The 60,948-nt window shown below is 38.6% G+C and overlaps 2 protein-coding genes across 7 annotated transcripts; one reads left to right on the forward strand and one right to left on the reverse strand.

Annotated features, from left to right (window-relative positions):
- Positions 1-6,413: 6,413 nt before the first annotated feature.
- On the forward strand, positions 6,414-10,487 carry ckma (creatine kinase, muscle a). Its single transcript, XM_030153330.1, has 8 exons — positions 6,414-6,570; positions 7,706-7,913; positions 8,028-8,182; positions 8,352-8,484; positions 8,771-8,942; positions 9,079-9,202; positions 9,288-9,477; positions 9,995-10,487. The coding sequence occupies exons 2-8, from the start codon at positions 7,721-7,723 to the stop codon at positions 10,171-10,173; spliced, it is 1,146 nt and encodes a 381-aa protein (XP_030009190.1). The 5' UTR covers positions 6,414-6,570; positions 7,706-7,720; the 3' UTR covers positions 10,174-10,487.
- Positions 10,488-10,631: 144 nt separating this feature from the next.
- Positions 10,632-59,387, reverse strand: mark4a (MAP/microtubule affinity-regulating kinase 4a). Of its 6 annotated transcripts, none has more exons than XR_003937208.1 (18): positions 58,719-59,387; positions 53,839-54,036; positions 52,424-52,477; positions 42,016-42,064; positions 41,605-41,670; positions 36,465-36,535; positions 36,318-36,374; positions 34,864-35,100; positions 30,754-30,873; positions 27,915-28,014; positions 27,624-27,733; positions 26,440-26,626; positions 25,237-25,463; positions 25,021-25,124; positions 22,318-22,599; positions 18,483-18,527; positions 13,842-16,106; positions 10,632-13,810 (listed from the first exon to the last, which is right to left on the reverse strand). XR_003937208.1 is itself a non-coding variant. In XM_030153328.1 (18 exons), exons 1-18 carry the CDS (start codon positions 58,770-58,772, stop codon positions 16,042-16,044), a joined length of 2,109 nt encoding a protein of 702 aa, XP_030009188.1. In that variant the 5' UTR covers positions 58,773-59,386; the 3' UTR covers positions 15,934-16,041. The 6 variants fall into 6 exon arrangements, 4 of the variants coding, with proteins under 4 accessions (XP_030009186.1, XP_030009187.1, XP_030009188.1 ...); XR_003937209.1 differs by having other exon boundaries at positions 10,632-12,778; positions 12,875-16,106; XM_030153328.1 differs by lacking the exon at positions 10,632-13,810 and adding an exon at positions 20,440-20,522 and having other exon boundaries at positions 15,934-16,106; positions 58,719-59,386.
- Between the last annotated feature and the right edge of the window lie 1,561 nt (positions 59,388-60,948).

Genomic DNA, 60,948 nt, shown 5'->3' on the forward strand with positions numbered 1-60,948 from the left:
GACATGTTTAAAGACACAACAGCTCCAAGATGATGTTAATCCTACACATGGTTCAAGTGGTGCGAAAAGGGAATGATATTCTTTGCTTATGTTGTATTTAATATTTTTCTGTTGGGTTTCTGTAAATTGACTTAGAGTCTGGTTTTGACCAACTCTATATATAAAATGTCAAGAGATAACTTTTTTTTGTGATCTGGCGCTATATAAATAAAATTTGATTGATTGAGTGATTTAATTGGTTTTCCCCTGTAAGTCGCTTTGGAAAAAAGCGTCTGCCAAATGCGTAAACATAATATTTTTATGTTTAGTTTAACACTGTGATGTGTTTCAGACTATATATCGGACATTTATCTAATGCATCTGCTGTTAAAATAACATGTTGGGGTCTGTCTATTTCTTGGCATTAGCCTAAAAGACTTTCAGCAACTTAAAGATGTAATCATTATTTTGTATTTTGCATTTCTTCATAATTTTCACAATGTGTCTCAACTGTGCCTTCAAGAGAGAGAAATCCATCTTGAAAAGACATCAGTAAGAAGCATGGAAAGGTGTAGCTACAATTTGGTTTCTCTGACTATAAGTCTGAAAACATTGCAGTTTTTTCTGCTGAGACCATGCAGTCATCATTTCCTGCAAATATATTCTCTAATATTGCTCCTTGAAACTTGGGAGAAATCCATCGCTTAGTTTGACATCAACATTTCACTCAGACACATAACGATAAATTGTACAGGTCTCTCTTTTTTCCAAATCTGATTTTTCAAGGTCTGGTTCAGGAGTTTAACCGAAGTTAAGAGATATCTAGCCTGAACGACAAAGAACTGACTCCATGAAATTGAATCTGGGTCCTCGGTGGGTACGGGCTCCGGCTTGACAGGGTACAGATGGAACAGCCAGCCTGGTATAAATATAGCCTCGTCCTGAGCACACTATGTACACGTGACCCTCGAGGCTTTGGTTTCAATGGAGTGAGACCAAACACTAACACTCCACTAAGTACTGCAACAAGTACAACACTGCTGTGAGCAAAAGACAGTTTGGCGTGTGTTATATCTGCTCGCAGATCTATGATAAGTAGGATCATCAATCCAAAATATCACAAAAAGACAGATTAAGAGTCTCATTGTTGTATATGATCCATATGTGAGGTGGTTCTCTGAGGACAGGTGTGTGGCTTTAAATATAATCCTCCATGAAGGTGATATTAATAGATGATCACTACGTCACTTTATTTAGTTGCCAGGTGCATAAACATGCAAGTTTCATTTCACTAGACTGAATCAAAATTCCACTACTTCAAAATCTGCTCACTCCTCTTCGCAGATGCTTGCACATTTATCCTTTCCTGCACCTCAAACAAACTTATATAATTTGCTTTTACATAATGCTCCGAATGTAGCGCTGGACACCACTGCAGCTTGACACTGAGCTATTCTGACACAGGTCTGAGCAGTTGGCAGGAATTCCTTCCAGGGGTCAAGCTGTATATGTTTCAAGAAGGTGTCCTGCACGGCCACAAACTAATTCTCTCCTTCTGTGACACCCTCAGTGGGATAAGAAGACACAGATGCTTCAAGTTTGCACACTATGCGGGCTGTAACACAGACATACCACTATCCATAAACATTTCTCACTTAAAAGTATCTTAAATCATTCTCTCCAGCACATACACACTGTCAGCTCCATGCTTTAAACTGGTGTTCACCCAAGCTGTAAAATGTGCATATTCTCTGCTTCCTGCTGGGGATTCAGTGTCTTGTGGCCATTGAGGAACGTCAACATGACTATGGGTTTCATATGCATCATATCACTCCCTTGTTGCATAACTGTTCTAGACTGACATTATTCAAACACTCTGGATAACATGTCAACAGCCAGCCGATGTCTCTGGTGTCTCATTTGCAGATGATTCAACTTCCCATGCTCACAGTTCCAGTTAATCTCACCAGACATTAAAGCCTGGCCACCCTTATTGTGAATCTCAAACCATAATCATACTCCAAATGTCTTAATTTTCCTTTTTGCAATATATTTTTCTGCAATATATGCTCACATAAAACAGGAAAAAGAGTCAGACTGAAAGTGAAATAATGCATAGAGTCTAATTTGGTAACCTCTCACTTTAAGGACAGGCAGTAGACAGCTGTGTAACAGGAGACAGGGTTTCAATTCAGGGCAAAGGCACTGTGACCAGCTGACACTGGACCTGCCTACATCTCTGGACGCTGCATGGACAAAAACAGGAGGAAAGAAACTGGCAGTGGACAAGATGAGACGAGATAGAGAACAAATAGTCGCAGTTGCCAAAATGTCAGAAGTGTGCAGCAGGGTTGGATAAGAGGAGTTGGGGGGGTGTATCATATGGTACAGACGGGATGACATGCAGCGGTAATGATATGAGCGAGTGGAAGAAGCAGGTGTGAGCCAAGCAGCTGCTGGGTGGGTTGGTGGGGGGGCATCCCACATACGGGGTGGCCTGATGGGATGCCCCCATGTGGGAACGCCGCCTTGGTGACGCTCCTGTGGAAAACTAATTTAAGTTAATGATGTGTCTATAGTGTGAAAGCGTTGTAGTGATCAGTGGCGTTATCACTGTCCTTTAATATGGATACATCTCAGTTCAGTCACTTTATGAATGTCTGTACTTTTCTGTCTGGGATCAGTTCATCCAGTCCATGGTGAAACATCCTGTTGAATCACACCTATGACACCAAAGTGTTCTGAATATATTCATCTAATAACTTACCCTCATTTGCCGACATTAAATTAAAAAAATACACACTTAATGTTCTTGTCAAACATGTGAAGCAAAGCAGGTATAACCCCAATTCCAAAAAAAGTTGGGACCCTACAAAAATAGAAACAGAATGCAAGGAATCTGTAAATTCATAAATGTGATTTGCAAATCAAATAAACCAGGGGTGTCAAACTCATTTTAGTTCAGGGGCCACATACAGCCTAATATTTTATAAAGTGAGCCGGACCAGTAAAATATAAATAATAGGATAACAACTTATAAATAATGTCAACTTCAAAGTTTGCTCTATGTTTTTGAGTGAAAAAAAAGTCAGATTCCATAATGAAAATGTTTATATCTACGAACAGTACTGGAACATAACATGAACAAATACAAACCTGAAAATTCTTTTTTAAAAAAATAAGCGCAATTTTAACAATATTATGCCTCAGTTTATCATCTATACATGTGCATTATAACTTACAGATCACAGTGGATCTACAAATACACAAAACATTTAGTAATAGGCAGAATATTAGTAAAATTACAGTACTGTTAAGACATTTCAGGTTATTCACATTTTTTTGTAAAAGGCTAGTCTGTAAATGTAAACATTTTTGTGTAATTTTAACTTTTTAAAAACTGAAACAAAGAGAAAAAAATTGCTGTTTTCATTATTTATAGGTTATTATGATAGTATTTTACTAGTCTGACCCACTTTAGATTGAATTGACCTAAAATTATTTTAATATCCTTGATTTTTAATGTTTTCAGTGTAATTTCAGTGTAACTTTTGCATATCACAAATCCATCCCAGGAGCCAGATTGGACCCTTTGGCGGGCCAGTTCTGGCCCCCAGGGCCACATGTTTGACACCTGTGAAATAAACTCATACTTTATCCACAATAGAACACAGAAAATGATTGATGGTGGTAACGTCTCCAAAAAAAAAACATGGGGGCGAGAGCAATAAAACTAAGTGAGGACTTTTAATATGTCATCATCTACAGTCCATAAAATAGCATAAAGATTCAGAAAATCTAAAGAAATCTCTGTGCACAAAAGATAAGGCTGAAATTCAGTACTAGCTCCTTGAGATCTTCAGGTCCTCAGGCTGCACCGCATTAAAACCAGACATGATTCTGTTATGGACATCACTGCATGAGGAACACTTCTGGACATCAGTCTATGAAAACAGTTTGTTAAGGCATAAATGCATGTTTAAGCTCTGCCATGTAAAGAAGACCGTTCTAAGATCAGACAAATTAAAATGTGAACTTCAAGGAATTTTGGACACTACATCCTCTGGACTAAAGAAAGGAGGAATCATCTGGCTTGTTGTCAGTGCTCATATCAAAAACCTTCATCTGTGATGGTATGGGGCTGCATTAGTGGTGATGGAATGGGTTACTTGCTCATGTGGAAAGACACCATCAATGCTGAAACGTATATACAAGTTTCAGATCAACACATGCTCCCATCCAGACAAAACAATATGGCTACATAGCAGAACAGTGCGGGTCCTGAGCTGGCCTGTGTGAAGTCCTGACCTTCCAGCAATTGAACATAATTGACACATCATGAAACAAAAGATATGACTAAGACAACCGAGGACCGTTGAGCAGCTAGAATCTTATATCAGACCAGAACAGGACATTCCTTTCACAAAACTCCATCAACTGGTCTCCTCAGGTCCAGACATCTACAGACTGTTTTTAGAAGACAAGAAGATGATCCACAGTGGAAACAACTGAAACAACTTTTTAGAGACATTTTGCTGCCAACAAAAATGGTTAGTCTTCTAAATTTAGTCATTTGATGTGTTTTCTTTATTCTATTGTAAACAAAATATGCTTCATGAGAATTGCAATTCAATGCATTCTGTTTTTATTCACATTCTAAATAGTGTCCCAAATTTTTTAGGCTTTGTAATGATGAAAGAAGTTTTTTTTTTTTTTTTACAACTTACAAATTACTTTACATGCAAGACAAATCAGTCTTGTATTGCATTACATTTCAAGTGTAAGCAATACATACAACTCCCCTCAGTTCATGTTATACAATATCCAAAAAGACTACTTTTATCTTTACTTTTTAGAAAATAAAACAAAAAAGTTCATTCTTCAGGATATCCGGCTATGTGACTATGCAAACATGTCAAGAAGTTAAAAAGGTCATTGTTGCTATATGAGCAGTGATGGCTTTAGGTTGTCACATGTTACTTAAGGTGTCATGACCAACTTCAAGTCACAAATTCTACTTCAGTGGATGCTTCAACATGTGGGCAATAGCCAAGGATTGAACCACAGATCTTCTGGGCTGTGGATGAACCCATGAATATGATGAAAAAAAAAAAAAAAACAAGACTGTGGTGATATTAATGTTAATCTGAGCAGGATTCAAACTGATGAGTCATGTTTTGTAGTTTCAGACAAAATGATGCATGGAATAAAAACTATTCAGGAAAAACTCATACAAGAGATGCACAGGCAGTGTAGTAATAAGCATTGGTTAAACAGCGTGAGACAAATAAGAGAATGCTGTATTAATAAGGAGAACTAGTGAAGCTAATGTCAAAGACAGCATCGACTTTCTTCTTGAACATCTTCCACCTACCAGTTAGATTCCCACAGAACATTTGATATCTGATAATGGGGCATTAATTAGACCTGGCCAGAGTCATGGATGTTTCAGAGGTTTTGTCCAAAGGTCAAAATAAAACACTTCTGGAAACTTAAGCTCAAAAATCTGAAATGGCCTAAAAACAGTATCCTGATATGTTCATCTACTAGTAAGTTTCCCCCAAAAAATTTACAGTTTCTTTTTTTTTTTTTTTTTAATTTCTGTTTTTGAATTCCAAAAATAAGCATGAAATGAGTTGGAATAAAACTGGCTGAAATGATAGAACAGAATTGGATGATAAATGATGCTAAATAGTATGGGACCAGATGTATGATTCAACGGCAAATGAAGAAAAAAAAAGCAGATTTCTGGTATAAAACACTTGTAAATGAGATAAATATAAACTTTCATGGACTCTTATGATTATAAAACTCAACTTAAAGTGTGTTCATTCTCCTTCAATCTGATCTGTCAATCTTTTTATCTCCCAACATGTTGTCAAATATTATGTTTTCATGCTTCTCATAGTGCAAAAGGGATCAATCCTTCTGTAGAGGTTCCCCCCGTTTCAAGGAGGTATCTGTCACATGTCCGCCATTTCACATTTACATATTCAGCTCTGCCGTTCTCCAGGCAGCAGTCGAAAAAAACTTGTACCATCTGCTGGATAATATGTCGGATTGGACGGCTTTTACGCCATGGCAGCCATTTTATTTGAGTGAAAATAAAATCCGGTGTCTCTCCGCCTTAATTTGTGACGTGGGGAGGCCTGACCTCCACTGCAGACTTGGCAAAAGCAAGGTTCAGCTTTTTCCAGTTGCGTCCCCTGAACAGCTCCACACCCCCATCCTTACAACCCCCCACCCCACCACCACTATACCTCCTCCGCACACATGCTCCCACTATCCTACTGGTGCTATGTATGGGCCAAGCGTGGGTGAGGTGTGAGGGGGGCGAGGGTCAGCTGCAGAACCCGTCTTGGATGACTGAAATGTAAATGTGCTCCTTTCATAAACTGTTGGAGTATCAGTGCAGAGGCTCCAGCCAATGAGGGCCCAGCAGGCACTAAAATGGCCAGGCCAATGGCTGAGTGTCTGCCCAGTATATAAACAAGCAGCAAAGACCGCTTCCGTTGGGTGACCCCTATTTTGGCTGTGGTGAACAGGATCTGATCCCAAGGACTGTTACCTCTGTTCTTGTCTGGTGTGCAGGTAAAGTAATGTCACAGATATTCATTTGTGAAGCTGAGGAAAGAGCATGTCTACACTCATAGAAACATGAAAATATAACTGGTTTTGCTGCCTATTTTAGTGGGCATTATTAAATTTAAAGATAAGTGCACAATTTAAGTCATATGATGCACTTTGGGAAAAAGAAACCTAATAATATCATTGAATTTGATTACATTTGTCTAATTACCAAGCTAATTAAAAGGAAACATTAAATGTGTTATTGCTACAGAAGTGCATGTATTCTTAATTTCTATGTGTGCAAGTTTGCTGCTGTCTGCTCTGCACATGGTTGTCCCTTTTGGGATTTGATGAACGTGGACAGGTGCTTCACAGTTGGAGACATGTAGGCAGACCTGTAGGCCTGAAGGCCCTGACTGCTCAGTAATTGAATTTAGCCTCATAAGCCTCGAGGAGAATAGTCAGAAGCAATGTAACTACTGTTGTGATTTGGTTTAGATTTTTTTCTCAAATGATGTAACAGGTGGTGCTGCATGCATAAGTGTTTTATTAGTCATGAGATCAACTTGTCGGGACAAAACTAAGCAAGTTATAAAATAGTGATACGTGTCTGCATTTAGATTATAAAAGTTAAATGGGAACTAAGCCATTCTGAGAACAGCTACAGCCACATTTTAATTGAACAGATCAGGCTGAAGTCAGAGAGGGACACAAATTGGATTCAGCAAAGATGTGGAGTGTTTCTGAAAAGGGACATGTATGAAAAACCAGTGAATGCTTCATCATGTGTTTTACTGGGTCAAAGTGTAAACAAGAGAATTGGAGTTTTGTGCATGCTATGAGAATTAAAATGTTACAAGTATGAGCTGGGGTCATTTTGAAGAAAGGGTTGGGATTATACAGTCAGATGTACTGGTGCTAAAAATACCCAGCCAGCATGGTCTCCTCCCCCTGATCTATTTCAACCAGACATTTGATCCTTGGGGAATTGAGTGACACTTGTTACCAGGATTCCTCAGCAGACACCACTGAAACTGCAGCTGTCCTGCAGAATAACCCATACATCTAAGTGCATGTGGCATATTCAGATTTCCCTGTAAAATGTTAACCTCAGAGTTTCAGAGTTATTCATTCTTGTGCTTTTCTTCATTTGCAGTGTTAGAAAGCAATCATGCCTTTCGGAAACACCCACAACAACTTCAAACTCAACTACAAAGTTGAGGAGGAGTACCCCGACCTGTCCAAGCACAACAACCATATGGCCAAGGTCCTGACCAAGGAAATCTATGGCAAGCTGAGGGACAAGCAGACACCCAGTGGTTACACCGTGGATGATGTCATCCAGACCGGCGTTGACAACCCTGGTGAGACACTTGAATGAAACAACACTGTGATCTGTTTTATGACATTTAACACAACCATGAACCCACTTAAGCATTTGTTTTACTGAGATTAAACTTGTCACCTTCTACTCCCAGGTCACCCCTTCATCATGACCGTTGGTTGCGTTGCTGGTGATGAGGAGTCCTACGAGGTCTTCAAGGATCTGCTGGACCCCGTCATCTGCGACCGTCATGGTGGATACAAACCCACTGACAAGCACAAGACTGACCTGAACTTCGAGAACCTGAAGGTGTGGTACAGCACAACAATAACACCACAAAAAAACCTTCATTACCTTCACCAAGTTTGAATACAGAGAGAAATTATTAGTTCCAAGCAGTAAATGAGCTGGTTTCAATGAACAAATTATGACGCACCACAACTGTCAGCCATGTTCACCATTTACATTTTGTTCTCAGGGTGGTGACGACCTGGACCCCAACTATGTTCTGTCCAGCCGTGTCCGTACTGGCCGTAGCATCAAGGGATTCACTCTGCCCCCCCACAACAGCCGTGGCGAGCGCAGACTGATTGAGAAGCTGTCCGTTGAGGGTGAGTTATTAGAGCAAAAGGTTAAGTGACCTAGGTTTTGACCATGGGAAAGTGCAAAGTACTTCACACAGAAAGTGGATAAAACATTAATTTCGATCTCAGAGAGCATTGTGTTATTTAGGTATATGATGTCTCCTTAGTGTGACTATGTGCTTTCTGTCAAATAAATAGCAATTTTTTTGTAGTTTTTGTCCAGTTTGATACAGTTTCAATAGTATAATTCAAGTGGCTTCATAATGGTGCATACTTTTCTTGCTATTTCCTGATTGCATCCTGTTCCCTCCAGCTCTGACCAGCCTGGATGGTGAGTTCAAGGGAAAGTACTACCCCCTGAAGTCCATGACCGATGCCGAGCAGGAGCAGCTGATCGCTGACCACTTCCTGTTTGACAAGCCCGTCTCCCCCCTGCTGACCTGCGCTGGTATGGCCCGTGACTGGCCCGACGCCAGGGGCATCTGGTGAGTCTGTCCAATAATTGTCAGCTGTGAAAACACTGAAACCCCTCAGGGTGGATTTGCACCCTCTACATCACCTGCACAAGCTGATCCCCGAGTGTTTGATGTTGATCCGTTCCATCCTTTTATCTCCTCACAGGCACAACGACAACAAGACCTTCCTGGTCTGGGTGAACGAGGAGGATCACCTGCGTGTCATCTCCATGCAGAAGGGTGGCAACATGAGGGAGGTCTTCAGGCGTTTCTGCGTTGGCCTGGGAAAGGTACATGTTATTAACAACCCAAAATAAACTATGGTGAGGCCATAGATGTTAGATGTGACACTGATCGCCTCCTCTTACCTTTCAGATTGAGGAGATCTTCAAGAAGCACAACCATGGCTTCATGTGGAACGAGCATCTTGGCTACATCCTGACCTGCCCCTCCAACCTGGGAACCGGCCTGCGTGGTGGTGTCCACGTCAAGCTGCCCAAGCTGAGCACACACCCCAAGTTTGAGGAGATCCTCACCAGGCTGCGTCTGCAGAAGCGTGGCACAGGTTTGCAAATCTACACTTTATAGCACAAACATGTGGAGAGGACTGAAAGAGCAGCTACTCCCAAACTTTAGAATGCAACACTGAAGATAAACCTGAGAATATGAGGCAGTCTAACCAAACTAATCACAACTCTGATCAATACATGAGAGTAACACGAAGTATTTGTTCCACATTTTAATAGCAATGTGTAGGGAACAATTTGTATAGCAACATGTGAAATAGTTAATAAAGGCCATATCCTGGATCTTTATTCTCTAAAACAGACTTGAATCAGGCTGATAACTGCCTATATTATGACTGACTGTTGTGTAATATTTGAGGCTTTTAAAACCATAATGTAAAGTGCTCACTGTGATAAAAATGAAATACATAAGAACTTTTTATTTATTATGAATGACCTCTCACAATCTGCCCACCAGGGGACCATGACCCACACTTTGGGCCTCACTGGTCTACAGAACATGTCCGGTTGTCTGTGAAATCCCATTCCTTACCCTCTGTCCTCTGCTCTCTGTAGGTGGTGTGGACACCGCCTCCGTCGGTGGTGTCTTTGACATCTCCAACGCTGACCGTCTGGGCTCCTCCGAGGTGGAACAGGTTCAGCTGGTGGTTGATGGTGTCAAGCTCATGGTCGAGATGGAGAAGAAGCTGGAGAAGGGAGAGGCCATCGACAGCATGATCCCCTCCCAGAAGTAAAGGAGAACAGTCTAATGTTTTTCTCACGACCATTCATGTGCAATCGAGCCAGCTGACTGGCCTGCAGAGGAAACAGCTGCTCGACTAGAGACTCTTGACTCTGCTCACCTCCTTTTCTTCCTTCCAGTTTTTTTTTTTTCCCTTGACCTTTTTTTCACGTTTTCTTGTGTTGGTTGGTAACATCCTGGGATCAGCCTCCACTGAGCTGGGCTCGCCTAGCAGACGTGGCATCACCTACTTTTGTAACTAAAAAGTAATAATAATTATTGAAGCTGTTCATACTGCTCAATAATAAAGTACCCCATGTAACAACAGTTCAACTCATTTTGGTCTTTTGTGTTGCACCGTGAGGATTTAAGATGTTGAGAAGAAACACTAAGGTCATCAGATTATTTTCAGATCAGAGAAAGCATCACGTCGGAAATCTTTGAATCAAGACACTAAAATGAGGGAAAAAATGCCAACATCAGTGAATTTTATTAATCTTCAGCTCCACGTTTTTCTCATATTCCACAACCACTCAATCTCGGTTTACAGTTTGTTTCTGAGGGGAGGAATTAAACAGTACAACAGTGTAAAATTACTCATACAGGTCAAACTGTGAATGTTCTTCAGTCTCATTAAGTCTCTTTTGCATATAACATAAACCTCTCTCAAAATCAGATTTAAAATGACAATGCATGTTAAATACTGAGCTCTCTGGAGTCATAATACTGCACCATCCACCGAGCAGACCAGTAACACGCTGTACAGTCAGGTCATTAAAACTCAAAGCCAGAAGTTTTCACAGTAGATTCCACCAATGTTCACCCACCTTGTACTAAGAATAAGTTGTTTGACACTAGGTTATGAGGCTTGTAGCCCACTTTGATAGTTTCCACTAAAATGCTCAGCATTTAAATTGGTGACCAGGAGACCTTAGTAACATTTCTATGGCTTGAATGCAACCCAGGGCTTTCAACTCTTCAGAGGCGAACTGGATTTGGTGTAAATTTAGGGTAAAATTCACACTGGTGTATTAAGGTGGAAATTTTATCCTGTCCATGCTTAATCTAAACAGAACATACTGTATGTTGCGGTACATTTCATGGCATATCTAAATACTTCAAAAACCAAACATCCATCTCAAACAAACTGAGTCCTCTCTCTTGCGAACGAGGTGGAGTGAAGTTACTAAACGTCGCCCAAGCCTTTCTGTTAGTTTTTGTGAATCGGGGAAGGGCCAGGTGCTCCGTCCGGCACCTTTTCTTAGTTTCAATTCTAAAAACTGACTGTGTGTGCATTTCACAAAGCTTCCAATCCTAGGTGTGCATCTTGTTTCTTTTTTTTTAATATCCTAAACCCCAAACTCTGAAGTCATGCAGGATTGCAGGTTGGTTTTGTTCCCCATTGTCACTGACAGAAACTGCTTTAAACTAGAATTACTTCCCTTGCTCTAGCTATAAATAAACCTTGAGCTCTAAGATATATACTATATTCATATATTTTATATACAGCCATCAACTGACTGATATAAATCCTGTTTTTTAATGATATTATTCTAAAAAATAAATAAAGTACCTGTGCAAATATCCACAAATTGAAGTGTTTCACATTTAAGACATTGGCGCCCTCCAGTGGCTAGTTCTGGGTATTACCTATACAGGTACACTGGAAGGAGCTGATTCAAGTCAAAGCAAAGTGCATTGAGGTCTATATTACCTAATGCTAATATACACCACAATGATAAACGTCCAGGGAGAGGACAAGGACAGACTCCCGGTGTCCATATCGGTGTTTGCTTTTAGCCCCTGCAGAGACGAACCGGTCAAACCAGATGCCTCCATTCAGGCTCTGAAAACAGCCAACACCAAACAGGCCCAAGGAGAGATGTCATACATGGGTCTACAACGTGAGAGTGTGGAAGATGGCTGAATGTTTTCCCTGCCAAACGAGAAAACAGGGTCTCAAACGAAGAGCCGAGGAAAGCCAAATGCTCATTGTGACGATAGAAAAAGTTGGTGGTACATATGAGGTGATGGACAGCTAAGGTTGGTGTCCCTGTTAAATGGGGACAGAAATGGGAAGGGGAGGAAGGGGGTGTTTTGGGGGGGGTCACCATGAGCAAAGCCACAACTGAGAGATAGTATTAACAGTAAATCAGCAGCCAAACAACATGATCTCTGTAGCCTACGTAAATATCACAGTACGTTATTCACTAAAAACAGGGAGGGAGAATAGAAAGCTCTCACTTTTTTCTGTCTCTTTTTTTTTTTTTTTTTTTACATTAAATATGTACTGTATGAAGGCGCTGGGGGTAGTTCACTTTAAAGGCAACTGGACTAACAAGAAAAAAAGAAAAGAAAAACACCGTCCACACTTGCCTTCATCGTGCCTTTTCCAGAACACTCCCCCGATCCTTACAGCCCACAGTCATCAATAATAGACAGACCAGTTTATATGGGACAGTGCCACAAGAAGAAGAAGAAGTAGAAGAGGAAGAAGAAGTAGAAGTAGAAGAAGAGGAAAAAGAAGAAGGGGGTAAAGTGTGTAATTGTGTGTGAGGTGTTGCTGCTTCTTGGCTTATCCACTTTTGGTGTTTCCCGTCAATATACTGAGATGATGCCTGAGGGGAGATCACATGGCACAGAATAAAACCAAAGAACTGCATTGCACTGAAAGTAAATCCCTCCATTATTATCAGTAGTATTATTATTCTTACTATCTGGGACAGCTTTCTGTTCTGGTGTCTCCATAGTCCAAAGCTGAGGTCTGCAGATGAACTACATGTGTACCATTTCTTTAGGCAACTAGAAAAGGGTTTAGCGCTTCATCGTGTCTTCAGTACAATGCATTTGAAGGAAGGTAAAGGGATAAACCAGAATATCTGTGCATGGCAAGGTGAAAACATTTTGTATTAGTGACGACGAGCAGCGCTGAGAGGCGATGAATGAAGCCAACCAGACAGCGGTGAGAGTTTCTCTGAAAAGTTAGGGCCATAATGTGCTTTTCAGGCCATTTCATAAAAAAAAAAAGAACAAACAAACAAAAGAAAAACTATAATAAAAGCTTAAAGAAATAGTTCAACATTTTGCTTCTTACAGTGTAAATGTAAGAGTGCTTACTTTTTGAGAAATATCATACAATTTAATTATTTTATTTTTGTAAAGTGTTTGGAGGTAAACTCTCTCTCAATAGCCAGAAACTAATTTTATGGTATTTTACAAAAAAAATGAGAATAATATCAATGAAAATGGCAAAATACCTATGAAAACATAAGAAATATAGTTCCTCATGCTAATCTCCTGTGAGTCACAGTTGAACAGATTGAATTTGTTTGTGAAAAAGCATGAAGTTTATTTACTGATCGATCATTCCTGTATTTTGACTATTTATTACATCTTAATTTATCCTCATATTATCTATTGTAACAATAATGTCTGGGCTGCTACTTGTCCCACTTATCAAAAATAAATCTTTCCAAATCTAAGGGGCATTTTGGAGAATGATTGGGAAAATTTATTAGAAATATGATTCATCTGTTCCTGTTTTGAGAAAATAAAAACTTCTATCAGTTTTAATGTGAATATTTACCAGACCTGAGTCTTCATGTATAAATATGAACTTCAAGGTGCCTTCTGTAATTTTCTCAAGTTTTCTACTGACATTAATATTTTTCCAGAAAAGACTTTAATCTTCTGTAAATGAATATTCACTAAAATATCGACAACCATTTCTTTGGAACAACTGACATCTCCCGCTTCAATTAACATCTACATTACAAAAAGCAAAAAAAAACGTGAAAACCACTCAAATTATACAAAAGCTACAGTGTATTTTCCTTAATGTTATACTAATGTCTGTATTTGAAAGACTTTCTGTGATTTCTGGCTTCTAACCTTCCTTTCACAATGTTCCTCTTTCCAATTTTTTACTATATTATTGCATGCAATGTGCAAATAAACTAAACTAAAATATGACAGTCAACCACGCCAAGGATAGTTAGATCATGGGACAAGAATGTTTTCAGTGGTCGGAATTCAAGAATAATTTTCCTGTGAAATCAGAGAAGGGCTGGGTGCAGGGTTGGGTTCGATTTAGCTTTTAGAACTGTGTTATTTGTTGAGAAGTGACATAAAACCAAATGTAAACACTTCTAAAAAAGCTCATTGTTACATTTTTAACAGTGTATCTACTAACCTGTACCTAAGTGACTTTACAAATGATCTTATATTTGTCTGCATCTTAGGTTAATAGAGGAAACTGATCAAAAAAAAAAAAAGTCACACTTATTAACATATGTTGGATTTTAAGTCTACATTAGATGTCAAATTCATTCCATATGTCACTATAAAAATGATTACTTTCTGGTTTTATATATAATTTTTTAATAAAAACTAAAGTGTGAAGTTTAGTGGGCCAATTTTTTTTCTACCATCTGAGAGAGAAAAGTGTTTATATTTTTCAATCCAAATGATAAAAACCACTCATCCTCTATTTATATGTTTAAAATGAATTTTTTGCATCTTCATTCTTTATTTAGATCTCTTTTATACAATCAATAAAAGAGGGTTAGGTTTTTGTTGTTGTTTTTTTTTCAATCAAATTTCACAAAACGTTGAACAATTTCTTTAATTTCAAGACAAACACCAGATTATTTCACCTCATCCTCTTCTTTTCCGGCAAAAATTGAGCTTCTCGAGTGGCTTTTTTCTCATTAAACATCATCTACATCTTTAACGTCCGGTTGGTAAAAGCTGTGAACTCCACCACTTCAATCCTCTGACTCATTAACATCAGAGCCAGCTTCTGATTGGCTGTTTCCAAAGCCTGTCAACACTGCTCTCACTGACCTTAATCCAGTGTGTTCGTCACTGCAGTATGTACACAAATCACAGCAATGCAACCTTCTGCAGCCGCTTGTTTGACTACTGAGTTGGACCATCTCCACGTTTGTGCATGTTGTTGTCCCACGGTGATGAAAAGTCAGCAGATTATCACTTCATTGGTATTTTATCAAACCGGGCAGGGAAAAATGAATGGTGTACGTAAAGGTGACACATAAAAGAACGAGTTAAAAAAGGACTGGCTGGTCAATGATGTCCGGGACACGAGAGATGATGTTTCTCTGTAGTGGTGAAAGTGACAGTGATGAAAAACGATGACGAGAGCAATAAATAACAAAATAAAGAGTCATTATGGCTAGAGTAGCAATAAAAAATATTAAAACTAGATTCCCTCTGATCCAGGTCCAGTGGGTGCAGTTGCTCAGTGAAGAAGTTGGCTGAGCTGGGTGGGGTTACTGGGTGGAGGAGGGAGTGAGGGGAGGGGGAGGGGGTGCTTCAGTCCGACTGAATTTACGGGTCACGTGTGTGCGTATCTGTGTGTATATGTGCATGTGTGTGTTCGGGAGGGGAGTGGGGGGGTCATGAAAGAGACAGAAGGAGAAGTCTTTTCTCTCGGGTCCAGCCCCTCGCCCCTTCTCTGCTTTTTTTTTTTTTCTTCAATTACTTCCACCCCCTGCCCGCCCGCCTTTAGACACACACACACACACACACACACACTTGTACACACTAACACTCACACAAAAACACTCGCGCTATAGTGCACCCTCTGTTCAAAGTTCAAGGTCCTTGGAGATTTGGGTGGCAATGTCCCGAAAAGCTAGCGGCGCCCCCCAGAGTCGCGTGTAGCGCACCCCGTTAGAAGTCTCGGAGTTGCCAGTGGAAAGATGGCACACCTCAGCCTCGAAAGCCACGCGGCCCCCTGCCACGCCGTGGGTGCAGGAGAGCAGAAAGGGGCCGGCATGGTGGACCTGGCAGCCACAGCCGAGCGCTGCCTCCCGCAGAGCCAGTACCACCTCCGCAGGGTCCCGCCGCCCACCCCCTCTCAGATCCCAGCCACGTCCGACGGCCCGGGGCTCGGGCGCTTTTTGATACCCAGGTAGATGGCAACTGTGGGGAGAGACGCAAAGAGTTCTAGTGTTGGATCACAGTGAGTAAACATCTGTTATTACAACTACAGGGTGTCCCATAAGTCTCCATACATAGGAGACATAATACATATGGTTCTAACATGTATTTCTTTATATTTCTTCTTTATAGTTCTTCAGCAGTGGAGGACATACATTGAAATGTGTTCCCGACAAAATGGCAGTCATATAGAGCATATTATATAAATAAAAATGGTTTATGTCAAGAAACGTTTATTTTTCCTATATATGGAGACTTATGGGACACCCTGTATTATCTACCTCTGGAGGGTCAGTAGGACTGGACGATATGATTTTAATACTAAAGCTAAAGTCAACATAAAGACACTGGCAGAGCTGTTTTCTTTTGCAAATTTTACAGGCTGGTTGGAAAAACAGAAATCTAAGGAGACTAACTCTGATCTTTCACCTCCACCTGAGAAACTATAGAGAGCTGGAGTCTTGAACCCTTCCATGGGAATTAACTTTGGAAAAAATATTAACTGCACTCATTGGTGCAAAGAAAATAATTCATTGATCCTATGTGATTTGTGCCACCATTTCCACATATGATGGTTGTCAAATTAAAAGATAATTCTACAAGTCAAAAAACTCATGGTTTATGGTTCATCTAGCTTTGTGTTAAACAATTGAATGGACTGTATCTCTTATCACAAGTGATATACGGCATCAACAACCAAATGGCTGCTGCATTGGCACATTTGACCTAAAACCAAAAATAAAAGGTGAAAAAGTATTAAAGAGGTGAAAATGTGTCCAGTGTAGTCATGTTGAAGCTGCAGAGACATCTTCAGACTCTGAACAGATCGTGGAAAGAGACAGTTACAATGACGTCACCTCCATGACTTTCAGGTGTGTAGTCTTTATAGTCACATGTTTTCACATTGTCTGATATTTCAACAGTTTTACAACAAGCTCAGACTTATTCAGGATAAAAAATTTCTTGTCTCTCACCGTTGACTGCAATACTATATTTCCCTGAAATAAGGTCACATGGGACACAACTGGAAGGGACTGGACTTTGGCTTTCTTTAACCAACAGAGATGGTTGTGCCCCTTGGGATCTTACTTCAACAAAAAAACTGAACTGCAGTCAGTGTTGAGTGACAAGTAATTTGTTGGTATTATGCCACCATTTTCACATAAGAGGTTTGTTGTAAAACTGTTGAAGTGTCAGACTGTGAAAACACTGATAATAGACTACACACCCGAAAGTTGCAGAGGTGACGTCATCGTAACTTTCCCTCTCCAAAAGCTGCACAGTCACTGAAGACGCCACTGTAGCATCACCATCACCAGACCCGTGGTAATTTTCACCTCTTTTAATAGTTCCTCTCCTTCTTCAAGAATGAGGTGTGACATGCGGAATAGCCGTAACAGTCATGATGGTGTTGGTGGCATGTATCGTGTGACGGAAGATGCAGTCCATTCAGCTGTTTAACACCAAACTACACTTTACTTCACAACAAACAGCAACTTCCTTGACAGATAAAATTATCTTCTACTGGCAAACATCTTACGTATAAGTAGTGAAGCTATTCATGTCTTGCAATTGACTGCTGTTTCCAAAGTTAGTGGAAGAGGTGGGAATTCAGCTCTGCAATGATCTAGTAATGACCCATACCAGCATAACATGGGCTTTTAATTGGATGCAAAATTAGTATACACCCCCAAATAAAGGTGAGTCGTCAACATATTTTAAAGTTCTCCAAGAAAATCTAAATACCATAAAGAATACTGTACCTACATGATAGAATTACAGCAGATATCAGGGGATTGTTGACATGTAAAGGCTCTTAAACACTATATTTAGCTTTGTGGAGACGTTAATTTATGATATGATAAGTAAGTTCCATAATGTATACTTTTTTTTTTTTAGATAGCAGTGCATTATGGGTCATTTGTAGCATTAATGTTGCTAAGCTAGAGACCATATAAATCTGTGTTTACTGTTGGAGTTAAAAGTACTCTTTAACCTGCAGGAGTTTGTGTGATGTGTTTTTCTGACAGGAAATAAATTTGACCTCTAGCAAAACAACAAGTTATAATGTGATTATGAGAAGTAAAATAATGTTTTTAGTTTATTATGAAACTGCGGTGGGAGGGATTAGGATGCGACAGTGTAAACAGTTAATGGGAAACAGTCTTTATCTTGATTATCCAATAAACCTATGAATAATGGTTTATAGCGGAAATAGGTTTTGATATACAATGTGATCAAGGTGTTTTATTCCAGCAAATAGAAACATCCATCTGTGTGACCATTGATTGTGAACGTGCTTTACAAATCGCCCAGTCTTTGTTGACAGTAGCTCGTCTGGATTTCCAGTGCACTGACCTTGTGACCGCAAATCTCCTGATTCCCTCAGATTCATTTGTGACCCTGTGGGACAAATAGGAAGCGTAAGAGATAATCCACCGGAGCAGAGCCAGTCTTACGACCGATCCACAACTCTCAGATGAGATGGCAGTCAGCAGGAGAAATTATACAGTCAGACAAAGCAAGCGTAAACATCAACAACAAGCATGTGATATGAAGAACACTGTCCTCGGTAAACTTTCACGTTACGCAAAACTTATATGTAACCACAGATTTTTAAGCATGCACATATCGACGCAGTCCTGTGTTCTTTAATTGAATTCGGACACGTTTCCATCCAATGTTTCCAACATCACATGGATTAAACATTTAGTGAGTTTCAATCAGTGGTGGAAAGAATATGTAGTTTCACGCAATTTGACGTACTTGCACCTTGATGGAGCATTTCTGTTTTATGCAGTTTTCAACTCCAGAAGCAAATAATGTACTTTATACTCCACTATATTTGTCTGACTTTTTAATTTTTACAAGTTAAATGTGGGTGATAAAATGAAGGATGGGTTGAGAAAGCTTTCCTCTTAAAATAAACTCTTTCCCCTCTGAAAAATGTTGTCAGAAAGCTGAAAACTGGCCTGTTTTTCTGAGCTCAAAGTTTTAAAGATATGTGGCTGTCTATCCTATCTTCTATCTTATAGAACGCAATGCTGTAGATTAAACTACTAACAGTGTCTAAAGTTATTTAGATGAGCTCAAACCTAGACATGTGCAGCAGTAAAATGCAACATATGAATGATGCAGCAATAATTTAATCCCAAAAATATCATAAAACATAATAAACACTGACAGGAACTGTTTTATTGTACAATGATGGAAAATATCAAAGACCATCAAACCATAACTGGTTTTGACTAGGGGGGTAATTTCGGTTCAGTACGTTTTCGGTACAGGGGTCTTCAGTTCAATACATTTTCGATAAGTTTTCGGTACAGTGAAGGAAACCCATTTCATTAAAAAACTTTACTGAAGTAAAGGCTGTTTATATGCTGCTGGCATTTGTAGTTGGGTTACAGTTTTTCTCTTGGTAGCAGTAATATTAACGGTTGGGTGGTGTTGTTTTAAATGCATTATAAAATTTGACGTGTTACCAGAAATAATACCAATCTTCACGAAACAATGCCGACACACCTCTCTTGTTTTGTTAACTTGTCTTTCTTCATTGACAAAACTGACAGGGAATCCGAAATGCTCCCAAATCGGAAATCTTAGAGAAGACGGGGGGTCTTCCAACTCTGGCTGTGTACCTGTGACACTGCTCTGAGCTGCCGGACTGCCCCTTCAGCATGTGTATGGTGTGTGTACCGCTTAGATGTCTGTCTATCAAATATTGCACATGGGTTCCACTTGCGACCACCATGCTCAAACTGTGTGCTTTCCGCTTCAAGTTTTGAGTGGAAATTTACGGCAAGTGTTTGCGTTCCTCACATGGGCTCCATGTATTCGTTCAGTACACCTCTGTATTGTATTGAAGGCCCTGAAACAAAACAGTTCTACTAATAGTGGAGTATTTTCACTATGTTCTATTAGTACCGTCAAGTATCTGAATACTTCTTCCACCACTGGTTTTAGTCCACAAACCACAAATACAAATACACAGTCTCTTAAATTATATTTATGCATACAAAGTGTATGAATCCCACTGAAGTGTACCAATGGCACTGATCCTAAAAAGATCAACGACAACAAAAAAAACATTTTCTCTGATTTGTGACCATGCTTGAAACCAAATGAGCGGGACCTTCACAGTATGAAGACAATTAACAGGTCATGCAGACAGACAGTAATTCATAGACAGAAAGAGGTATGGAAGAAATGAAAAACGTCAGGCCAGCATTCATGGACGTGAGCGAGTCCGAGCAGGCAGACAGACGTGGCAGCACAGGCAGACGAGAAAGAAGCAAGAGACATGGGAACTTACTAACTGTTTTTGATCCTTGTGGAAGAGTACAACCCGAGACTGATTTGTTTGAGCCCTGGCGCTTGGACGGGTCAAGGTTGACCCTGATGCCATGACAGGGAAAAGCAGAACAGATAAAGATAAAGATGGGGGAAAAAAAGAAGGAAAACAGGGTAAGAGCAGGGGGTTGAAGTGGGGGAGGGGTTAAGACAGAATATAATTGAATCACAGGAGAGCAAGTGATGGAAAAGAGCGCAGCACAGGAGCTGATTGGCAAGGATAAAGCTGAGGTTTGATAAGATTAGACATGTGTGATTATGACGACCGGGAGGAGGGGGGGGCCAAGGATAATCCGGGGCCACATGAGGGCTCGCCAAAAGGCCTGGGTGAGTACAATGTTTTGATAAGCATGGATCCATACCCATGTGGAGCTCAAGCTGAAAGTGTAGAACTTCACAACACCAGCGCTACATGACTTAGTATTAAATTTGATCTGAAGTGAATCTTGTCTGCAGGAAACATATTTCACATTTAAGCTGATGCTATTTGAGCCAAAAAAAAAAAAAAAAAAAAAACAGAGCAAGAGCAGAACAAGCCTTAAGTCTTAAACAGCAAGAAATTAAAAGCATTAAGAACAGGGAATGCAGACAGTAGGGTGGTAGAAAAAAGTCATTATGGGAACATGGGGCTCTTGTAAATGACTAAAAACACAAAACCAAACCCCTTCTTAACCAGTTTATACATTGACTAGGAATGCACCAATATATAAGACACACATATTTTAACTACTGTCAGTCTAACACCAAATAAGTTAAAGATGTTTATCTGTTGATTTGAGCCCAGTTCAGGATGTTGCAGGTAAAAGTTGCATTGATGTGAACTGATGCATCTCAGCTCAGTTTATCCAGTCTTATGATCATTTTTACCTTTTCACCTTTTTATTGTGTTGGACTTTTATTGTGTTGTTCTTTAATTGTTCTATTTATATATTTTAATTGTGAAGTTTTCTGTTACCTGTCTAAGGAGTATGGATGAAAATTAGCAGTTTTTGCTAGCATTAGCATATTCAAATCAGATGTTCAATACAGATGTTCATTAATGTGCATTGTCAATCAAACAATCAATCAGTCAACTGATTAATTGATCAATCAGTAAGAATCTCGAGAGGCTGGTTTTACAACATTTTGCAATATACTGTGTATTTTTCTTCGTATTTATGGTTGTCCTCCTATCACTATGTTATCATCAGCTGTAAGAAGTGTACTATAACATTTCTATTAAAAACTCAGTCAACATATTGTTGGAAAAATTGTTTCACACATAGTAACACAACAAGGAAGACGGAAATTGTTGATGAATTTGTCCTCATTAAACTTTCTTTACTTGTCTATAACTAGATACTGTGTTTATTCAGCATTGTTTGTTGTGTTGCTCTTGGAAAGGAGATTTCACATGGTTAAAGTAAGGATTTATTTCAACTTTTTTTGTTTCTGTAGTATAAAAATATGACCTAAGACAACTAAAAATCACTGGTATCAACATGAGGTGTTGGAGAGATTATTTTCAGTATCATCCAAATTCTCAGAAATCAATGTATCCCTAATTTTGATATCACAGGTGCAATGATGAAGGTAAATATAATAATGTAATTGGATTTATTCAATATTGACTAATAATTCAAAATTATTTGAATTATATGACCAAAACTTTCAGCATTTTAATTTGGAATTCTGGTTTTAAAGTTACAATCACTGCTTACCCTTTTCAGAACATACTGCCTGACAACTTTTGTATTCAAAGATACAGTCACTGAGGAGAAGCAGTTTTCAGTGTATGACAAGACATAACAAAGTTGCATTAGTTTAGTTATTCACGCCTGCGACGGGTACGTATACTAACCTGCGAGTGAGTTTCGAGGTCAGCTTGGTGAAGAGGTTGGAGGTCGCCCTAGTGCGGGCATGGGGCAGCGGGCTGGCGTCATGGTGGGACAGGGTGGGGGAAGTGGGCGGGGCAGAGTAAACTGGGGGACCGCGGTCCCTCAGCTGACCCCCGTGAAAGGTGCTTCGGATTGTGGAGCCTCGGGTCAGACGGCATCGGTCCGAAGACGAAGAGGAGGCGGCTCCAGCTCCAGCGATGCTGAGTGTGGAGGGGGAGGCCGGAGGCATGCGGTGGCCCAGTGAGCTGCAGAGAGAGGAAACACAGAAAATAAAACCTTCATGTGTCAGGTCATTCGGTTCTGTCTACACTTCACTGGTTCCTTAAGTTTTAATATATCCAGAGCTTAGTCTTTAATTGTCAGGGGTTTAGATTTAGGCTCATTCAGGACAATCAAACTACAGGAACTGACTATTATACTGTATTAAACAATTAATATTATGAATATATACGCAAAAATAATGTATAATTATATTTTCATCAGTCTATATTATCATGGGGTAATACAATTGATGAACAATTTCTGTTAATGTGTTCTGTGAATGAGTTTACCATGTTTCTACAGTAACTCAGAACACACTTTTGTTATAACTATTTGTTTTATCCAATTTATAAAGGGTGGTATTCAGTGTCAAGATCCACTACCATGGGAACTGATATGAGCACTGTCAATGAAAATAAAAAAATCTACCTGATATGACTCAGGAAGAAATTATGTTTACGGACAAGTAATGCATTTCATTCATATCATATCATTTCCTTCAACTGAATTAGCTGGAAGCAATATTAAATAATAATGGGAATAAAGTGTGTGATGCCATTGACAGGCGGCCATACACAACAGGATGTTTGAAGAAAATCAAGGATTTCTCTGAATTTGAACATTATTGGAAATATTTGGTGCAAGTACACAAGTCAATAAAACCTAAAATAGGTTTGTTGGATTGAAATGTAGCATAAAACAATGAAATTAAAAAATGTCAAAAAGACCTTTTGCCCAGCAGGCATTTTGGCTCATAAATTACAGGTGATAACATTAACAACAATTCTGTCCCTTTTAATTTACCACATGTATGTACAATTCAAAAGCCTGAAACTGTTAGCCGTAAATGGGATGAAGCCATTTTTATTCTAACAAAAAAAAAAAACTGCTGCCTTAATAAGTCAAAATATCTGCTGTAAAAAAGGTGTGTTCTTGGCTGTTTTAGCAAAAAATAAATGCCACGTCACCATCAGGTGTGAGATTAAATACATGTTACTTGCAGAATTCAACCATTTTCAGTCCATCTAATGTCTGATCCAGGGACATTGTGTAACCAAATAAGCACCCTCTCCAAACAGCATAATTACTGGTCTGTGGTTGGACCTTTTTTTGGCTTTTTACAGAATGTTTTTAGTCTCTTTCACCCTTCATGACTTTCCCTAAGCAACGGTATCAGTAGAATCTGGTATATTTCTATGTTGGAGATATTCACTGTAATTTCAAATGCGTTTCACTTGTAGAAAACAGCAAATTAAAAGCAGGCAAGACACAAAATTCACTGTTGAGTTCTATTTCAGATTTTCACACATACTCCTAACAGCAGAACCGGTGAAGGTGACAAATGTTTCTACCTCGAGAAATTATTTTCAGTCTAAATGACTAAAAGCATCCATCCTGCTACTAACATCTGATGCAATTTCAGTGTATGGTCGCTGTAGGCTTTGTACCATCACTGGATAGTTGTAGCTTGACCTGTTAGTAGTTCTTCTAAGTTCAACTGGACGGGTTTAGCTTCATTTCTTGGATGAGACAAAATGTTTTCAAAAGAGCTAAACCCATCCTGTTGAACCTAAAAGAACTACAAAGAAGAACAATGACCTGGGCAAATGAGAACTTACACAGACAACTTGACCAGTTAAAGTATTAATAATGATCTGTGAGTCTTTTGCAGGATTTAATGAGTTAAATTAAAGACGTTTTAAGACTGTTACAAATGCAGTTTAATACCATTTCATATCCATGCTGGAAAAAAGGAAAGGAGTGTGAGTTTGGGGATTCTGGTGAAGCTTCTGATGTGATGTAGATTTTCCATCAAAATCAGGCTCATTTTTCTGTCAGTGTCTTTGACCAAGGTACTGATGAAGATCTGGAGTTGTCCTCAATGTTATGTCACTCCTCCTAAAGTGCTAATGCTAGTACTTAGTAATGTGTGTATTACATTGATAATAAAGGTATAATAAAGTAAGTTAAGTTTAACCTCACATCTCATGCAATTCTTTTTCTTTAACCAAACTCTAAATCCACTGTTTTGAAACAGTTGTTGACATTGAACTTATTTATAATATGAAAGTAAAATTAAAAGAAACTATTTTAACTGACGTTAATTGCATCTGACATCAGGAAATAGATGTTTCTTTGGTGCTGACTGCAAACTGGTATTTATTCCACATTTGTTTGTCTTGCAGTTTTGTTACAGCTTGATCATATTTTTCTCCAAGACACATTTAACGTGAAATCAGTGTGAATGCTACTCTCAGGTTTTGTCTAATTTCCAACTTCTAATGAACTTACAACCTAATTAAGCCATTTTTAAGACACTTAAAGGCCTAAAAAATCTGAGTACTGAGTCCACACAAATCCTGCAATGAGATGCATAATAAAATATCAACAACATAAAGCAGTACCTGTTGTCTTTGCCGTTCTGCAGAAGGGAGTGCCTGTCAGCGCCTGAGCGGTCTGTGCACACATATGTATTCCGGCGTGTCATGGCGCTTCCAGGGATGTTATTCTGCACAATGAAAAAGAAGTAACAAACCTCGATACCTCTGTATACACACTACATCAGTATAATATGGAGTATGAAGGCTGTGTCCCTTTCAACTGATTGTCTGAATACTTACTGTGGTGGCAGTCATGTCTTTGCGACGGTCTGGGATCTCAGACTTGTTGGGATTGTTGGCACTGCTGACCATCGGGCTGGAGGGAGGGAGGCTATGGCTTCCCATCACGCTGCAGCTGGCCTTACGTGAGGGCATCCGGCCCTCCCGAAGCTCCCGGTCGCCCGTGCTGGTTGGGCTCCGTTTGGGGTGCATGACGGGCATGGAAGGCCCGCCTTGGTTGTGGAGGACAAAAGAGCAAGAGATACAAAGACGAATATAAGGAATATTCTGTGCAGACACAGTTTTAAACACTGCAAATTCTAACAATATATCTAAGAAAAAATCTGAATGCATTTCCATGATCACAAGTTATACCTTTATATTTATTACAGAAGTTCATGTCTTGTCATTGAGTCATGTTTCTTTGGGGACAATATATTAATAATGATATACATAATAAGAATAAAAATATGTTTTGTCAAATAAAAACCAGGAGCAAATTAAAAGATGGGGTTCTGATAATAGCTGAGAGCTAACACAAATAAATAAAGGCCAGTTGCAAAATAAAAGCCAGGCAAAAAATATATAAGTAATATAAACTTCTGCTACCTGTCATTCAATATTCTATAATATTGATCTAATACATTCAGCACTATAATCTGGATGTTTTCAGCACTTTGTGGCTGTAGATCACTCATCTGAAGTGTTGTTATCTGATTTCAGGCACTGCAGGTGTGTGTCTTACCTTTTTAGAAAAACTGTCATTTGCAGAAACTTGTAAGTGGGACAGGAAGACAACACTTACACAATAAAAGCCAGCAATGACTGGTTTCTATCTCTTGAAATGTTAAAGGAAGTGCTGCATTTATAGAAAGCAAAATGCAGCACTGCTAACATCACAGAGAGAAGATGGATCAAAACAAGGTTTTGTGCTAAAAACAACCACATCTACTCAATAAATGGGGGAAATTAAAAATAAAGGCCTGTCCATAGTACATATATTGCTGGTTTGTGTAAACTTCCAACAGCATGTTCAGACTATGACTATGGGGACACATTTAATAATAATTAGAAACATTTCATAAATATCACAACCGTTGCTTTGGTGGCTTTTTATATAAGAGATATTAATGCAATTTAAGTAAAACACTTGTAAATGTGCCCAGTGCACATGTAAATGTCATCCTAAAGAATATGTTAGAGGATGTAAGAGTAGAGATTTACAGAAGTCGCTGTGTCGTCGCTGCCTGTGGTAGGTGGAGGCACTACGCTGGGTCTTGCTATGTGAGGAAGAGGTGGAGGAGGAAGAGGATCCAGTGGCTGAGGAGTGCTTGTTGGTCCCATTGGTGATGGGGCTGGGTCGTACCCTCGCCAGGGACAGGCTACTGGCTGTGCGAGCATCACTGCCCTCCTGTAATGTCGACAGAGATGAAGGTGAGACAAGCGCTTAGGTTTCCACTTTCTAAAAAACTGTTAAACCTTGAGCCCCAATCAATGCATGTATGTATCTGAAATTAGTGAGATTCTTGGTGTTTATATGGCAGAGGACATTGCCCGGACCACCAACATTAACAGATCAACAGCTGCAGCAATGTTTCTGCTTATTTGACTGAAAAACGTAGTATATTTGCAAGTCTACCTATCATAAATTCCAAAAAGAAGTGCATATTTTGTTGAAATGGGTTGAAAGAAAATGGGCTAAAAAGGAAACAGGAAATACAATGATGATTCAGATCTTCCTACCATGATAATGTTTACCCAAACATCCAAAAATCAGTGTGAACAGCATCCAAACTAACTTAACTAATTCCCTAAAAAATTATTCAAATCATACTTATTTCTTTTCATTTTCTGAAGTTCATTCAACATTTACTAATGCTTTTCCACATTTTTTTCTTACATAGAAATGGTTATAAAAATCAAGCGGAATTATGTTAAAAAATAATATTTTTGGTGCTTAACACTGGAACCCAGACAGGACCCAATCCCTCTAAAAACCTACAGAAAACCCTGAACACTTTCAAGCTTGAGTGGAATATAATATCACACAATTGACAGGGGCATAAAACGGGTTAAATAAGATTTTTCCTTACTTTCTTTACAACTAAATCAATAAGAAGATAAAATATGGTCCATAAAAATTGGAAAAATCATTCCATTATATCATAGTGGTAGAACTGAAATATTTCACATACCCTGCCCTATTATTCCTTTAGTATTTTAACTGTAACAACCACTGCATTCTGACTTTAAATAGCATTTTATTGTTGTGTATTTTATTTTGTTCTTTGTTGTTCACATGAATTCCCTTACTTTCCAGATTAATGCTTTATTTCTGTGTTTCTTTACAGGGATGCGGTTAAATGTTCTCCATAGCTATTCTGCATGACTGATGTTGTAAAACTTACATCGCCTTTGCGGCCCAGCAGTAAGTAGGTGGCTGTGACCTCATTGTATTTCTGATTGAGCAGCGAGTCCTTGATTTCCTCTGGAGTAAATCCCATCCCGACCATCACCTCTGAGAGACGCAATCAAATGCATAACATCAGGAAAAAGACATTTATAGAGCATTCCATGTCTTAACCACATTGTTCAGTTTCTACATGGTAAAGGCCTCTTAGTTCAGTCGTTAAACCTTGAAGCGAGGCAGGCAAACAGCTGACATATAATGTGCAGTGACAGAGGACCGGCTGACTCACCTATACGCGCTGGATCACTGTAGTCTTCAACAGGTTCTATATGGGGCTTCAGGTCATCCCCCTCATACCCTGTATTTATCCACTTATCCTTCATGACTTGCTGTAGAAACAGAAATGCAGACAGTTGCTTATATTATGTTTAAATTCCACAAGAATTGTTAATAGATATGTTTGACTTTTCATTTTCCGGAATAAAACTAAATGTTTCATATCATTTTCAGATAAGACATCCACCACAAATTAATAAAAAATAATCAAAATAAGAGGATAAACTGAAAGCATACAAACCATAAAAAAAGCAACTTGGTTCAGAAATCAGCCAATTACACGCTGTAGAGCCTCGGTTAAATTTACAACAGCCGAAACTACGCCATTGCTAAAAATATACAACACAAACGGCTCACATGTTCTATGAAATACACCATCTTCACTGTGTAGCATCCATGTCAAGACATCTAGCAAGACTTCCAGGGCTAAAAAGTGAAGCCATCATGGTTGTACCAAAAACTGCCCAGATAGCAAAATCATTATGGCTTAAATCTGGCCCAAAACTGGCATGCCATTTTGGCAAAGTTCTGGGCGGATGTATGGGCCCTAAATGGCCCAAAATAGGCAAGCCAAAATCAAACCAGAAGGAAGCCAAAATTCACCCAAAACTAATTGCAGACTTCCAAAATATAGCCATAATTGTCCCAGAAAAGCCCCAAATCCCCATAATCCAGCCAAAAAGTAGCCAAAACTGACCCAAAGAGCGGCCAAAATTCACCCAAAATTTGTGATGATCATGCTTTTAAAATCAAGTGGGGTTTTCTTCTGGGTAGAAATTCCCGCTCTTTGTGCAGTGTTTTGGCTTTACAGAATGTATATAGAATATGCCAAAACACTACCAAAACACATCCATATATGGAATAAGATGTTGCCGCTCTTTAGTCAATCTTCTGGCTTGCCATAAACATGCCATACCATCCCTATACTTGATCCTGCTCTTTACCCAGTCTTTTGGTTAACCAGACATATGCCATAACTCAGCTATATATTGCTGGTGCGTCCATATCTATTATGGATAACCTTAATCATACCATAGTTAAGCCTAAAGGTTTTCATAATGCCAAAAGAAAGCCAAAAATATCAAATGTATGCCATAATACTGCCAAAATATTTGCTATCTGGGTGCACTTCCATCAATGGCTACTTGAGGTGACTCAATCCACATAGAACCCCATGTTATAATGTACAACTTTACAGCAGAAATGCATGTTTAGAACAGTTTTGGTTTCTGTTGATAATTTCCCCCTTTTTGACATCTGTAGATAGGAAAATTTTCATGTAGTTCACCCCTTAAAAATATGTTAACTCTAATAGTTGTGGATTATTTGTTACTATTACTTTCTGTGTCTGCTGGGTGGGCTATGATTAGAAGTTAGCATTAGCTTGACTGCTGAGCTGGACATTGAGACGTCCTGTTTATCAATTAAACCATGATGTCATTTTCTGAGTCCACAAAACATATCCAATTTTTCATTCAACCACTTTACATGTGATGATAAAGATCAGAAGAAGTGGGTACAGTTGACAATTCCTAAAGAAATCAGACTAAAATCAAATTTTTTTGCTTGCTAACATTAGCTTGGTAGTTAGCTAACATTAGTTCCCACTGTATCTGCTAAACTGGACCTTTACAGGTTCCCTCCTATGAAATGTTTCACTTATTCACACTTCATGTTTAACTGTTAACCATTTATCTTTGCTGCTCAGTTCAGGGAAAGATAAATAAACTAATGACTCAATGCTACATCAACACGGCCCCATTTAGGGGATGGACAGAGCTTAACAGGAAGTTAAGTAATGCACTGCGATAAATGAACCAGAAACATAAATCATATTTTAAGTTTGCCTAATCACTGTCATTTTGTGCATGATATTTAGATTACTTTCATTTCTGAAATTATTATTTTCATTTTCATTCAGTGGTAACTCTGCTGAGTCTGTCTCCTAAATGTGTCTCTGCAGACTGTAATCTATTACATTCAAGCCTCAATGTTGCTGACTATTTGAACCTGGAAATTAGTTATACAGGAACATGATGTCAGACATAAATGGATAAAATATATTTTTTCTTGATAGGCAGTTCTGCACAGTTACAAGAGTCAAGATACAAGATAGAGTTTATCAGTGGTTAATTGCAATAGCTTATTTTGCCTGTTAGCATAGGATTAGCTAATGTTAGATTTGAATGTATTAGTTTACCTCTTCTGTCAGTTAGCCTGCTAATTAGGGCAGCCACTTCTTATTAGAGTTTTTACACATAATATGACAAGTTGACATCATTTATCAAATACTTACCAAACAAAACTGTATGTTAAATTTATCTGGTAGCTAGAATTATTCATGGCATTTAACATGACACTATTAGCATTAGCTTGGTGACTTCACTCTTCCCAAACTCCGCCCTCTTATCCAAATACGGGCATTTGTTAAATCATCTGGAGGCTTCAGTCCACAAATCAACCGCTTCATCCACTATTTACATAAGTATTTATTCCAGTTCAACAGTAATGTCAAGGATGCAGTCTTGTGTCAAACAAGTTATCGATGCACAGAATTCTTAGCTTCTTTTTATGCAAATAACATTAAGTATTTTGAGGAAATTTGCTTTTGTATGTATTCGTAATAAAGCCACTTCTAAGTTAATGGTTTAAAGGTTTTATTAATTTGCCAAAATCATAGTATTTCCCCGAAAGACCACTGCTAGTGAGCAAGGCTGGTCGTCTGTGTTTTGCGTTTGATGGGTCATGTGGGTTAAATTTCTTAAGAGGTAAGAATGTGTTGAAGCCTTCACCTCCAGTGTGCAGCGTTTGGCGGGGTTGAGCACCAGGAATCGGCGTAGGATCCCCTCACAGTCTGTGGACATATAGAAGGGCACGCGGTACTTCCCCCTCAGCACGCGCTCCCTCAGCTCCTGTTGATCACAAGAATTAGAAATATTTTAAATACTGCAAGAAAGGACAATACCAAAAAAAAAAGTCCCTCAGGTTCATCACTGCAGGCAGTATCCTGCGGTTCGGTCACATATGAGAGGGGTTAAATACACATTTGTCTCCACCCTCTGGTTGAGCTCTGGGGGGGCACTCATTGCCATCTGCTGGAGTTTGGATAAAAAACACTATGTTTAGTTATTTTTAGCAGCAGGTTCTACAACAGAGTGTATATAAAAAAGGCAACAGAGTGTAGCCTACAAATAAAAGGCAGAAGGGAGAGCTTTCACACTCTTACTGATGGAAGAATGAGGTTTTTGAAGCAGAAATAAAACGGTCAATATTAGATAGGACAAGATATATATTTAATAGAACTCAAAAACTACATGAAATTATATTACGTGTGTGCATAAATTAAAGTTGGTGAAACTAAGCAGAAAATAATGCATTAATTGCCTTTCGTGAACGTTATTAGAAGAAGTAAAATGTACAAATGTATTCAAAAAAATGTACAAAGAAATGTTTTTTTCACAATATCTGACTCAAGGAAGGGTGTGAACATTATTTGGATCGTCAGGTTGTTATATTGTATGGTGTGTGTGTGTATATACATGGGGGTGCGGATGTAGGTTGGTGTACAGATGTAGATATAAATTGGTGTGTATGTGACTGTACGTGTATGGGTGTACAGGTCTGTAGGGGTGTGTTTATGGATAATCATAATCTTATGTTGTACGGGGTGGGGAAGCAAAATTTACAATATTTTGAGGCAGGGATTGAAAGACAGTGTATGACCAATTAGTTTATTGAAAGTCATGAGAATTTATTTGCCACAAGAAAATTTACATAATAGAAAATGTTTTTATTCTATGTGTCCTCCTTTCTCAATAACTGCCTTCACACGCTTCCTGAAACTTGCGCAAGTGTTCCTCAAATATTCGGGTGACAACTTCTCCCATTCTTCTTTAATAGTATCTTCCAGACTTTCTCGTATTAGTTTTGCTCATAGTCATTCTCTTCTTTACATTATAAACAGTCTTTATGGACACTCCAACTATTTTTGAAATCTCCTTTGGTGTGACGAGTGCATTCAGCAAATCACACACTCTTTGACGTTTGCTTTCCTGATTACTCATATGGGCAAAAGTTTCTGAAAAGGTATGGATAATAGTGTTAGGTATGACTATGACATCAATATATGTTTGGTTTCAAAACAATTGACGTAGTGCCTGCTGAGAAAAAACAACTAAATGTTCATTGTAAATTTTGCTTCCCCACCCTGTATATCAAGTGATGAAGCACTAACAGTCTGAGGACTGGAATCGGGGGGTAGGACTGGATAAGCTGCGGTGGCTTCTTCCTACTCCCTTGCAGACACAACAGTTGTTCTTTTGTCTATTATTCTATTTTTTCATTTTTGTTTTGTTTTAATATTCTTTTTTCCCCCTATGCTTTGTATCATGTGTCTAAAAAAAACTAAACTAAACTAAAAGTAAATAATCATCTGACTTTATTAACAGTTTAATTAGTAACATTTGTATCTAACTAATTCTCTTCTAACATTACTTCTTGTGTAATGTCAATATGCATGACTCACACACCATAGTGTACATACTGTACATTTTTCCACAAATCACCACAGAAATCTGTTTTTCTGATCATGATAACAGGTCTCTCTTTTGACTCTGGCACAGACTGCAGGAAAACACTGAACTCTAGAGTTTGTACAGTTGACAAACGCTTGACAACATCATTTCTTTTTGTTACATGTCAAATGGTTTTTACATGGTGTTTATGTACCACTTCACAAAGACATTTCACAACGTTCACCAGTAACAGGCCGACAATTTACTATAACCCCTAAATAATTTTATCCATGCAGAGATTAAAGAATTAGGATAACAGATCAAAAATCATCAGAAAGCCTTAATGTCTTATAATAGTACCAGACTATGCACTGATACTGGAACAGACACATTATATGGTACATTAATGGACTAACAGATAAACACTTAAGAATATCCATTATCTGGTGGACAGTGTTAAATCTGAATATATGTTTTAAATTCCTAATATTAAAGACACTAATGAGTGCATGTATTTCCTGTACAGAATTCCCTACATTATGACACAAAACTAACTCACACACATAAAATGCAGTTTATAAAGTTTATATTAGACTGTCACCTTCAAAGTGTTGTCAATAAAGCATCGTTTTAACTAAACTGTAGAATGTGAGGTTAATGTAAAAACATGCAACAACACATTGCATACATGAGGTAAGTCTTTAAATGCCACTTATAAACTTCTTAAATAATGCTCAATAGGTTCCAACCATAAAAAGAGCTCTTGTGAGACCCTACATCACAGAACAGCAAAACCAACAGTAAAATGCATAGAATCTCTTAAAAACAGTGACTGATAATGCAAAACACACGCTCCAGTCATATTTGTTGTGTCTTCCACCTGGAATTTTACAGCAGACGAGTCCAGACAAGCTGTTGAACCGCATTCTGAGGGTAAATTACAAAGCGGCATGTTTATGTCTATGTAAAGCGGTAAAAATATGTGTTCTCAGGCCATGTTCAGACCTGGTTCTGAGTCTGTTCTCATGAGGCCAACTCTGTACAGAATGTGTCTCAAGTGATCACATACGATGGGATCTCAGTTCACTGCTCAATATGCAAGTAAACAAGTTCATCTGTAGCCAAAACATCGAACTTATCTGCAGCTATAGCACAGCACATGCTTTCAGTTCAACTCTAACAAGCTGGATTTGTGACATATCTTTGCTGATTAAATTCAATGTGTTGCAATGTATTTAATAGGTTTTCACCTGGAGTGTTTTGTCATCCATTCCTTACTGCATGTGATCATATGTTGACGAACAGTCCAATACTGATAAAACAACCATTCTATCTGTATTTACTGGCTCCTTGACATACCATACACTGATGACTGAATCTTTAAATGCTTAATATACATACATCATTATCTGCAGGATTATATGAACAGTACATACAATAGATACAATGGATACAGTAGAACATTATTACAGGTCTTGTCTTCCAATCTGTCCCAGAATGCAATGGGTTTTAGACTTTTTGTTTTGTTTTCACACCAAAGAAATGTGGCAGAAAAAATGGGTGATCTTTGACTTTCACCATCAGTATCAGCTTTGAAAACATTTTTCAGACTAATTTTTTATCAAAAGGCTTTCATACCTTATTTATTTATTTATTTTACATTTTTTACATCTCTTATCTTTTATTCATATTTTTACTCTCAATATTACATATCATCACAGCTTCCTTTGCTTCTGTTTTATTGTTGTTTAATTCTTTTTCTCTTCCTGCTTTTCTATAACTATATTTTATCATTGCTTGAAATGTTTGTTGTAAAGGGCTTTAGAATGTTGTATGAAAAAAGTTATATGGTTGTTATTGAATGAGTAAGAAAATAGCTACATATATTAAATTCTAAAAAGTTATTGTGTGCTATTACATTTGAATAGTTTGAAAATCAAGAAAACATCAGCAGTGCTGTCTGCTCTGAAATACTCAAACCAACCCAACTGTGGGAAAGACGCCAAGTGTCAAATACCACTACAACCTGAAAAACTGACGCTCAGTCTGGCAGCTTTAGTGTACGTGTACAGCGGGACATACATGGTCGGACTTCCGGAAACCAAGAATACTGGTCTACTAAAGAATGGTCCTCTCAGTAAAAAAGAAAAAAAGAAAAAAAAAAAAAAACAATGGTCCTCTCAGTTTGCAACAGGATGGTTATTTTTCTTCCATTTATGCAGGTTTATGACATATTTTACTGACTAATATAAGCTGAAAGAGAAACATGAATGCTAATGTGCTCCTGTAGCATCAACCACACCTACCACTATCCTCCTGAGCCCCCCCCCCACCCCCGAGTCTCAATGGGTCCTGACACACATACCATTCCTCCTCCAGTGCACTTGCCTTCAGATTCTGCCCATCGAAGGGCAGCGAGCCGCTGACCAGCGTGTAGAGAATGACTCCGAGACTCCAGACGTCCACCTCGGGCCCATCGTACTTTTTACCCTGGAAAAGCTCGGGGGCAGCGTAGGGCGGCGAGCCACAGAACGTGTCCAGCTTGTTGCCCAGCGTGAACTCATTGCTGAAGCCGAAGTCGGCAATCTTGATGTTGGCGTCGGCATCCAGCAGAAGGTTCTCCGCCTGAGTCATACATACATTGATGCAGAGGAGGAGGCAGGGATGGACCATCAGACAGAGGGAGGGGAGAACGGGGTTGTACCCACACAGAAAGTAGCACGATGGGGGGGGGTGTAAAATAGTTGGATGGGGGAAGGAGAATTAGAAATGAGATAAAGTGGGAGTACACAAGAACAAGAGTTGTCATTAAAAAAAAGAAAGCGAATGAGGGACAGATGGGAAAGAGGGGGGTGGCGTTTGTGTGTTGTCCAACAACGCAGCTACTGGACATGACTCATACTGTATATATGTCACTGCGTGCGTTGAGGAATGTAATAATGTATTAGAGCACAAGCCAAGCTCTGAATGCCTCCTACCCTGCCCTGCTTCTTAAAAAATAAAAAAACAGCCTCTCCACTCATCAGATGCTCCGGGGACCTTTTCACAGACACAGATTAAGACTAGTCCCAGATTTTCACTTCAGTGTAATCTGTCAGCAAGGGAAATTTCCCAGTCTCGGACTAGCCTTAATCCCACATCTCTGAAAACAGCCCAAACATCTTATTGCTTCCTAGTGGAATGTGGAAAGTCATACTTTGACCTCCGATTCACTTGATACAGAAAGGTCAGACAGGGTCAACCTGATGTCATGGTAGGTGTATTAGGGCCGATTTTAAGAAAAACCTCATAGATTAACTCACATTTATGAGAAAAAAAGATAGGATTTTCTTTACCAAGCCTACTTAGGAAGGAATAGGCCGTATGAATGTGGCTGCGTACTTGTATATCTTTTTTTTTTTTTTCATTGAATTTGTGAGTTCCTTCTGAGAAATGTAAATCTTCAATGTTGAAAATGTAGTTTTTTTCTCTGAATATTATGCCCTTTCCCCTACATTCTTATTTATATAAATTAACTGTCCAAAAATCTCTGACAAATGCTCCAAATATTTAAAACCGCTCAACAATATACTTTAAAATCATTAACAGGTATTATCCAGCAGAAGAAATACCACAGAACTATGAATTCATTGACTCCTCTTTTTGTTTTTTTTACTGAACATCTGTTTCATTTGTGTTCAGTCACACAATCAAAGCAAAGATTAAACAACTGATATTAAAACGAAAAATCCTTGTAAAGAATATTCAAAAGGGTTAATAAAATAAAAGTAAATGCTGTATTTCTGCATGTACAGCTGTGATTCCTGCTGTAAAGTTCAGAACATTTAACTAAAGTTCCTCACCTTCAGGTCTCTGTGGACGATGTTCTTCGTGTGGCAGTAGTGGACGGCCGAAACAATCTGCAAACACATGACAGAAAAACCTGAAGTCCAGCTAAATAAATATGAGGAATGCTGCAATGTGAACATCAGGAGGCAATGCACTGTTACCTGTCGAAATTTGGCTCTGGCTTCAACCTCCTTCATTCTCCCATGAGATACGAGGTAGTCGAACACTTCACCTGCGAGAGAGAAACGTAGAAATGGATCATGTCAGGATCATGTAATAAATCTAAAAGCAAGCAACCAAATTCACTAATACATGTTTTATTCTCAAGCCAAGGTTGGATTATTTATATCGCTAAATCAATTTTGAGAATTTCCAGATATTTAGTGGAATCTGGGAGTGAAAAGTCACACAAGAAACACTCATCTCACCCTCCTCTAATGGCGGCCACAAAAATGTGAAAATGAAAGGACTTCTCTACCAAAAGAAGAAGAAACATAAAAGGGGGATGAGAAATAGGAGCAAGACGAGGAGGAGCAGGATTGGGAGGAAGATGAGGGGAATGTTGTTGAAGAGGGAAAAGAAGAGGAGAAGAGGAGGATGAGGAATAGGTGCAGGAAAGGGGGGAACAGAGGAAGAGCAAGAGGAGGAGGAAGAGGACAATGAGGAAAAGGAGGAGGAAGAAGAGAGGGATGAGGGTAAGGAGGAGGAGGAAGAGGAATATGAGGGGGACAAGGATGAGGATCAAGATGAGGAAGAAGAAGATACAGGATAAGGAGGAGGAAGAAGAGAGGGAAGAGAGCAAAGAGGAAGATGAGGACGAGGGGGAGAAGGAGAAGGAGAAGGAGAAGGAGGAGGATCAAGAACAGGAAGAAGACAATAAGAAGGAGGGATTGAAGAAGGATGATGATGATAAGGAGTCGGAGGAGGAAGGGAAGAAAGAGGACAATGAGGAAGAGGAGAAGGAGGGGGGATATGAGGAGGAAAATGAGGTGGAGGAATAGGTGCTAGAAATGGAGGAGGAAGAGAAGGAAGAGGTCAATGAGGAGGGAGGAGAAGAAATAGGAGGAAGATAATGAGGAGGATCAGGAGAAAGATGAGGAGGAAAAGGTGCAAGAAGGAGAGGAGGAGAACTGTTGAAAATTGAAAGACCAATGTGTCTGATTTTAAAGGATGTTGTTTTGGTGCCTTATGGTGTGGATCACTGCTGCATTCTGGGTAATGGGGTTTTTTTAATCTATGGGGGAGAAACCTCCAGTTCTTCACAGGCTCCGTTACAGTGTGAGAGTGTTTCTTATCCCTGACTTTAAGTAACACAGGCCTGAAAAAAGCCACATTTGAGACGGTGCCTGCGACATTCTCCAAGGTCACAGTGAGCAAATGATATGTTTTAGGCCAAAACACAGAGGAAAACAGGATGGGCGACGAGAAACTGACACGAACAGACGCATAAAAGACACTAATGGAAGCAAAAGCAAAAGGACGGCAACATTAGACGTGATGTGCAGCCATTACTCATGAAACTGTGTGTTTAAACAGCAGCACCATTACTGTATAAAGGCCGCTCAGTTATTTATGTTGTGGCTTCGACTCTATTAACTTTGAAGGCAGAACTGTACAGCGCCAATGAGGGAAGGATCCACTGTCATTTTTAATTTAAAGGTACTGTCTTCCATGTCTAGTTAACAACAAACACTAGCATATTATACACATACAGGGTACAGACACCATACCAACTCATTATTCATTTAGTTAAAAATACTAAACTCAATGATCAGATTAATTTCATAGCAACATAAGTCATGTTTAACCCTTTCATGCATACTGGTCACTACAGTGGACAGCTATTCTATTGCTGTTTTTTTGTATATTCATGAATTTTGTTGTTCTTTTCATTGTTTTTTTTTTTGTTGTTGTTTTTTTTTGTACACATATGTTTATCAAAGTTTTAAGACACTACATATCTTTTCTGACATGAATTGGTAACATTATGTAGATCTCTCCTGAGCATAAACCCCCAGAATCATAAGCGTTACCCATAGTTTTCACACAATTTATCAGTAAATACATGTTTCTGTGCATCAAAAATTAAACGCATGGTGTCCAGTTGAGTGGACATTTTTGCAACTTCATGAAAAATAGGTTCATAAGAATTTTTTTTTTTTCATTATTATTTTTTTTTTATGTATTTTTACATTTTTTAAAAAATTATTTTTATTTTATTATTATTTTTAAAATTTATTTTTAAGAAGAAAGTTTTCAGTCACATTGTTTTTTTCATGCCTAAAGAGGAATAAAAACACTCAGGAAAAAAATTTTGATTAAGGTTCTCATAATTCGTGCATGAAAGGGTTAAGGCAAAAAAAAATAACCAACTACCAAAGAATATTGAAAAAAAAACATTTATGAATAGGGAAGGAAATCACAATTTAAGGGGGTTGTGCTGTTTTAAAAATATGGAAGAGTTTCTGTTTGTGGGGTGAAAATAATGTTTACTTTTTGGGAGTGAGGGAAATGAACTTTAGTCTACAAAAAAAGTGTTTAAGATCACCATAGAAGTCGTCTGATTGTTACTGAACCAAGCAACCAAGCGTTTTGCAAAATAATTGAGCAATAACTCCTGTTCATTACAGTATTTTTTAGTAAATATTGCTGTAAAAACAATAGAGGCTGTAGCATTAATGTCACTAGCACAGGTCGCTAACCTACTGAGTGTATCTCAGTCTAGCGATACTTTAGCACCTGTCTGCACTTCGGTTGTAGGTTTCAGTCCACAGTAACTTGCAGAGTTGTGTAGTGCGTTGTTTTGCTACTGTTTATGATACAATGATGAAAAATTACCAGAAGTCTGTCAGCTGCGAGTCCGATTTCTGAACTCTAACAGTAGTCGGATTTACAAAAATGAGGACCTGTTCGTTTACATCAAAATATTGCAATAATTTCAGTCCAACACGATACAAAAATGCAGTTTCTGGTCAGATACAACAACTAAAACCCTTCACTAGGGTTGCAACTAACCATGATGTTAATAATTGTTTAATATGTAGATTATTTTAATAACTAATTGATTCATTGGACAAACACAAAGGACTCAATTCTCAAAGATCAGTATTTAACCTAAAGCAATATAGGCTGCAGACAAGTCACTAATGATTTCATCCCCACAATGGTTTTGGGTTTAGTTAGCCAGCACTAGCCCATTACCTACACTGGTTATAGTTGGAGATGAGCAAGATATAGTCTTCAGCTCCAGCTCCGGTTATAGGCTATCAAACTAGTACTGTATGTATTAGTTCCATTCGATAGGTAACATTAGTCTGGTGGCCTGATAAATGGAGATGGATGAAAACATTCTAATTACGACAATAGTGTCTAATAACTAGCTAGCAGGTTAAAGTAATCACGACATGTAGGCTATCTTAGGATGGGTTTACATTATGTTCCCAGTGGCCACAGCAGCCCTGTTTGCCCAAAACGTACTGCGCCGTGGGATTTTGGCCATTTTTTTTCCTCCATATTCAAGTTTTGTTACATAAACAGCGCATTACGTTTCGGTCAAATGGTGCTGCCGGAAATCTGAAGTCTCAGCCATGATGCTCTGTGTTTTCCTCTGTTACACTACACAGCGTACAGCCATGCCTCAATAGAGGGTATGCACATACGTCACTTCCCCCCTGGGTCATGCCCCTCAAAGTCAGACTGAGTGGCAAAAACCAACCTGCTCAACATGACGGAGTATAGCAGTAAACACAGCCAGACCAGGAAAATGTGAAATATGAAATTAAATTCAGGACAATTGGACTGGACATGGATCCGTACGAGCTACCAAAGAACAAGTGGTCCACGAACACTGATATGTGGACAGAAATGGAGTATCCTGACATCCAGGGTGTAGGGGATCATTGCTATTTTTACCTGAAACAAATATACATGCTTTCATCATTACTGACAACCAGGGGCTTAAACTAGGCAGAAAACCAGCTGATCCAAAGTGCATTTACAGTAGACCGTGTACTGACCCCAGTGAATATATAGATGATCTACAGGTACTGAGGAGATCTACTGAGTTTAGTTCAAATCAAGTACTTTATACAACACAGATACTACTGCTGTGGACCAGCAGGGTACGACTTTATTCTTGTAAATTATGATTTTTTTCCCACATGTTTTTAAATTACAACATTTGTCTTGTAATAGTATGGCTTTATTGTCGGAATATGATGACTTCAATCTCATAAACGAATGACATTTTTTATAAATTATGAGGTTTTTTTTATAACTACGACTTTATTCTCATAACATTGTGATTCTTTTTGTATTCAACTTCACTATCATAATATTACGGGTTTTATATCGATATTTTATGTCTTTAAACTCGTAGTGGCAAGCGTTTTTATTTTCTTATGTGGCCCTAATACGCTTTATTCTCCAGTTCCCCTGTATTTGAGAAACTAGGTTAGCCTTAGTTCAAGTTAGTTTACAAATCATGTAGGAAAACAAGGTTCATAATCACAAAATGAAGACAAAAACCATGAAAGATCTGAACATGAAACCAAGAGCTTTACTAAGAAGTTATGTTAGCCAAAACAAAATGTAATTTAAGGTATGATTTTACCCAAAAGTACAGCATAAATTAATGTTACCTGACACGAAATGGGATCCACAAATCTAGGTATCTAGGTTTGGTTTCCTGGATTTGTGGATCCATCTACGTCTCTTTTCTTTGTCTTTCGGTGTCTGTAAAACGATAGCTCCGACTGCTTTTCAAACCTGTTCATACAATCAATCACACAACAGCTCTTCCCCATTTTTTATTAAATATTGTTCTTAAGTTTAGATGGTATTGAAGCCAACGCTACCACTCATCTCCCTCTTTCTGCCACTCAGTGGGTGACTTCCGCTAGTGGTGACGTCACGTGCATACCCTCTATACTAACGTGCTCGAGACCCAACGAATCGACTGCCGAATTTGTTGCCAACTCTTTTAAGAATCGACTTGGATCAATTTAATTGATTCGTTGTTGCAGCACTAGCCTTCACACATACTGCTTAAACACCCAGAAACCAGAGAAATCCAGAGGAAAATGTAGTTCGTGCAATTCAGATCGAGGACTGTAATTTTAGCTCCAAAGATCATTGTAGGATCTTTCGGCCAGATCACCAGGTCCTGTTTAGGAGCAATTAAAATACTGACAGAACAAACATTTCCTCTCTAAGCTGAATTCATCTGGTCTTTTTTTCATCTCGTCTACATAAGCTTTTGCATTGCTTCCGCTCATTACATTTCAGTGAACATGTACCCACCTCCACTGGCGTACTCCATGATTAGGTAAAGGGTCTTATCCGTCTCAATCACCTCGAACAGCTGCACTGTAGGGCCAAAGAGAATGAGATTAAAATCATATACTGTCGGTATAGAAACACATCCCGCTCATGTCATAAATAATAATAATACTGCCGTCTGCCAGTCTGTCTTAATACCGAGGAACCTGCTACTAATGCTTTGGAGCTTTTTCATCCATATGACATTTCAGCTTTAGAAAATCCAACCTTGTGACCTCTATATGAAGCTTGCTACTGTTCGGTCAACGGCTGCGCTAAAGCTTATTCGACGCATTATATCTGTCTCATCACACATAGTATGAAAATGAACACACACACACAGTCATATGCTTGAAAACACAAACAGGATTAAGACGTACACATGTGTCTTACCTATGTTAGGGTGATTTAAGCCTTTCATTATTCGTACCTCCCGAAAGAGCTGTGAAAAGACACAGACTTTTATTGCATTGAAGATATTACACAGTTTTCCAGTGCATCACAGTAAAACATGTAATGATGAGGGTGCATTTGCATATTTTATTGTTATTATTCACACGTGTTTTTGCTGTACATATTCTGGCTTGTTCGCTCTGTTGGGGAATAACCTGTTTCATGTAACAGCTTTATGTAAATTAACTACAAAATGAATTCAAATGCAATCTATTGTATTTACAGAGGAAAATATTCAAGTGCAGCCACTAATGAGTATAAGGGGTTACATCTGAACATTCTTTTTTGGTCAAATGCTTAAATATAGAATCAAGAACTCATGTTGTTGCATGAATGCTTTCTTTGGGCAAATTTCTAGTCAACGTACGAGAACTGAGGCATAGAAATCTAAATGCAATTCTTATCAAGAGTAGAACGGCAACAAGGAGCTGTCGCTATGTTTAGACCAGGTCCATGGATTTGGCAAATGCACTGAGTTTGAGCATACTTCACATACTTTTGATTTTTTTTGGTGGTTCTGCTCTGAAATGAAAACATTCCAATCTATATACAGGAAAACTTTTAGTGATCTGTGTTGCGTGTTTTTGTGAGACTGTCAGAATAAGGCCAGCGAACAGAGGGATGAAGCCCCGCCCCTTCCAGTACTCCATCATGAGAACTTATTACAGTCACAAGATATGTCCTTTTTAGATCCTGATGATGCTGACAATGATGTTTGTCAATTTAAAAGCTTATTTTAAGTAAAAAAAGTCACAGTTTGTTGTCAAACTGTTGAAGATGTGATTTTGGACTGTGAAAATGCATAAATATAAAGACTACACAGACAAAAGGAGGCGACATTATCATAACTTTCTGTTCACAATTTGTTCAGAGTCTCTGCAACTTCAACATGACCAGACTGAACAAATTTTTACCTTCTTAATACTTTTTCACCTTGATCTCAAAGAACAATATGAAATATGTCAAGGAACCAGTTGTTTTGGTGTTGGTGACATGCATGCAAGGAGAGATTCAGTCAATTGCGCTGTTTAACATAAAACTAGATGTTTCCATACTGTCTTTAAACAACATGCAACTTTCTTGACTTGTAAAATTATTCTTTAAATTAGATAGTGTTGCATATTTTTTCCTGAAGTTCAGTCCCATGGGGAAAACTGAAAGGGCCAAGACTTCAGTTCTCAGTAAGGCTACTTCCTCACTAAGGTGTTGTCATTTTGAAACAGCATTTTACAATGAAAACAGTCCCTGTTATAAATTTGCATCACATGACAAGGGAACCAATAACAAGCTGGACATGAGAATAATCATCAGCTGTTTAAAAAGCAACTTATCTGCTGTTAATGAAATCATAAGCGTCATTCTAAAAAGTAGAACTCAACTGTATGACAGACAATATAGACAGAATCAGCTGTAAATTGGTTTCCATGTTGATTTAACAGCTGGTTGTCAATCCTATGACAAAGGGTGATGTGACGAGTCAGGGAAGGATACGTCAGCGGATACATGTCTACATTATCACTTCTAAAAGTCTATGTTATAAGTCATCTGCATTACAACACAACCCTGGAGTTAACGCACTAAAACAAGCTCAGTATTGTTTCAATAATCTGTTTTTTTTGTCCATCTGTATTACACTGCAACCCCAAAATTTGCAAACAAAAACAGCCTTTCCCAAAACTTTTTAAGAGATTAAAACATAAGATTGTGTGAACACTAGGTGTAAATACAGCAAAAGTTATGCATTTTAAAACAAAAATGTATTTGTGTGGACGCCTACAAATCAGTTCATACTTCTGTTTTGTTTAATATCAGTGACAGTTTGACTTGGATGTAAATTCAATCTGAAATGATATTTATCATATTCATAAATGTAAAGGGAAGAATTGTTTTTACTCTCCAATGTTAAATCCATTGCAGTGCACAGCCTTGAATTTTTATGTACTGAGATGAAAAAATACACACTGTACAGTAAGTAGGACATTAATGCATCCCTTCATATGTTCCTGACTGTTATTTATTAATCATTTAGGCATGTCTTCATAGCTGGCTCTTGTGTAATCAGTTTTACGACTGAAATTAAACTAAAAGAGACCAGAGTGTAAGTGGATTTATACTTTGGTCCTAAAAATAACAGTATCACTTCTGTCTCTGATATTCATCCAGAGAAGAATTTGCAAGGGTGACAACAACCAAGAACTCCTCTTCAGTTAAAAAACAGAACAACAAAAGGCCCACACACAAATGTCACAAATCTGCAGCCAAAATCAGACCAACTTCTGTCCAACAGCTCTCGCTACATGTGATGTACGTCTAGTCTTTGTCAGAGCAGAGCAGGGGATTAAATCTGAGCCATCTCCCTCTGTTTTCATGTATGTAACAGCCCAGACCCTCGACAAAAGACCATCGCTGCCTGAGAAACAGCGGCTCTCCTCCTCCATATCATCAACCTAAACTGGAAAAAAAAAAAAACCCACAAAGATGGTGCGATAAGCTTTTCTATCCTCTTTTCTCAATCCTCCCCCTCTCCCTCCATTCCCTCCTCCTTCATTCAATTCCTCTCGCTGTCTTCTCCTCTAGCTCTGCCCCAACGTCACTGTTGCCATAGCGACCCAGGTATTAAGACCGGGCTCTTTTCCCAGCTTCTCCAGCTGTGCTAGAGGGAATCTTGGGATACGTAGTGCTGAAGCGCCTCATCCGGGCGTCCTATTAATTCCCTGCTCGTCATGGCAGGGCTGAGCGGTCAGATCCGTCAAAACAATAAACAATCCTGCGGCAACATGTTCGACCCCAGTCGTCATTAACAACCACAAATAAACAGCAAATCTACGATCATGACAGGGAACAGCACACAGGCAACACCAATCCTGCAGCCCCGCTAGGAAAAACCCACATTTTCAGAAATAGAACTAAATTGTCTTAAATTTGAAAAACTAAATTTGCTTGGCTAGATTTCTTAAAGGCAACTTTTCAGTCACAATGGCAATTCAGTGTGCTTTAAATAAATAAACTGAATATCCAGGGTGGGGACTAAAATAAATGACATCAGGAAAAAAAAGGCAAAATGTGAGAAAATTCTGCAATTATCTCTAATATTCTTAAATACAGAAGCTGTACAATTAGTTTCAGTCTGAAAATGAAGAAAACACTCCTACTCTTCTGCAGGGATTTCATGCAAACCAGCATAAAGCATTTAGTTTGATACTGGTTAAATCTAGCTCAATATAATCTGGTTATTAAAACAAAGCTAGATATATTTTCTTTAAATCAGATTACTTTTCTAATGAAAAACATGCTGGATGAGATTATTTTCTGGTTTCCTGCTTGTTTTTTACTTTCTAGAAAGTCCTCTTTCGCACAACTAAAAGCTTTACACTAAAATCTAACATTGAACATAAAGTATATTGTTTCAGTGTAGTTTTAAGCTTTATGTGATTCATATAAATTCACTTGTTTTTGTTCTAAAAATAGATTTCATTCATTCCTTTACTGGTCATTGTCAGTACTACATTATTAAAATGACTGAAATAACTGTCAAATACAATGAATTAAAAGATCAAAAGTGTCATTTAGAGACATGAAGTTTATGTTACATGTCAGAAAAAAAAACCTGATAGATATTTTTATTTTTCACACCTAAAATTCCTTGTATAACCTGCGATTTCCTTATATAAGACATCCTCCTTCACAGACATTGAGGTTTGATTTTCTCATATGTGCTTTCCCTCCCCCTTCCCTGTACAGTATGTCCCCCTTTTCCTCTCCCCTCTACGTACATAACAGACCAGATTATGCTAATATGGACTCTTTCATGTCTTCAGTACTAAGGATTTTCTCCAGCCCACGGGTATGTAAAGAAGCCTCCTATCATCACCGGCCAATTGTAGAGTATTCTCTCCAATCAGCGGCCAATCCGGCGCCTTCCTCGTCAATCCTGTCCGAGATGTTGCACCATTGTCTCACTCCAGTCCATGAAAATCACCAGCAGGAACCAAACTGAGATTACAGATCCTGTGAAGCACTTTAACGCAACGACCAGGAAAGGTAAAGAAAATCTATTCCCAGTCTGAAAACAAGCACCAGAAATATGAGTCAAAGTATTAGGATTATGGGAAAAAAAACTGATCAAAAGGGCAACGTCTGGCTTTGGGAAAAATACAACAATGAGAACATGAAGTAGTTTACTAAAGCCTTGATGAAAACAGTCCAAGGTCACTGCTATCACTGCTTTATAAACAGAGATTGAGGAAAATATGATTTACTAAAAAGGATTTGTCTCTTTAATCACTTTTTATTCTTGGCATTTTTACAGTGGCGCTACTAGTAAAAAGTAGGGATGATCCCAAGGGGCAGCAAATTAAAAAAGCAAAAGCAAAACAACCACATTTGATTCAGGATATCTAGAAATAATAAGGAAAATACTTTAATCTAGAGCTGTAGAATATGATCAGAATCTGGTACATTATAATTTCTTGGGATGCAACAAATGATGATTTTTGTTGCAGATTAATCTGATTTATTTTTTTGTTTTAAAAAATATCAGGAAAGGGGGAAAAATATTCTCAAAATATCTAAAAATGGAGGTTACCGTCATCCGGGAAAAAAAAAAAAAAAACAGAACACATTGACATTTAAAAGGCTGAAAACTGAGGATTTGGACCAATTTTTCTAAAACAGCACTCAAATCGATCATCGAAATTGTTAGAATTAATTAAAAACTGACAAATAAATTGATTTTATCATTGCAGCTCTAGGAATTTCATATCCACATAACAATATATATCATGATCAACTTAATTTCCTGTGACTTAAATACACAATTTAAATCCTGTGCCCATTTAAAAAGGCCTATTCTTTAACACATTTTCAATCATATCCTTGACAAACAAAAGCAGGTTTGGTACCGTGTAACTGGTTTTCTAATTGTATCAAACAACATTAATGCAACTGAAGAAGTCATTCCATAGTGTGTCCAGTTCACTGTCCTCAATGTTTGTTTTTGTTGCCTTCATGCTAATTCACAGCCTCTATTCGTGCCCTATGGATAATGCAGTGTCGCCCAAATTCTTAAAAATGTCACAAGAAGTTTGATTTGCAACAAAGATCAATAACACATAACACAAAACTATAGACTTTTTTTTTATACATCACACAATATGTAGTGTTATCTCATATAACCCTACTTTAATCTATCCTTAAATGAAAAAATGGTTACGATAATACTGGGTTCTTTCAATAAAACAAGTTAACAATCATCATATTTGCCTGATTTGATCCTTCCCTTCTTGGCCACAGATGTAAAAAAGAGATAAAACAGACCTGGTCATTAAATAAAGATGATATTTTTAACTTTAAGTGAATAAAAGCCCCAAATCCGGTAAATATGAATTTAACTTCACTATTTATATGACTGAGTATCCTGAAAAGGCCTAGCTTTAGCTGTGCTGCAAATCATTTCCTGCACCATTTTTCATCTTTTTGGAGGCGGCATTCATCCACAGGGTTTGGACTAGAGGTCGACGGATATGGGCTGATATGATAACAAAAGTTTGGAGCAGGAAAAAGGTGAATGAATACCTAAAAGTAATGCCTAAATAAATAAGTGTGAATAACTGAAAATCAAGCTCAAAATAACTGATAAAAACCGCAGACCATGAAAAGGTGGGAGCATTTTTTTTTCACTTTTCCCCCAAATCAGTATTTCTAATTTAGACGCCATTAGCAACAACTGCAACCAACATCAGACAAGTTTAATAGAACGTCCCATTGGTGTCGATCTCTACTTCAGATGTAGGAAGGGTATTTGGATGAAGGCAACATTTAAAAATAAAACTGAAAGAATTTGTCACAGGCTAAGCTGAGATGAAACTAAGGGCAGACATTGTTTCAGTATGACCATGAATGAATGAAAACTGTACCCTACGAGTTAAACCATAAGCCGATAACTACATTGTAACACTAACTACACTGACTATTTGTGGAATATTTAGCCTCTATTTAAATGTGGGGTGTGAGATGTGTTCCTGGAGCATTTTTTACTATATTGCTTAAAATCCCTTTCACATCCCGATTACAACCAATTAATTAAATGCTCTATCACAAAAATAAAAAAAATGTAGTCACCTGTGGAACGGACAGGACTGAAAAAACACCATCCAATCATTTTAAGCGCCCAATTGAAATGATTGAACGGTGATATGTCTATCAAACTCAACTGCCATTGGTCCCTCCCCCCTCTGCGCATACCCCTCTTCACACATGAATCGTGTGTTCTCAGAGGTTTGGCGCACTTGTTCAGGAAACGAAGTCAGAGCCAGAGCTTGGCTATATTAGTTATATTAGGATGGAAAGTTCACCAGGAAACTGTTTTGTCACTGACATAAATCACGAGGAAATTTAACGTTAGCCAGATAGGTATGAACTGGGGCTGTTCTGTAAGAGCGGGGGTGTTGGAGGAGACTGAATGAGGTATGTATGGATTGGGGCTGGAGCCAGAGCCGGAGTCGCCCGGGCCAGGGCTGCTGGAGGAGGGGCGAATTGTTGCTGTGCAGCACTCGCGAACCCTCGAAAACAAGCATTGCACGTACCAGTACTCTAGAGGTGTGGCTTCAGGGGGATGTCTGAAGAAAGGGGTTAAGACTTCTGAATAAAGTATTTTCAAAATGTAGCCTGCTCGAACCAGTTTTCTAAGATCTCATACCCCACCTTTAACATCTGTTATCAGGTCTCTAAACCCCAACGACTTCTTTTATCACTGATGCATGAATCATATCCAACAGATTCAGACATTACAAGATGTTTCACACTATGAAAAGTGTGTGCTGCTGCCTTTTTAGCTTACCGGCCGACAGCCCGTAAGCTATTGTCATCATGCAGCGTCCGGCAGCGGCATCTGTCGTCGTCATCTGTCGTCCATTACAAAAATTTCAGTCGTCTTCTTCTCCAAAACTACAATTCCAATTGACTTCAAACTTGGTATACAGCTTCTTTATGATCATGTCAACACAAGGTATTGAAATTATTTCGATAATAAATGGCATCTGGATACATTTCCCAAAGCTTTTAATTTGGCCGGTAAGCTACAGGGCCATTGGTCCTATTTTTTATATTTTATACATTAACATCATATTGTTTGTGCTAGGTTTAGCTCAAATTTTGCACAAATATTCCAAACTAGAGCTGTTAAAGGATGGAATATCCCCCTGGATCCCACAAACTCTCAAAGATGTACAGTTTACAACTGGAGTTTCATAAGTAGTTAGTAGACAGACATCAAATAGTTTTGAAGTTCTACTCCAGAAAAAGAAATGATGACAAATGTTATGATGGACAACACAGATGGAGGACAGATTAACTCAGCACTCCAACACGTCATAATAAACTGTGCCAAGATTGGTGAAAAAATAGGGAATGGTTTTCCAGTTATAGTTCGGAAGTTGTGCTCATTCTAGTGGCACCTTGTGGACAATAGGTTGCTACATAGCAATAGGCACCATATTAACACATATTAACACAGAAACAGTAGTGAAAAACATTTTTGCAGTTATCTTCCAAAAACTAAATAAGGATGAACGGATGGACAAAACCGCTGATTATTTTAAATCCCCATCATATATCTGGAGAAATATGAGTAAGTACCTATTATTGTGTCGAAAATATAATTAAAAATGCAATAAGAAATCCACCTTTTGATGATTTTATATAATCTTCTCACTGATATTACAAAAATAAGCAATATTATGATGTTTATCGTTATTTGGACATGAAATGAGTTAAATCTGAAATGTGATGTTGAAATCATTAGTGTACATCCCATATATGTTGTCATGTTGTGCTGTATTTCTTTAATGTGACCGGGCTTCAGACATGCAGGAGAAAACAATGCACTTGATGCTGTTGGATGATGTGATGAAAATGTTTGAGCATGAGATAAACCTGTGATCAGAAGGCCGCGGTGTCAGCCATGTTCAGTCCGGTCTGGTCCTCACCCCTGTGACCATCCCACTGCCTGAATCTGACTCAGACCAACTCTGCATCGTGTTTGCTAGTTAAAAACCAAAGTGTCCACTGTTCTGCTTCTGACCTTCATGCACAACAAACCTTGACCATTAAGGCTCAACCCTCAACATGCTGACCAACAGGAAAAAAGCAGCCAGCCCATCAAAAGCTCCCCTCATGACACACACTTTAGTCTCAAAGACAGCCAACAGAACAACCACTGAGCAGCCCTGAATGCATCGCCCTTTTCTTTATCATCCGCTGCAACATGCGTTAGGAGAAGACAAATTAAATAAACAAACTGGAAAAAGGACGGGTTGGGTGGCCGCGGTTTCCAAGATGAGTCACCAGGCTCTCAGGGCAGCGATTAGCCCAGAGAGAAGGGAGAGATGATCTCCAGAGCAGAGGTCTCCTCTCGCTCCCATCCAGTCCCTAGCACCTGCCAAACAGCATCACATCCCATGAGCCCTCGCCCTATCAGCTGCTCTCTCACTCCTGCCCCTTCAGATGAGGACACAGCTGAGGATAAACCTGAACCTCTCCAAATACCCAACGGCACAGCAGTATTTGTTGAAGTACATCAATCAGGGTAGTTGCAGGTTCGATGCAAGTTTGATGAGGCTACATTTCAGATTTTAAGACCATTTTCAAGGTGTCTTTGGTCGGATTTCATGACATTGACATAAATAACAGTCCAACAGGCCTTGTAGTTAATGTATTGAACCAGTCTTAAGCATGTTTCAATCCACTTAACGTTACAATTCCATTTTGTCTGTGACTAATGTTTCTGCTACTGACGTTCAAGCTGTTAAAGCTCATACCTGAACCACTCCACCCATGAATGATTGTTGGAGTAGTTATACATCAACATGCACAAAAAATATACAAAAATACACTAAAAACTAAAAAATAGACTAAAATATGTATGAAATTTGCTAAAATACACTAACATATATAAAAATGTGCTAAAATATATTAAAATACACAGAAATATAGTGGAGCGTGCTAAAATATACTAAAATACAGAAACATTTGTTAAAATATCCTAAAAAAAAAAAAAAAAACACTAAAAATGCACTTAAACACACAAAAAACATGCTAAATACACAATCAGGGCATCTTCAGGTCTGAGGAAGCCAAATTTCAGTCAGGCATTTTTCAAAGCATTTTTTTTCTTTTTTACCTGAACCCCTCCACCCATGAATGAAGTTGGAGGCTCCACTCATTCCCACCTCCATTAGAATAAAATAATTAACACTGATTACACGTATGACTAATTCTATACAAAGATTAAAAAAAAAAAAAAAGAGCGATATTTATTGTGTCTGTGGGATTTTTACAACCTTTGAGTGTCAGATTTAAGGATTAATTATCCTCCTGAGACCCAGGAAATGTCAGCAAAGTACAAGCTTTTTTTGTTTTTTATTAAATAAGTGCCTATATTGGAAACATCATGATGCAACAGTTTTTAGCTTACCGGCCGACAGGCCGTAAGCTATTGTCGTCATGCGGCGTCCGGCGTCGTTGTCGTCATCGTCTGTCGTCGTCATCTGTTGTCTGTTACAAAAATTTCAATCGTCTTCTTCTCCGAAACTACAATTTCAATTGACTTCAAACTTGGTATACAGCTTCTTTATGATGATGTCAACACAAGGTATTGAAATGATTTCGATCCGGATCTGATTCTGGATTTGGTGTGACTTTGACCAATTTTCCCCATTATAACAAATAGGAAGTGGATTGATCCAATAAATCAGTAAGTATCAATGATATCAAGTTGGAATTTGAATTTTTTACAGATGTGATTGGAATATGACCAAAACATGGGCTACTTCTGTAATAGAATAAATACACATAACTGGCTGATAATAAATGGCATCTGGATACATTTCCCAAAGTCTTTAATTTGGCCGGTAAGCTACAGGGCCATTGGTCCTATTTTTTCAGATGCAGTTTTTTAAAATTTTTATGGATTTTTAAAAAAAATTTTGTGGTGGACAGTTTTCTTTTCTTTTTTTGTGTATAAAGTTGTGAAACTCTTGTCCACAAATGTGGACAGAAAACCCATAGCTGGGTCTTAGGAGGTTATCAATGTTAAAGATAATTAAGGCCTTAATTTAGTACAAATTTAAGACTGATGATGCTTTGCTATCACCATGTGTATCATTGTCATCACCTGACAATCTTGATTTAGGACACATTTTAAGACTTTTTAAGGATCCACACACACTCTGATCAGTGTGACCAAATCATCCTCAATTCAGATTCAGAAAATACTAATATCTATGGATTCCATTAGTATCAGGAAACTGAACCTAAAGCAAAAAAACTCAGTGTAAAAATAAAAACTTACCTTTTGTAGGCTGGTTGGGTTCAACTGAGTTTTGTCGATGATTTTTATTGCAACCTAAAAGACACAAGAATATGAACACCATTTCATTAGGAAAGTGCGACTGCAATTATAGTATAATTTGCCTGTAACTTATAAAACTCTCCATACATGAGGCTCAGATGCATATTCTGCTGATCTCATTGATCTGTATCCAAGAATTCTTTCTGATGCCCTTTTTTTTTTTTAAGAATTCCACAGAGAGCATGAAGAGATTGCTTTTTCAGCAATATCAAAGCCAGTGAATGTGGACTGAGGCCACCGCAAACATTCACTTCAACAAGCTGTAGTAAAGTCAGTTCTGAAAGGAGCGGTTTCAATCCCCACTGAGTTGCATTGGCACAGTTAACACAGGCTGTAATGATGGTTTACTGCCAAATTCTGACAAAACAAACACATTGGTTTCAAAAGCGTCAAAAACACAGGGTCTAGAAATCCTACATTTAATCAGTGCTCCACCTGATCTACCTATATTCACAACAAAACTGTCCCAACTTAATATAAAACAATATGATCCATTATTCCATGATTTACTGTTTTAATCTTATAACTTTAAAGGATAGTGGATTTTTTAAGGTTGATCTTAGTCCTGTAAATCTGATCACTGAGAAAATTATCTTTAACTTTACAAAAAACAGGAAAATGCTGAGCTGAACACCAAAAATTCTTTGACAAATCAACATCTGGATCAGTCAACATCAACCTCAAAGTAAGAACTCAACAAACCTGAAACGTAATACTACACTATAGCAGCTTTAGATGCATGTCATGTTGTGATTATTTTGGTTGAGGATAAAAATGTACAGATCAATAATTAAAATGTCAGATCAAACATACACTCTATAGTAGCATAAAAAAAATACAAAAACTATGAAAAAAGATCTTAAAAAAAACACAGAAAACGGACTTTTGTGATTTTTGCACATTTTACACAGTTCGTCTCTCTGCTTAGTGTTACTAAATTCAAAATATCACAATTTTGAGTGTTTCTACAGTTGGATCAACCAAAATCCACTTATATCTGGACGTACAAATTAGAATATTTTGCAATTACATTACTGCACAAATTAATGTTCTATTATGATTGTGATTTCATGAACTTACAGACATGATAGTGGCCAATTCTACCACTATTAATAGTTTGTAAAATGTCCTATCTGTGCAATTAGTCAGACAAAAATATTAATAAAGTTGTCTCTATTTTCAAATTCACCAAACAATGAACTGAAATGATATCTGTGGTTGAAATGACAATTGAACTCAACAAATGAACGGTCAATATGCTTCAGCGGTGATAAGACCACCAGTATGACCAATGTGTCTTCCATCCCTCTGATTATCTCCCATCACCCCCCCACCCTCAACCCCCCAATCCTCACCTCTCTGCCCGTCAGGATGTGGCGGGCCAGCTTGACCTTGGCGAAGTTTCCCTTTCCGATGGTCTTGAGCAGACGGTAGTTGCCGATGTGCGGCTGCTCGTCGGAACAGGAGGCGATGGAGTTCCTGCACCGGGCACCCAGCGAGCGGCTGGACTGGCTGGTGGCCTTGTCTGAGCGGCTGGCCGCCAGCGACACATGCTGCTAGAGGGAGAAGACGAGGTTAAAAGGAGTAGTGGAGGGGGGGTCACCCACTGGACAAACACCAAGGCCTCCAGGACTGCCTGAACCATGGAGCACTGATGGTCCAAAGAGGAGGATGCAGGCAACAGCCTTCAGCCTGTGCACCAGTCAACATGATGGAGAAGCTCTAACAAACACATGGGTTCAGTTTGTTTTATGGTCAACATTCATACAAAATGTAACATCTAATGTAAATGTTGATTTGTGTGAACTATGTATTTTATAGGGATGCACTGATTCTTTTTCATGTTCTAGAGAAATACTTAAAATGACATTTTAGCCCACAGCTGATGTTACTTTCTATTTTTTGTTTTCATTTATCGCCATTAACAAATACATCATTATGAATTTTAAAAATATCCCCTATTTTTAAGTGTTTTAGCTCTTCATCACATTTTCATTGAATAAAAAAGATTCAAATTGACATATTCATGAAAAAACCTTTAATATAACATAAAACATGAATATCTAACACTGTCATTAGGGAAAAGACATTTAATCGATACACACTGGTCAATACCGATGTCTGGTCGATATATCAGTGCATCCCTAGTATATTTAATATGTCCTTAAATGTGGAATATGACCACACCTACAGAAGCCTTCCTGTGTTTCTGGACACAGCAAGTGGGGATGCTCACAAATAAATAAACAAATGCCAAAATGCAAAAAATAAAATAAAAAAAACAAAAAAACAAAGGAAAATGTAAGTAAGTAAGTAAATTTTATTTATAGAGCACTTTTCACAGACAGAGTCACAAAGTGCTTTATCAATTCAAAATGTCCAAGAAACCCAGATGTGCTGTTTCAGGCACTGAGAAGCTAATTCGTTTATCACTAAAATACAATAAATACTGTATTTTGCTCATAAACGACATGAGTAAAATGTGAAAAAAGTGTGTGATTTTGTAGTGATGATGGTATGGCCTGCTTTAAATGAAAAAAAAAACCCACAAGCTAACAGTTGTCACCAAACTGAAGAGAACCGAGTACCGTACAAACAGTGACAGTCTGATTGGGCAAACATGAAGGTGTGGAACATGAAATTAAAGTGATTATCATTAATTATATCTGTGAAGCCTTAGACAGTGTATTTTTGTGCATGACAATGAAAATATATTTTATTGTTCACCAGTAATGCCAGGTAAACCGGTTTAAAGGTTCAATGTGTGATATCTAGTGACATCTAGTGGGACAATTGCAGATTCTAACCAACCAGATCCCCATCGCCTCCCCCTCCCCCACGTCGGCCACTTAAAAAGAAGAAGAGGAGGTCTTTTCTGAGATGTGAAAAAGTCCAACAGGGTGATAAGTATAGAGAGGATCAACTCCCTTATTCTAAGGTAAAAAACCTTCAAAATGATTCGTATTTTTAACTGATTATTCATTAATGAAAACAAATTATCATTCCATGCCATTTCTACAATTAGATCTGATTATAGACCGAAACTCTACAATCACCTTTGTATAGCTCATCACCAGAATTATTCCACCAGATGTTTGTTTCATCAAAACAGAGGGTTTTTGAGTTTAATGTGAATCCATGCTTCTCATTTCTGGGTTAACAGCTGCTGTCCAGTGGAGCAACACTCAAGCACATTGTTTCCATTTTGGGTTCAGTCCTGTGGATTTCTACGACTTGACTGCGGGAGGATGTCTTCATGCAATGTGACAGAATATACAGATAAGACTTTTGCTGCAATCAGAGGTAGCCCTGAAGCTTTCACAGCCTTGTAAACAGCTAGCTGAGCGGCTGCTGCTGCTTGATCCTGGACCCAGACGCTTCAGAGCACCGTGCAGCAACGATGGAGTCCAAAGCTTGAGTCACAGATAATTTTCAGCCAGGAAGCAGAGCAGAAGAGAAAGGCAGGACAACAGCGTGCATCTCGACAAACAAAGCTCGATGGATTACAGAAGGAAGCAGCTTCTCATATTGGAACAATAGTGAGGAGGAAGGAGAGGAGATGGGAAGACAGGACACTGGACATCAGGTAGAACAAGCCATGAATGCAGTGTTGGATTTATTAGAACATGCAGGAGCTGGAAATGGATTGACTGATTCTTGGAGCGATGGTGGACACGAAGTTAAGCAGGCAAGTATCACATTTAGTCTCAGTTGTCAAAATCTGTGAAACTGGCAGTATCATTTGGAAAATAAATACACAATTCCTGCTTTCTGTCTTTTCTGAGGTGCTTCTCTTCATTTACACACATCGTGAATGCATCGTAGATCATTGTCCTGCAATGTATCAAGTATTGCAGAACTGCCATATTGTAATCAGAGCTGGTAGGTAGTGATACTGATACCTTGAATTCTACAAGTTCCTATACAAAACTTTTTTTCCAATATTATCTTTTTAAAAAATTATGATGCAAAGCCTTCATTCTTTATACATTCAAAGCAGTTTCATTTGATGTAATATTGCAACATAATTAATAACCCTACTTTCAACTTCTTTAACATAATATCACTAAATAAAAATGCATAAAAGCCTTGCATGCATATGGTCTGATGAAATTTACTCCTTGAGGTTCAGTGAGTAACATTTGGTAGCATTTAACTGCAGAAGATGAGAGAATATTCACATTTGTGTTTTCCTTAGTGCATAAATATATTTGTGGTTTAGAACAGGAGACAACCATGTTGCACAAAGCCTGGACTTCCTCTTCTTCTTTTTATTATTCATGTCGTTTTTACAATTGGTGATGCATGTGGACAAGTTAATATCAACCTCAATCACAAAAGCACAAAACAAACAAATAAGAGTCTTTTGCATTTGTAGCAGCCACCGTTGGGGACAGTGAGGCAAGACATGTTCAGTTGGTGGAATTCTGCAACCTTACCTTTAGATGACACCAGGTATTACATATTGAACCTTTAAGCACTGAAATTTGGCACCAAATGACAAGGCATTTTTGGTACTTGGTGGCTTTTGAGCAATTCAGCTGCAGCCATTGAAACCATCAGAGTTTTGTGTCCAGCTCTAATTGTGATATAACACTGAACAAGGTGTGAAAAGATGAAGATAAGTGAAGAACTGTGGAGAGTCTGCAAGAGGAACGATGGAGGGAAGAGTAAAAAATGGGAGCAGATGCCATCACAGTGGTCCCTGGCCTGTCCCAGGCCCTGAGGCATCACACTTCCATCCCCTCAGCGTGCCATCCTGCTCTCAGCTTTACACAAACACATACAAACACAACCATGCATCCTTAAGCCCCACCTTCAGACACTCCCTCCTTCTCCTTCCATCCATCCTGATTCACAGGCCCCACCTAGAGCCGGTTTGGACCCTTCTTGCTTTACAATCTAAACACTGACAGCCAGCACTGGGAGCTCACACAGTGTGCAACAGAGTACAGTAATCCACCAACTGTACGACATAAACACACACACACATACACACACACACACACATCAGACCGAGCCTCACCTGTGCCAATATGGCAGCACAACATTTCACCCTGTTCAATTCATCCATTTGTCATCATCGCTTAATTGTGGAGTGATGACAGCAGATCAAGATCCATTCTAATGGAAGGAATGGATCTGCATTCATAATCAATCATGCCTCGTAAACTCACACACTTATGCACATCCAGATACACACACACACACACACACACACACACTAACACACATCTACTGGCTTAACCATCCCTCTATGCTGAAAGCTCTGCTAACAAACAGATGGGGGGAAGAGTCTTGCCAGAAGTGTTTAGGGCAGAGAAATGACATAATGCTACGACAATCAGTCATGTCACCATTTTGATAGACATATAGATAGACAGACCTATAGACAGACCTATAGATAGATAGATAGATAGATAGATAGATAGATAGATAGATAGATAGATAGATAGATAGATAGATAGATAGATAGGTCATGCAGACTGTTATTCTGTCCGTCTCCCTTGGATAAATCACCTTTGCTTCTTTCTGCAGGCCCCTACTGTTTTCCACGGTGCTGAATGTATGGCGCTGTCTGACACCCACTGACTCTGGGGTTGGGCGCTTTGTAGGCTGCGCAGCAATGGACTGCACATCATTTTACGCAGTAATCCTCCCGCTTCATATACGAACAACCCAGATATTCACTATACGTTTATTCTGGCCCTGTACGCTCTGGTCTCGTCCCACCCAACCAATTTTTGAGGCGAAACACACACAAATACGCACGGACGCACACATTATATACATGCACACACACACAGACACACGCTCACGCACGCACGCACGTACACACAGACAGACCCAAGCAGTGGCAGCATCAGCAGCAAGGAGTATAATGTGACATCACTATCTCTCCACAGCCTTATAATAAGAGGTGACGGCTGGTTTTCAGGCTTTCTGCGCATATCCGCTGAGTGTTATCATATGCGGATGGACTCGTTCCTGCCATCAGTTCTTTCCCTGCGCACTCAAGGTTAGCCCATTTTGAAAGAGGCTGTTCTGCTATAATATCCATCCAATATCTTCAACCAGGGCACCCACTGGAGGGAAACAGCTCCATCCATGAGCCCCCCGTTTGCACTGTGACGCGCAGGGCCACATACATGAGGAGATCTTTGTTTAGGGATGCATGGTTTCATGAGTGCATGCACACACACAGATACAGGCTATAGGCTGGAAGAACACTTACATGGTCTCCAGTACTCCTGTCGTTTCCAGACGGTAATGCAGATCGAGAAGACATGTTGTTTTCTTTCTCCCCTTTTTTTTTCCCTGAGTAAGAATCACGGTGTAATTGCGCGGATAATATTTACAGGCTCCACAGACAGAATAATATCCGCAGATGCGACCCACCGTCCCGAATCAATCTGCCTCTTCTCCAACCGGCCGAGCCGCGGCTGAGAGGAGACCTCTGCCTATCATGGCAGCAACGGATATCTGGAGAGGGGGTGTCCTCAAACAAGCTGCATTTTCCACCGTGCACTTTGCAAAACGCGTCCGATCAGCGATGCAGCAAATGCAATGCAATGCAAACCCCGGGCATCGAATAAGTGCTAAAATGCGGTGATGTTTGGCCGAAGCCCAGCGTCTCTGTGGCGACTCTCCACCCCCTGCCTCATTTCGCCATACAAAACAAACACGGCTCCTTCTGGATGTGTGTCATCTCCGATTGTCATAATACTGACCGACGGGATGGTTCACTTAAACACCGCGACGCCAATGCAACCCGCTCCGCTTTGCAGGAAAACACAGCTTACGGTGCAGCGGAGAAAAAGGCCGAAATGTTCAGAAATCGGTATTCCCGGTCGGTGAGATGCGCACCGCCGACAAGTCCGGAAAGATACGGAACGACACCACATCCGGATGCACTTTGCACAGTAAAAGCATACTAGGGAATAATCTGGTGCCAAAACGGATTAAAACAAGAGAGGCTTATTCAAGAGTAACATGAATATTTCTTTATTTATCATTTTCTGTATTTAAGAAAACTATGGAATAAACCAAGTAATTTCAGCTAAGCATCATCTTTTTATGAGATGCTTTATTTGTTGTTGTTGTTGTTGTTGTTGTTGTTGTTGTTGTTGTTATGCAACCCTGTTATGAATACTAAGGAACCTGATCAAAATGTTTCAAAAATCCTTTACCATTAAGTCACATTCATATTGAATAATCATTTAATCAGATGAGACTTAAGTTACATTGAGTATGTGTGTGTGTGTGTTTGTGTGTGTGTGTGTGTGTGTGTGTGTGTGTGTGTGTGTGTGTGTGAATATTTATGTAAATATTAGTGCTGTCAAATGATTAAACATTTTAAATCAGATTAATCACAGGGTTGCTGTGGATTAATCATGATTAAATATAATTAATTTTTAATCTATATTAATCACATTTCATTTTGCATGAGCAAACAGACACAAGAAAGAAGGGAATATACTGTATATGCACTGTTTATTCAACAGCTTCAACAAAACAACTTGAAACACCTGTTCTGTCTTAGGTTTTTTTCTGCTCATATTTCCATCCAGAGGGCCAATGAGTTGTTTAGCATCTTCAATCTTTATGGGTTGGTTCTGCTGCCTGTCACTACTGCCCATTTGATCATGCACGACAGTAACTCTATTGGACAAACTGCCCCACATGCTTTGCCAGAGACGTTCAGAGTTATTCTGCGCTACAGATGGGTTAATTGCATTAAAATTTTTAATCAGATTAATCATGTTGATGGATTAATGCGTAAATTTTGACAGACCTAATAAATATAAAAGAGTAATTTAAAAGTAGGAGGGATATATATATATATATATATATATATATATATATATATATATATATATATATATATATATATATATATATATATATATAAATTGTGGAGAAGGGGTGGGATTAAATAAATGGCACTTCTTCCCATCCCTTTTCAGGCATGTAAATGAAACAATTGTGTTGTTGTTCTTCTGTCTAAGTCTTGATTGTTGATGATTGTATTACCATTTATGTTTTACTTGTTCACATATATGTTAAATTTCATTGCATGTTAGGAATAAATCAATCAATCAAATCAATCAAATCACATTGATTTAAGCAACTTACTTTGTTTTTTACTCATTTCAATATTAATTTTCAAATATTTGTATCAAATCATACAAAACTATTACAATGACAACAGGTTAAACCCTCATGAGTTTATAGAATCATTAGTGATTATTTTAATAAAAATGATATGGTAACAGGGTGGAAATTAGAGTAAATGGGTTGGAAAAGTAACAGGGAGGGAGCGACATAGTAGTTTTGATTGTAGCTCGTAACATAAACGTGACAAATGAATACTCAAGGCCACAGGAACGATATGACATATGACTATGATAACATGTCAACAAAACTGGATGTGCTGGATGTGGACTGGATGTGCATAAACTGGA

This window comes from Sphaeramia orbicularis, chromosome 14 (genome assembly GCF_902148855.1).
Source record: "Sphaeramia orbicularis chromosome 14, fSphaOr1.1, whole genome shotgun sequence".
In the NCBI taxonomy this organism is placed as follows: Eukaryota; Metazoa; Chordata; class Actinopteri; order Kurtiformes; family Apogonidae; genus Sphaeramia; species Sphaeramia orbicularis.

Bases quoted from the DNA above. Each gene is read 5' to 3' on its own strand.
- mark4a (XM_030153326.1), bottom strand. From the start codon at position 58,772: ATGTCTTCTCGATCTGCATTACCGTCTGGAAACGACAGGAGTACTGGA. The intron at 27,734-27,914 runs GTGAGTCAGCCG...TGCGTCTCTCAG, and splicing joins CAGTGATCCAGCGCGTATAG to AGGTGATGGTCGGGATGGGA. The intron at 22,600-25,020 runs GTACTGCTTTAT...CTCTCTCTGCAG, and splicing joins CAGAACGGCAAAGACAACAG to CTCACTGGGCCACCGCATGC.
- ckma (XM_030153330.1), top strand. From the start codon at position 7,721: ATGCCTTTCGGAAACACCCACAACAACTTCAAACTCAACTACAAAGTT. The intron at 7,914-8,027 runs GTGAGACACTTG...TTCTACTCCCAG, and splicing joins GACCGGCGTTGACAACCCTG to GTCACCCCTTCATCATGACC. The intron at 9,203-9,287 runs GTACATGTTATT...CTTACCTTTCAG, and splicing joins TCTGCGTTGGCCTGGGAAAG to ATTGAGGAGATCTTCAAGAA.